Below are 72,089 nucleotides of genomic sequence, written 5' to 3'. Positions count from 1 at the left end.
TAATCCCTTACCATATTCTAATGTCCATAACTGAAGTTAATATTGAAAATTATGCTCAAAATATTTAAATGATCTGTCAAGAGCTAAGTGGAAGCAACAGAAAGCTTTGGGGAAAAAACAAACAAACAAACAAAATGAATCAGTTTAAAAACACCAAGCCAAAAAAAAAAACAAAAACAAAAACAAAAAAACCCCCAAAAAACCTTGGACTTGAATTGGCTCTATCCTTAGAAGCTGAGGGTCTTTAGTTTAGACATTGACACTTCTATAAGCTTTGGTTCTTCATTTATAAGAAGATAATGACTAAAATTCTAACTGAGATGTTGTAAGGATCAAATTAGAAAGATTTTACATGGAAAGCTTAATATTAATGTTTTTATCATTATATCCACACAAAAGGTCAAAATGTAATGAATCTTGATGAGTCAATGTCACAGTGGCATAAAGACAGGATGAAAAAGGAAAGTAAAGGGTAATTTAAAACATTTAAAACAAAACTAAAGTGAACTCTCAAGAATGTGGGCTGTTTAGCTACATTCTCAGTGTGAGGACTTGATCAGGTAATAAAGTTGGTTAGCCTTGATGGTGAGAAGGCAGCTTTGGGGCTGGGTGGTAGGGAGATGCACTGGGGCCTCATTTCACTTTATCTCCTTCCTTCCTATAACCCAAGAGCTTCCACCTTGACATTTCAAAACCTTTGAGGCTGCCTAGGTGATGGCTAACCAGCACCTACATGAGTTACCAGGCAATGTTTGGAAAGTGAATTCCCCCAGGTTCCTACTCTGGTTTACTGACTGTCCACAAATGGGTTAGTATGGTTAATTAAGTATCCATAGCTTCCTCCAATGTAAAGCAGACAATAGTTTTTATGAAAATCTCAACTCAAATAATGGCATGAATTTCACTTCCTCATACAACTCATAAATACCGCTTGGAAATCTAAGTTTCCTTTGCTGGGCCACAGAGAAGGTGTTCTGGAAAGATGAGTTTATAACCATAATGATACAAGAACTTGATGGAAGGACTGGTATTCAGAAGTTCAATAGCTTCCACCTCATTGTCAGTGAAAATTGCTGTACAAGTAGAGCTATGAGAAAGAAATTTTTCAAAAGGTTTTGAAGGGGCAGTCACAAATTGCTGATGAAAGTAGATGAAGCTATGAAAAAGATTTATGAAGACTGATTTAGAATTTAATAGTGTTATGAGACACTTTTGGAATTCCTCAGCATGGCTGGGGCCAGGAGGGAAGGGATGAGAAAGAGTAGAGTACTGCACACTGTTTGCCAGGAGACACATTAGGCCCTATAGCTCAGATCTCAGCTGCAAAATTCGTTGCACACTGCGCATATTGGTTGTGGGAAATTCTTGTGGTTTTCCCATCCTGCCTCTCTCAGCAGGCTTTGAGTGCAAATAGTCTCAAAGACTTCAAGAAACCCATAGGAAAGGAAGCAGTGAAACCTAATATTTGAAACAAAATAGAAATTGCAATGAAGTGTTAATTGAAACACATTTTTTTTTAGTACACTGTGAATCATCTATGATGATACTTGCTCACTTCTTAAGGGAAGTGGCATGGTTTTTGTAGCTCCTGGTTGGCTGAGAGTCTCCCCAACGTGTAGAAGGAATAATCCAAAGTGATCTCTGTAGAGATGAGGGACTTCATAACATCCTTTGGGAGCCAGGAATTTCTGTTCCATAAACCAAGACAGTCTCTAGAGAAAACTTCATGTTACTAAATTTTTCAAACTCAGCTATGTGACACCAAATTTGAGTCTATGTTTAGATTTTCAAGTACTATAATTTTATTCTGGATGTAATTTGCTATTATTTTAACAGATCAAAGTGATATAAGGATTGAATAATTGTGTTTTACAATTCATTTTTCATGAGCATTAAGTGATGTACACAGAAAAAGTATAGTACTGGTACATAGTAGACTTAATTTCCATTTCCTTCTCTAGGAAAAAAATCCATGATAGTCTTTTCTTTATTAACTTTTTATTTTATCATTTTTACATTTACTTATTTGTGTATACATTATTTGGCCTCTCCCCATCCCACCATGTTCTGTCCTCTTGTTCTCCAATTTTGTTGAAGAGACAACAAAAGAAAACATAAAAGACTACATAAGAAAAACATAGCATTTTTTCTAGTTTGAGATAAAAATAGCTATACAGAGAGATTCCTAGCATTGCTTCCATGCACATGTGTATTACAACTCAAAGTGGATTAAGGACCTTAATATCAGACCCGAAACCTTGAAGTTAGTACATGAAAGAGCAGGGAATACTCTAGAAGCAATAGGTATAGTCAAAGATTCCTCAGTAGAACACAGATGGCCCAGCAACTAAGAGAAAGGATGGACAAATGGGACTACATGAAATTAAAAGGGTTCTTCACAACAAAAGAAATAGTCTCTAAATTGAAGAGACCACCCACAGAATGGGAGAAAATCTTTGCAAGCTAAACATTAGACAAAGGATGATAATCAGAATATACAGGGAGCTCAGAAAAACTAAACTCCCCCCAAATCAATGAAGCAATAAAGAAGTGGGTAACTGAACTAAGCAGAACTTTTTCAAAGGGAGAAGTCCAAGTGGCCAAAAAACACATGAAAAAATGCTCACCATCCCTGGTCATAAAGGAAATGCAAATCAAAGTCACACTAAGATTCCACCTCACTACTGTTAGAATAGCTAACATCAAGACCACCAACAACAAATATTGGTGAGGATGTGGGAAAAAATGAACCCTCATACACTGCTGGTGGAAATGTAAGCTAGTACAATTCTTTGGAAAACAATATGGAGGCCTCTTAAAAAATTAAACATAGATCTGCCATATGATCCAGCAATACCATCATAGTCTTAATTCAGTAATGAGGGATGGGAAAAGCTGTAACAGTTAAGATACTTGTATGCCATTGGAACTAATGAATCCATGAAGAAATTTTCAACTTCCTAAGTCATAAAGGAAAAGCAAATCAAAACTACACTGATTCCATCTCACCCCAATTACAATGGCAATGATCAAGAAAGGAAACAAGTGCTGGTGGGGATGCAGGGAAAAAAGGAACCCTCAAACATTGTGATGGGAATGTAAATTAGTTCAACCATATGGAAATCATTATGGTGGTTCCTCAAGAAATTAAAAATATAACACCATATGATCCTGCTACCACTCCAGCATATATCCAAAAGAATATGTCAATATACAATAGAAATAGCTGCACATCCATGTTTAATTACAGTAGTACTATTTACAATAGTCAAGATATGGGATCAGTCTAGGTGTCCAATAGCCTATGATTGAATAAGGATACCATGGAGCATTATTCAGCAATAGAGAAGAAAGAAATTATGTCATTTGCAGGAAAATGGATAGAACTGAATTATCATCAAGTTGAACAAGATAAGCCAAACTCAGAAACATATACATCCATGTTTTCATTCATATAGGAATCTAGATGAAAAAAAATGTGACATGATTGTAGGGGGGGACTCTTTGAAGGGAACCAATGGGAAAGGGAAGGGGAGGGGGAAAGAGAGGGCAACAGAGAGTGAATATTATAGAAGCACATTATATATGTGTGTGTGTGAAAACAAAGAAATACACTAAAAATTGTTAAAAGGAGGTGAGAGGATTAAGAAAGAGTAATATAGGTGAAGTGAATTTGATCAAACTACATTATATGCGTGTATGTAAATATTATAATTAAACACTTATATAATTAATTTATGATAATTTTTTAAAATATGAAAATAGAATAAAACTTGTTGAAATTGTTCTAAGAAGGGGGTGGGAAGGGGAGAATGATGGAGGGGGTAAATCTAAGATATATTGTAAACACATATGTAAATATCAGAATGTATCCCCCTGTACAACTATTGTATGTTAGTAAAATGTAAAAAAAATTAAAAAAGAAGACATACCATTGAGAAATAGCTCATCTGTCCATATTTATGTATATATATATATATATATGTAGATAGATATTTTTATCATGAAAAAATTTTCAAAGAATACTTAGATATACATAGATACCATATTATAAAATCTCTAGTGTTTTAAAAGTGTAAATATAATTTATCTTCACATATGGGATACAACAAAAAGTTATAAGTGCACATTGGTCATTCATAAATCTTGTATCCAGGCTACCACGTTTTTCTGGGTCTCTCATTAATTTATCCACAAGAATTAGAAGTCAAGCATCTCATTTTATGCTTCCTGAAGCATGCTGTGCAGAATGTTAATGATTAAACCTAGAAATAGAGCAACCTTTAAAACTGTTGTTTCCATCACAAGACTTAGAATCTAACAATATGGAAACAAAATAAAGGAGAAGAGACTTTGTTGTTGCAAGTCACTGAAACTAAAGAAAGGCAAATAATGCTCTTTGATCACTTTTCTATTAGACTTCAGCAAAGCAAGCTTGTGCAATGCCCTACTTTAGTACTGCTGCCTGTCCATTCATATCCAACTCTTCTGTTTATAATTCTGAGACATTAACAGGCTAGGGATAACTGCCTGGATGCTACCATCTGTGCTGCCCATCTGCATGGAATAGAGTAGCTATTAGTGCCATTTTTGTTCTCTTAATCATAAATGTGGGCACCTTTCTGCTCTCCTATACTAGTGCTCTAAAGAGTAAAAGTGGTATCTGGAATAGATCATAGTAAACTCTTTGTTGCTCAAGTTTTTCCTTTTTTTCACATTTCCAAAAAATAATATGCTCATCTGAATTAACTAGATACAAAGAATCTAGTGACAAAGTAGATCCTACTCTCATGATGACCAGTTTTAAATTTATGACCAGAGTTTATAAATGAACATTCATGCTTAAAGCAAACAATAGCATATTAAAATTAATGGAAAAATACTAACAAAATTCAGAATTTAAGTAATATTTGAAATTAATGTCTAATCAAAAAGCTGTTTATATTAAAGTCATTTTTTAAAATGATAACATTTAAGTTTTGAGTGTCTTTGGCAGGTTCAGTTACAGTTTTCTAAAACACGTAAATGATTAACTGTTAAACACAGTGCTTTAAAATAACACAAACACATGGGGAACACTCAAAGGGAGAAATGATATACTGTAGAGTAAATAGAAAATCTCTTTTCTATCTCCTGTTACCAGTACTATAGTCTTCCTCCTCAGACTAACACAGTACTAGCAGTTTTTATATATCTCTAGAATCATATATCTCTCTATATCTGTTATAGGCTAAATACTGACCCATCCCAAACATGTTCATATCTTAATCCTTGAACCTTACAAAATACTTACAAGACAAAGGGGCTTTGTAGAGGTGATTAAATTAAGGATTTTGAGATGGGGAGATGATCATGGATTATCCAGCTCTGCCCAATGTAGTCTGAAGTGTCTTTATAAGAAGGGGGCAGGAAGATCAGTCAGAGAAAGACTTGAAGGTGGAGGAAGGGGTGCCACGGAGTGCAAGTGGCTTCTGGAAGCTGGGAAAAGAAAAAGAAATGGATTCTCCCCTAGAATTTACTGAAGGAATGTAGCCTAGACACTATTATGATTTTAGCCACTTTTGCATTTCCAGCTTTCAGAATTATGGGTAAATTTGTGTTTTAAACCCCTAAGTTTGATTGGACTTTGATCACATGATAAAGCGAGAGCACACAAGGGAGGTAAGGATAGGTAAGACACCCAAAAAACTAGATAGCATTTGTTGCCCTCAATGCAGAGAAACTAATGCAGATACTTTAAAGTGACAGAGGCCAATAGGAGAAGGGGACTAGGAGCTAGAGAAATGGTTAGTTCGAGAAGCATTAATTTAGAATGTACAGGAAATTAACTACATATGTACAGGAAAGCAATGCAAGTCAACTCCCTGTATAGCTGTCCTTATCTCAACTAGTAAACACCCTTGGTCCTTCTTATTATTGCTTATACTCTCTTCAAGAAAATTAGAGATAAGGGCAAAATGGTTTCTGCCTGGTAGGGAGGGGATGGGGGGAAGAGGGAGGGGGCAGGGTAGGTAAAGGAGAGGGCAGGGGTGGGGGGAAGAGGGGAGAAATGACCCAAACATTGTATGCACTTATGAATAAAAGAGAAAAAAGAAGAGTGAACTAAAAAAAAAATAAGTAAAATAAACCCCTAAGTTTGAAAGAGTAACTTCTTATAGCAGATTAGGAAACTAATAAATATGTCTCTATACTATTATAGATATATAATAATTTCTACCTTTTTTACAAATAGGAATATATTATACTTACCTATTCACATTCCACTAATTTTATAAAATTAGTCATATCAGCTCAAGTAGATAATATTCTTTAAGAACTGTGCACTATTTTAAAATAAGGTTGTGATATTTTTATGAGTACCCAGTTCCATTGATGAATATTTAGCTAGTTTTCATTCTTTTTCTTTAATGAGTATGCATTTAATATTTGCATAAGATTTTAAAATCATCATACAACACTTTGGATTGAGTGAAAATAGTGTAGTTCATACACATGCACCTGTTACTCCACTTAGACAAGGTTAACCCATTGCCAGTCTTGTTTCTTTTATAATCTTCTCTTATCCCCAACTCCTATCCTTAGATAATTTTGAAGACAATCTTGGACAGCTGTCACTTCATCAGTAAATATTTTAGCATATATCTCTAAAGCCTAAGGAGACTTGTTTAACAAGATTTTGTATAATTTTGAACATATCTTATAGGATATACCTTAGAAATAAAATAAACTCTGCGAAGAGTACTATTTTCAGTTTCATAAATTATTTCAACATAGGATATGTTAAATAATTCCCTAATGCCACCCAACCCATCTCTATATCCCAACTTGATTGGATAGATTTATCAGATGATTAACACTTAGAGTCACAGAAAGTGAGTTTGAAAATTGCAAAATGAATTTCATGGTATATACACTTCAATATTTAAATCTGTATAAATTTAGGAAATAATGAACTGATTATTAAATATTGATTAAAGATTTTTGGTAAAGGAAAGGTGAGGGTGGTTAGGTTATATCTTTTAATTATTTTTTTTCCTATGGACCTAAGTTGGTTATAATAAGGTTGGCTTCCACACCACCAGACTTAAAGTAATTGAAAATAACAAATTAATAAATTATAAGTTCATCTGAAAGTTGCTCAAATGTTTTCTCCAGATTAGTGTTGTCAGCTTTTTTTTTTAAATCTTATTTATTTTAATGTCTAATGGTCTCATAGGATATCTTCAATCTAAACTGAAAGATTCTTGAGTCAAATTCTTGTTCACATCTCAATCCTCTAATTTTTGAATATGTTACTTGCATGGCAAAAGGGACTTGGCAGAAGTGATTAAGGATTTTGAGATGGGGAAGTGACCCCCTATTTGATTAATAATGCTTTCAGTCAGAGGATTTCAGTAAATTCCTGGTTGGAATTCAAACAGAGTGATTAAAACCACTCACTTTTCTGTATGGACCAAGTTACTGCTTTTGCATCTGTATTGATCCCACCTACACATGAATTTCCTGTGAACCTTTATTTGAGGCACATCCATGCCATAGACTAGAGAAATGATTATGGGATATTTACAGACAAATATTCATATTTAATTTTACTCAAAATGTGAATCACAATATATTTACTTAACATGTAAATAAATGCCTTCCTGAGATGTATTTTTAAATTTTTGGTGGTGTTAGAGAATCAAACCTAGGGCCTTATGCATGCTAGGTGTATATCCTACCACTGAGCTACACCCACAGCTCCTTTTTTTCTTTTCAATTTTTTTATTGTGCTTGGTGGAAATACATTGTTGCATTTACAAGTGTTCTTAGATATATCAAATATATCATACTTGAATTCACACTATCCATCATTCTCCTTTATCCCTCTTTCCCCTCATTCCTGAAGTAGTTTCAACAAGTATCATTTTTCTATTTACAAATATGTGTACACAGTATTTACACCACATTCACCCTTCCACATCCTTTCCCCACCTCCCTCCCCTCCCCCACTGCTATAAACCTCCCACCCCCTCAAGAAGGAACTGTTCTACCCTCCTGTTCTCCAATTATGCAAGAGAAAAAAAAATGACATTGTTGCTTGTTTCCTTGTGGCAGTTCCATGTATATATGTATATGCATAACAAAAAGGTGTTGTACAGCAATAAAAATTCAAAAGAATAAACAAGAAGTACTGGTAAAGGGAAGTACATAGACAAACATAAAAGACAAAAGAGCATTTTAAGATATATAACTTTTCCCTTTGTTTTTTATTTATTTATTTATTTATTTATATGTGCAAATGTAGTTTGGGCCATTTCTCCCCCATCCCTCCATTACCAGGCAGAACTTATGGTTGTTTCAATCAGTTTAAAAATTCTATATTCATGCTTGTATAGAGGGTGCATAAACCATATTAACCATATTAACTTTAATTCCTTCTTTTACCCTCCCCCTCTCATATGTGACCTCCCCTTAGTGTGACCTGTTTTCCATAATATTGCTTGAATTTGTATTAGGTCTATATTCCACATAGGACAGAAAATATGTGGCTTTTTGCCTCCTGGACCTGGTTAGCTTCACTTAACATGATGTTCTCCAGTTCCATCCATTTACCTGCAAATGACAAAATTTCATCTTTGTGGCAGAGTAAAATTCCATTGTGTATAAACACCACATTTTCTTCATCCATTTGTCACTATTATGAATAGCGCTGCAATAAACATGGGTGTGAGGTGCCTTTGTTGTAACTTAACTCACATCCCTTCAGGTCCATCCTTAAGAGTGGAATTGCCGGATCATATGGCAGTTCTATTTTTAGTTTTATAAGGAGCCTCCATACTGTTTTCCATAGTGGTTGTACTAGCTTACATTACCACCAGCAGTGTATGAGGGTTCCTTTTTCCTCATATCCTAGCCAACATTTGTTGTTGTTTGCCACAGAGCCTTGCAATATGTCTTAAACATTGCCTTTAGTTACCAACATGAGCCCAGCCGAAAGTTTGAAGTTTTATGAAGTCACTCGTGCTCCTTGGCATTTTCCTTTATTTCTACTATGTGTGAATTTGGGTAGAGTTATGTGATTAAAAAATTGGTTTTTGCTCTGAGAATGAAGTGCAGATAGAAAGGCCATATCTGTTGATTTCACAGCTTACTCCTTTTAATTGATTTCATTGGTTGCTAGCAAGCTAAAGCTTCACAAACTAACCTGATCCACAGGCGGGATCTCTTGTGACTCTTGGAAGTACAGAATCAATTCCCAACAGCTCACATCATCTGCTAGGCTATGTGATCCCACACTTTGAAAAAAAAATTAATTACAAAGCAATTACTTTAATTGCTTGATTAACTTTCCTAAGATGGATCTAAGGTAAACTTTATCCACAGTAATTTCTGCCAGAAGTTGAAGCACTGTAGAAACGGTCTGACTCTAGATCGGGATACTTGGAACCATTGAGCATTCAAAGTCTGGACAAATGGTGAGAAGTGGTGAATATTTTTGAAAACCAAATAGAGACAACTTCTACTAATCCTAAAGTAAAACAGTTAGAAATAGGGAAAAATTAAATGTTTTAGATGTTAAGTGGCAATGAAATTTAAATACGTCTTGGAACTAATTAAAGGAGGTTAAATGCAGGTATGTGAGCTTTGTTACACTTGTAGTTCTTGAAAATTAGACATTTTTATGCATTACACAGGGCACCTCTAATTATCTGTATATTTCACTGTTCAGAATCCCTGATTCCCTAAGAGATTTCTACAAATAGGAACGTGGTATCATTCACTTCAAGTTCCACATATAAATGCTTTTCTTGGAATGAGTAATTTACACATTGATATGTTGATTGACTAGTATTTTTTGGGCCTGCTGGAGACAGACAGCTCAACTAGACAACTTATGCATATTACTTCTAGCAGTCTTCCATTACCTTCATTAAAGTGAGGAGTTGGATGAAGGGGCAATATCTCATGGTACAGCTGGGTTAACAGACTGTACCAGAAACTGCACAGAAACCAGAAACTGTACAGAAACTGCTGAAGCACATTGAGTCCTAGGCTGGAGATACAGGTCAAGTGCCATGGTAATGAGGGAATTAATCATGTCTGAGGGAATACGAAAGGCCCCAGAGATATTAGGCTGAAAATGTCTGACCTGGTCCCTCATCTATTTTGTTAAGGAGTTTGCATTTTGTTCATTAGGCCATAGGGAGCCATTAACAGATTTTTTAAAAGAAACACACAGCATGACTCAAGTGTGCATTAACAGAATAACTTTAGCAGCTGTGAGAATCAAAGGTAGACCTTTGCTTATTTCTCTGGAATTTTTATTGCTTGTGCACCCACTGTAATTACTGTTAATAATTTAAATTGTTAGCACTATACTACTACTATAAAATTAAAGAAAAGAGAGAAAGAAAATAAAGATAAGATTCAATTTTAAATCTCTTAAATTGTATTTTATTGTTAGTTAAAAAAAAACCTTTACATTCTAGTATAAAATTAAGAAAGTAATAACATTTACTATTATATATTTATAGTGACAACAATGTGGTTGGTTATATTTCTTTAAAATAATCTAAAACCCAACTTTGTAGCTAACCTTTTGTGAATCAACTATCTGATGTGCTGACCTAAGTTCAGTTTATTTTGGTGCTTTAATTTCATTGCTTCCATAGTTGATGCAATATTTAAAAATTTTTCATGCTTTTATTCAATTTTCAGGATATTTATGCATTTGTAACTCTCTCCATCCAATTATGCAAAGCTTTGTATTAAAACACAGGTAAGAAATTTCCATATTCCCTGATACTGGGGATGGTTACAAAGTAAATGGAAGTTGTTAGGTTTTAAATTTTCAACAAATCAGCTCTATGGTTCTTGACAGTATTTATAAAAGTTCTTAATTGGTAAGCCAAATATATTCCTGAGTTTTTAAATGTATAGGGAAGAATTTTTATAGCTGCCAGTATTAATATTGGGGGAAAATCATATTTCTGCCTTGGATTTGACTAATTTATCATGTTTCTACCTCAGTGGCTGATTTAGATGCATCAGTGTTGTGATTTGAACTCTGGTCTTGACTTTTTAATTCTAAATTTGCTATTTTACTTCACTTTTTGCCACAGATTTTTAAATTAATTAATTAATTAATTTGATGGTACTGGGGTTTGAACTCAGACCTTCATGCTTACTAGCAGGTGCTCTATCTCTTAAGCCATGCCACCAGCTCCAGAGATGTTTTTATCTCTATTCTATGATGAAGAGTTTGATTAAATAGAATAATCTCTAAGATGGAGATGTAGCTTAGTAGTAGAGTGTTTGCCTACCATATGTAAGACTCTGGAATTAATCCTTCAAATTCCCCAAAAATAAAAATAAAAAAGTAAATAAAGCCTAACTTCAACTATTTTGTAAGGCAATATGTTGAAAGAACTACAACTGTCTACTGCACATTGAGGAAAACTCTCTTTGTCCTCAGGATAATCATCATATCAGAGGAAATAGCTTGCCAAAAGAAGGGGCTGGCACACATTGATTTACATATTAATAGTTATAGCAAATCCTCACTTACAGCTTGTTTTTTTCCAGACACTGTTCTACATTAACTAATCCTCACAGCAGTTCTATAAAAAAGTACTGTGATATCTTACCATTATATATGAAGAAATTATTTGCCATTTCATATTTATTGGACTTTAGGAATAAATACAAATATAAAAAGAAGGTCAAACATTTATCCCAACACTCTAGAAGACTGTCTTCACTGCACCTGGGGTATGCAGGTCTCTGGTTTTGGAGACCCATAGACTCGTGATGCAACAGTGTGAAGGACTGAGATAAAGTCGAGGGCCCTGGCAATAGCCAAGAAAAAAGCAATGACATCTTGTACTGGGGCAGGGAATATGGAGCTATATAGAAGGCAGAACTTATCACTTTAACATAAACTCCAGCTAACAAGGCAGAAACTGTGAGTAGCCATCATAAAAAGACCTCCATTTCCAACAGTCTCAGAAGTGGTTGCATATAAGCCATTGGACTGATTCCAAGCTACCTGTTACTGTTCTATTCTTTCCCAAATCTGGTGATTCAGTTTTTCACATTCTAGTTGATCAGTGGGCCATCAAGTGGACACCCTCTTGGATACCCCAGTGGTAGCAGAGGACTGATGAGGATGGCTGTCACTTTGATATTTGTTGAAATGATTTAGCTCTCAGGGCACAGCAGGATCATAAGGAAAGCACCAGATCCTCTGATTGTTCTCTTTCTTATATGGATATGGTCACACAATCAATGGTACTCGGACATGCCCTGGACCTGCTGATCAACTTGAGACCACAAGATTCCTGATGTCTCTTCCAGTTGTATAATTTATGAACCTTTTGCTATCTTCTTTCTAGTGTCTTTATTGTATTTTTAATACATGGCACATTAAAACTTTTGTTTTTGTTTTTAGTTATTTTTTCTTTTTTAAATTTAATTTTATGCTATTGTTTTTACATTTACTTATATGTATATACATTATTTGGGTCACCTCACCCCCTTAAAATTTTAGGGTTTTTTTTATAATTTTTATATTTTTTATAATTAAGTAAATCAATCTTTTGTTTTTATTTTGCTATCCTAAAACCTTTTTCTGTCCAAAATTATCTTTTTCCTTCTCTTGAAATATGGTTTCAATTTTTCAAATTAGCACTTTGATTTAGAAAGTAACACATATGTACATGGAAGCAAAACTAGGAATCTCCCTGTGTAGCTATCCTTACCTCAACTAGCAAAAACCCCTGGTCCTCCTTATTAATGTTTATACTCTCTCTTCAGCAAAATTAGAGATAAGGGCAAAAGAGTTTCTGCTTGGAAGCGAGGGGTGGGGGCTAGAGGGAGGGAGTGGGGGAAAAGGGGGGGGGGAAGGGGGAGTAATGACCCAATCATTGTATGCACATGTGAATAAAGGAAATAAAAAAAAAATTAGCACTTTGCCTTACTAGGATGTGCTAATTAATACTCTTGCTAATTCCTGCCACAAAATTTCTTCTTCTTCTTTTTTTTAAATTTTATCATTTTACATTTACTCACATGTGTGTACATTGTTTGGGCCATATCTGTCCTCCCCCTCTCTCCTCCCCCTGCTGCTTCCAAGCAGAACCTGTTCTGCTCTCCTGTTCTCCAGTTTTGTTGAAGAGAAAACATAAGAGAGAATAAGAAAGATATAGCATTTTTGCTAGTTTGAAGTAAAGATAGTTATACAGATATTCCTAGCATTGCTTCCATGCACATGTGTATTACAACCCACGTTGGTTCATCTCTACCAGACTTCTTCACTACCTAATCATCTTCCCATAGTGGCCTCTGCCAGTTTAAGATTACAATACTCACTCCTATACAGTGAGCACATCAACCACATTCAAGATTTGGTTTCCTTCCCTTTCCCTATTCCTTCTGTGCTTGTTTTCCCCTTAGTGTGTGACCCATGTCCAATAACATTAACCGTATTTGTTTTAGGTTCGCATTTGAGGGAGAACATGAGAACAATGCAGGAGGTATCACAATACCTGACTTCAAACTGTATTACAAAGCAATAACAATAAAAACAGCATGGTACTGGCACAAAAACAGACATGAAGACCAGTGGAACAGAATAGAGGACCCAGATATGAAGCCACACAACTATAACCAACTTGTCTTTGACATAGGAGCTAAAAATATATGATGGAGAAACAGCAGCCTCTTCAACAAAAACTGCTGGGAAAACTGGTTAGCAGTCTGCAAAAAACTGAAACTAGATCCATGTATATCACCTTATACCAATATTAACTCAAAATGGATCAAGGATCTTAATATCAGACCACAAACTCTAAAGTTGATACAGGAAAGAGTAGGAAATACTCTGGAGTTAGTAGGTATAGGCAAGGACTTTCTCAACGAAACCCCAGCAGCACAGCAACTAAGAGATAGCGTAGATAAATGGGACCTCATAAAGCTAAAAAGCTTCTGTTCATCAAAAGAAATGGTCTCTAAACTGAAGAGAACACCCACAGAGTGGGAGAAAATATTTGCCAACTATACATCAGACAAAGGACTGATAACCAGAATATATAGGGAACTTAAAAAACTAAATTCTCCCAAAACTAAGCTGGACTAACTTTGCTTAAGATGATGTTCTCCAGTTCCATACATTTACTTGCAAATGACAGTTTCATTCTTCTTTGTGACTGAATAAAATTCCATTGTGTATAAATATCACATTTTCTTAACCCATTTGTCATCTTGGTTGTTTCCATATCCTGGCTATTGTGAATGGTGCTGCAATAAACATGGGTGTGCAGGTGCCTTTGTAATAACTTCAGTTGCATTACTTCCGGTATATTCTTAGGAGTGGTGTTCCTGGATCATATGGCAGATCTATGTTTAGTTTTTTAAGAAACCTCCATATTATTTGCATTAGTGGTTGTCCTAGCTTACATTCCCACCAGCAGTGCATGAGGGTTCCTTTTTCCCCACATCCCCACATCCTCACCAACATTTGTTCTTGTTGGTGTTCTTGATGATGGCTATTCTAACAGGAGTGAGGTAGAATTTTAGTGTGGTTTTGATTTGTATTTCCTTTATGGTCAGGGATAGTGAACATGTTTTTCATGTATATTTTAGTCATTTGGACTTCTCCCTTTGAAAAAGTTCTGTTTAGTTCAGCTGCCCACTTCTTGATTGGTTCATTGATTTTTGGGGAGTTTAGTTTTTTGAGCTCTCTGTGCATTCTGGTTACCAGTCCCTTGTCTGATATATAGCTCCCAAAGATTTTCTCCCACTCTGTGGGCAGTCTCTTCAATTTGGAGACCATTTCTTTTGTTGTGCAGAAGCTTTTTAATTTCATTTTGTCCATCCTTTCTCTTAGTTGGTAGACCGCTTGAGTGCTACTGAGGAAGTCCTTCCCTGTACCTATTGCTTCCAGAGTATTCCCTGCTCTTTCCTATACTAACTGCAGGCATACATTAAAAAGAAAGATTAAGGCTGGGTGCGTTGATTCATATCTATAATCCCAGTTACTCAGGAGGCAGAGATTGGAAGGATCATGATTTGAGGCCAGCCCAGGAAAACTCAACCACTTTGAGTTGATACTAGTGATTAAGTAAAAACTTATTGGAGAAAATCAGAAACTGACTTCGTCGGTACTGAGAGGACATACTGTTTATTCTGGCCATAACGACTATGTAAAACCCCCTAGGCTTTATGAACAAGAGAGAAGTGCTGTCCATGAGAACTTTTTGTCTCAGTGCATCACCTGGCTTATGAACTGAAATGGGGAAGATCTATTTTGATGATGACTAGGTTAAGATCAAGAGCTAATATGACCAATTTTAGGAGTGATAATAGTCATTCCACTAGAAACTTGTAGACAAAAGGGTATTACAAGGAGTTAGTAAGGCAGATAGACCAAGTCGAGTTTCAAGGTTGCTTTAAGAGCTACAAAATGCCTTGATACACCTTGGCATTTTCCAACTCTGCTGTCCCTACAGCTCAGACTGCTTTGTTCTTTCTTCTTCCCATTTACCCCAAAAAGATTTCACATGGATGCCTACTTTGAAATTTCCATGATATACCTGTTCATTCATCATCGTCAGCAGTTTGCATATGCCTCAGGCATAGCTCTTGTCATGTTGCAATGGAGCTATGTGCTAGTGTGGCAGTTTCCTCATGGCATTGTGTACTTCATGGATAATGTTGGTTTTAGGGAAAAGCAGTAGTTAGGGATACAGAGGGCAACTCATGTAGGACTGTAATGAAAAAGCAATTTAGGAAGGAACTGCAGGCATACATTAAAAAGAAAGATTAAGGCTGGGTGTGTTGATTCATATCTATAATCCCAGTTACTCAGGAGGCAGAGATTGGAAGGATCAGGATTTGAGGCCAGCCCAGGAAAAATGTTGACCAGACCCCATCTCAACAAATAAACCAGGCTTGGTGCACATCTGTAATCCCAAGTATGTGAGAGGCATAATTAAGAGGACTGTGGTCCAAGGCTGGCTAAGGCGAAAATGTGAGACCCCATCTGAAAAATAACTAAAGCAAAAAGGGTAAGATGTGTCTCAAGTGGTATGGTAGAGCACTTGCCTAGAAAACATAAAGTTTGAATCTCAGTATTATGGAGAGAGAAGAGGGAGAGGGAGAGGGAGACAGAAAGAGAGAGATTCAAAGATATAATGATACTTGAATTACCTTGTTCACTACAGACATCTTATTGAAAACAAAATAATTTGTATCTTCTCAAATCTACCTGATGATCAAAATCATACAGAATGGCTATTAAATGAATTGTCTACTGGGACTCTTTTCTTGAAATTCTAGTTCAGAATATTAGTGTTGGTTATATAAGAAATAAGCATACTACTTGTGGAATTTGTTAGATGCTAATATTTGAGAACCAATGATTTAGGCTCTAGTATTAAGAAAATCAGTATCTTTTATTCTAATATTTTTGACGTGCTCTCTTCTTAAATCAAAAGAATTCACAGATGAAGGCCCAGCTGTAAAGATGGCATGTGTCATGAGGTGTGATTGGTGAAACATGTTCAGAACTCAGGTGTACAATTTTTCTGATGGGTTACTTAGGGAGAAGGCTGTGCTGCTTTTCCAACTCTGCTTTCACCTTGCTGCATATGATGTGGACACAGTGGGTGCACCATCATAAGCAATGCAAATAAGGACCAGACTGCAGAGTTGGGGAAGCTGCAGGACAGAGTGAGTGAGTTCTCGAACATTCTCAAGAAGCAGAGCCCTTTTACATGAGGGAAAAAATGCATTTCTACCTAGGTGTTCTTATCTATTTTATAAGTAATCAAGCTTATACTTTAAACAATATAGCATATGATAAAAGAGTAAGGCAGTGAAGAGTGTAGTCTCGTGAATATGTAAATTAATATATGAAGAGAAAAAATGAAAACAGAATCTTGTCACAAAGTTGTTTACCATGGTTATTTCTTAGACCTGGGTTTAATTCCAAGTTTCTAAGAAGTAGAAGTAAGAAAGAAAATATGATTGGATATGCTTCCTGCAATATCATTATGCAAAGTTTTGTTTATCCCTTAAGTCCAAGAGATTTTATTTCAAGTGTTGTTACATATGAGAGACTTTAATAACTATTCATAGCAATTGCATTGAGACCTTCATAGCATATTTTCTTGGTGTGCTCCTTAATAACAATAATCAAGATTATTGCTGTCTTGGAAGCAATATGGTATGGTGTAGTCACAAAGATTTCTGATGCTCAGGACTGATTTAAGTAGAAAATCAAGCATTATTATAAGTACTGTTTTTCACATTTTTTTCAGCCTCAGAAACTCCCCTTTCTTCTTAAATGCAATCTTTGGCAGAACCCCAAGTACACTCTCTTGATTTAGGTGGGAGTACTAGGTTCTGAAATCTGTCAGTTCGGCCTGCTTTGTTCTTTGATCCCAACTGTAGAACTCTAGAACACCATGCGGAAGTCCCTGATTTAGAAAAATGGTTTCCTGCATATGCTTCAAACAATATCCCGTATATATCACTCTCCTTCATTTGGGCTTTGATAAGATTTGGACAGCTGACCAAGGTTGTATTCTTTGGCAAAACCCCATACATTTATATAGATTATGAAGACTGGCAACAGTACATTCCAAAAAAATTATGAAATGTTTAGACAGTCTCTGGTGTATTTTGCTGATTTTTATAAGAATGTGAACTCCAGTTGCTTGGTGATTTAATTTAAAGTGATAATTTATTGGCCAGAATAGATTGGTATAATCCTATTCTTATGAATTAATTTAAGAACTTGAATTTACTCATTAAAATTTTAAACATCTGCCAGGCTGGAAAAACAGAGGCATATATGAAAAGAAGTACTGGAACAGTGAAAAGTAAAATGGAAAATTAATTCAGAGGATTTGGAATTGTTCTAAAGTAAAACGCATTTTTTAGATGGAAACACTTAATGGAGCTAACAAGATTTTTAGGGAGTGATTTCTTGATTGATCCCAGATTTTGGAGATGTTCATTCCAAATCTCTGTCTGAGTATTTTTTAAAACCATGGAAATATAGTTGGTAACTTAGTAACTAACACTGCTTTGGAGATTAACATTTTCAAGGAGGGCACCTTTGTGTTCTCAAGGAATATAGAATCTACCAAAAAATGTAGCTTGAAATATGAAGCAGATATTTTGGTTAGCTTTCTTGGTTTAATTAAGGATAACAGAGAATGAACACATCAAGAATTTGTGACTTAAGGGTCTGTTTCTGCTAGAGTGAGGATAATAAAAGGACCTGATAAAAGCTACATTAGTAGAATTTACTTTAGAGGATCCTAAATAAGTGTTTTGCACATAATGTTGAAACACAGAAATAAATTTCACAATTTTTCAGTCACAGAGAGGCCCAGAAAACTAGTGAGTCACAGAAAACTGGTGGCTTCACTTTAATGTGAGTATGTGTGTGTGTGTGTGTGTGTGTCCATAAATGTGTTAAAAAACTAACTTTGAGCATTTTTTTTGCAATAGTCCACACTATTTTTTGGCTTATCACTGGCCCTATCCTTTCTATTCTCTTAGAAATTTTGTTTCATATTACATTCATATGGACTGTCTGAACTCTTAGGGTATTTGTATCTGTAGATTTGTAATTCCATAGATTATTTCCTGTTTCTGACATCTAAATGGAAGTTGGTTTGTCTCCCCTCATTGTTTTGACTATTCCTAGATGTGAGTAGCTCTGTTATGTGGTAGGATAGTAGGTTTGAGGCAGTGGTGTGCTACAGTAACTCCTGGCAGCCCATTGTGTACTTTAATTCCCAATCCATGATCAACCATCCTTAGGTTAGTAGTTAGAAAGCTGCCATGCTAATGTTTATACCATGGAAATATGCAACTGAGGTAAGTGGTTGGGGCTGGAGAAGTGAGTTTGTTATTAAAAACCTAAAGGACCCCACTGGTTTGAGGGCATACCAGGGTGCTTTTAGATCTGCTCTTAAAAGAATGATAATAAAGTGAAGGGTTAGAGGAATGACTTAAGTGGTAGAGCCCCTTGCCTTGCAAGTGCAAAGCCCTGAGTTCAAACTCAAATATTGCCAAAAAAAAGAGTGATAATAACCCACTTTGCTTTCAGAATAAATATTAAATTGATATATTGAAGTTACCAAATATGAAGAGTGACTTTTTCTGAAAGTAACTACTAATTTACTATATGGAATATCATAATGAAAATAGATTCAGATGCTAAGTCCCTAAATTGAGATCATAGATTATAGATTGAGACTTCTAGGGGTTTCGTCCCATCTCAACCATATTCCAACTGTATATTTTTTGGGAATTGCTTAAACCCAGCAAGCTTTGATTTCCTCAGGTGTAATAAATTTGGGAATTGAAACAGAATGCTTCTTATAGAATGGAACAATGTAAACCCTCAATAAATGTTAATCTTATAAATTATATGACCTAATAAGTGTTTTGCCTACAGTTGCTACAGTTGCTTAGGAAACTAAAGCTTGGAAAGGTTAAATAGACTGTCCATCACTACATGAATGTTATGCAACAGAGGTTTTTTTTTTCAACTGAGGTCTAATAGATTCCACAGTAATATCATACTACCTTGAAAGTCTGGCATTTTATCTCTTAGTTATAAGAGAATTGTCACAGATGGCAATATAGTTTAAGTTTGACTGCAAGTAATATAGACAAAAACAACTCTGTTAGTAAATTTTTGCCATAGGAAAAAGCACCCCCAACTGAGTGGTGTGTAGCAATCATGTACTTATTATCATGTACACTGGTCATCTGGGGTAGTCTGAACTAATGCTGAGGATCTGTGTGCCACTTTGAGTAATTTTTGCTTACCTTGCAAGTTGGAAAGTGAGCTTTAAACCCATCTATCTCTACTTCTTCAGGGGTCATGGTTACCAGGCCATGTTTATCTCATGACAAGGTCAGTTACTCAAGAGAATAAGCTCAGTTGCATAATCACATTTCAAGTTTCTGGTTACCTATTGCTTGCTATCATCCAACTGGTCTGTGACAAAGGCAAGAAGTGGGTATACTCCTTTTGTAGGATGGACTCTGAAGATACACAGTAGGGAAGATGCAGGGAGGAGTGAGGAATTGAGGAATTGAAAATACACAATGTCATATAACAGTGGCAAAAGGACGGAGTTTAACCACCATAAACAGGTGTTGGCGAAGATGTAGGGAATAAAGAGCCCTTGTACACTGCTGGTTGGAATGCAAGCCGGTTCAACCACTCTGGAAAACAATATGGAGGCTTCTTAAAAAACTAAACATAGGTCTGCCATATGATCCAGCAATACCACTCCTAGGGATATACCCAAAGGAATGCGACTTAGGTTACTCCAGAGGCACCTGCACACCCATGTTTATTGCAGCACTATTCACAATAGCCAAGTCACAGAAACAGCCAAGATGCCTCACTACTGACGAATGGATTAAGAAAATGTGGTATTAATACACAATGGAATTTTACTCAGCCATAAAGAAGAATGAAATCTTATCATTCGAAAGTAAATGGATGGAATTAGAGAACATCAACTTGAGTGAGGTTAGCCAGGCTCAGAAGACCAAAAATCCTATGTTCTCCCTCATATGGAGACTTTAGATCTAGGACAAATACAGTAATGTTGTTTGACTTGGGTCATATGCTAAGGGGAGAGCACATACAAGAGGAATGGGAATAGGTAAGAAACCCCAAACTAGAAAAAACTTGATGTCCCCACTGCAGAGGAGCTAATACAGCAACGTTAAAATGAGAGACGTCCATATGGGGAGGTGACTGAGAAGTAATGAAGAGGTCAGGTAGAGATGAATCGATTTGGGTTGTAATACACTTGTGCTTGGAAGTAATGCTAGGAATCTCTCTGTATAGCTGTCCTTATCTAAACTAGCAAAATGCTTTGTCTTTCTTATTATTGCTTATGTCTACTCTTAGACAAAATTAGAGAAAAGGGCAGAACAGGTTCTGCCTGGAAGCGAGGGGGGTGGGGGGGGAGATGGAGGGGTGGGGGACGGGGGAAGAAATGGTCCAAATAATATATGTACATGTGAATAAGTAAATAAAGGAAAAAAAAGTACAGAGTTTATTTTACTTTCACATGAAGGTCCAAAGTTATTCCATTCAGGTTGTATGGCCACTCTACAAAATCTTGAAATATCCAGGGTCCTTCTTTTTTCTATCTTTTTGCTCTGCCTAGCTTGGCCTCCATTGATAAGATTAGGAGTCAAACTTTTTTTGTAAAGGGCCAGATGACAAATATTTTAGGTGTTGTGGGCCATATGGTCTCTGTTGCAAATGCTCAATTATGTCAATACAACACAAAAGCAGCCATAAACAGTTAGTAAATGAATGAACATGGCTATAATCCAATAAATTTTATAGACACTGACCTCAAGTCTATATGATTTTCATGGGTCATGAAATATTATTCTTTTAAAATTTTTTCCAGCATCTAAAAAATGTAAAACCCACTGTTTTCCTGTCAGCTGTATAAAACTACTCAGCTGGCTGAATTTATTCCATGCTTGTTGACCTCTGTCGGAAATTATCTGAAGGATCAAATAGTTGTTAAGTTACTCCAACTGCATCAGTCAGCAGGAAGGAGGAAGGAATGAAGAAACAGAGACAAATGCCATATGCTGGATTTTAAATAATGGCTGCTCAAAGCTGCCACCTGGCATTTCAACTTATATTTTATTGCCCAAGTTTAGTCACATGGTCATATCTAGCTGCAAGGGAAGCTGAGATAACCAGTCTTTGTTATTATCAGTCAACTACCTGGCCAAAAATTGGAATTTCTTTCCTTATGTGGAACACTCATAGTCTTTGATGTCCATGTGCAGAGTTTCAGGATGAAGAGGAGGAGAACTGAATTCACTAGTTACATAATTGGATATGATTAATGTGAAACTTTCTGATAATTTAGAGAAACGTTTCTTTGAGAACAGTATAATAGAAACCACTTTGAGAAAGGAAAACAAAAATCAGAAATATGAATCTTCTATAAATTGTAAACTTATAATTAAAGGGAAATTGAAACAAATCATTTAACCCCATTTTTTTTGCTTTCCTCCTGATTCTGTATTAAAATTTCTTCTCTGTGTTGATAAAAAAAACTGTATCTTTGATGTAGTGAAAAAAATCCCTTTAATTAGCAAACTTATTAATCAAATTTGGTAACTATCCAAGCCATATTCTCAAACCTTGACATTCATCTAAGTTTGTGTGGATGTAAAGGTTTACAAAACATGTCAAATAACTATAGTCAATTATAAAGCATGGCTCATGTAGAAAATAATAAGTTTTCATAAAATGCTTCATTAATCATATCAATTATAACTAAAATTTTACTAAAGTAAAAGTGAAATTATCATAAATATGAAAAAGCAAACTAACCAATAATTTATCAATATTCTCTCCTAGCACTAAGTCCTGCTATTTTGCAACACTGAAAACATTTTAGTGTAATTTTGTGAAAGGAGTCATAGCAGAAGCATTTGGTGTCCCATGTTCTGTCACTTTAGCTCAATACAATTTGAGTCCACAGTGTGGTGACCAGTTTGTGTGCACAGGGAGCATCCTTCCTCATAGCTTTCTGTTATTCATCATTCCAGTTTTCTGTTTCAGGACTTCCTCCAAAGCTGTAGACCTCCAGTCACATGCAGGTGCAGCTCATGGTACAAGGGTATTAGCTGGCAAGCTCAAAGGATGGGGAACAGGAAGCAGTGGATAAGTGTTTCATCCTCCTAGTCTTTGGATAAAGTATTCTTGGGGGTTTTCTGTACTCATCATAGAGGTCTGGCAAAGTTTGAATTTCTGCTAATATCAGTGATCCTGGTGATACATTAGTTTCCTCCTTTGTCTCATTCTTCCTGCTTTCTCAGTCCTGCTTCCTGGTAATACTTCCCAAAAAACGACTTGTATTTTAGTTCTTGTCTCAAGTTTTATTTTCAAGAGAACTCAAACTAAGACAATAACTTAGTTTATTATCGACCTTTTGCAGTGATTTAGTGAAAGTGATTCTCATGGTCCTAAACCTAAAAGATAATAACAAATTTGTTTCTTTCAAAATAAGCATCTATTAATATCATTTGCATACTGGCTCTTAAACTAGCACTTATGATATCTGCAGGTCTTATTAAAACACAGATTACTGGGCCCACTCCTAGAGTTATCACTTAGTAGGTGTTGGATAGGGCCTAATAATTTCTAACCAATTTTCAGGTGATATTTTGTTGGTTCAGGGAACACACAAACAGAACCACAGCAATCGAGTGCTTTAATTAAGGCTCCAGCAACAATTAAATAGGAATGTATAGAATTCTTAGGGACATAGGTCTCTAAGCAACCCTTAAGAGAAAGTAATATAAAGAGAAAGATTAAGAAGGGCAGTAGTATTGCCTCCTAATAGTCAGAATAGAGATACAGGATCCAGAAAATTCGAGTGCATCTCAGGCAGGACAATGACCAAAGAAAGCAGCCATTTGTGGAAACTTACAAGGAGCCAAATAGCATCAAAGAGGTCCAGATACAGGGATCACATCTCCAGCCATGGAGGATCAGAAGTCAGGCTAGGAAACCCAATGATGGACAATGCAAGACTGAAATACATGAGGTGTCATTGTCTGCATGACAGCTGCAACCCTAAAAACCAATGAGAAGGATGTGAGGGATCCATATCTAGATGTGGCTATAATTAAATTATCATAGTGGCTTCTATTCTTTCCTCCTTACCTCCTCGGTTCTTCCCTTTTCTCTCTTCCTTCCTTTCTTCATTAAATGTTTGACATAGTACTTGCTATTAAGTCTCCTCTGGATACTTGGAGAGTTCATGTGACCTGGACCACATGTGTGTACTTTCTCACTTATCCCAAAAGTCAGCTCCTTCACTTATGTATTCACAAATTGATATTCACTGAGCACTCTAATGTAACTGCCCTTATTGAGTGCAAATAATGCATAGTCCCAGGGGTGGGGTGAGACTGAGTCTTTTGGGGGATTATATTATCTTCCCAAATTATAGTATGTGAAATAAAAAAAGTTCCTCATTGTGATGAGTCATGATTTATAAGGCATCCCCCAAGATCTTTCCCCATATTGCCTCATAACTATCTTTTAAATAAAGCATTCAACATTGAACTAGTTGCTGTGAGTGTTTTTATTTTCAAACTGAGAAACAATAAGAACTAAGTTGATTAGTAAGTGTTAAGCTATAAAACACAGACTTTCTCATCTCATATATCTTTGGTTTTGAACTGAGCCTGACACTTCCCATGGTATTGGGATGGAACTGAGCCTCCTTGTCTATTTTTATCATTAATTCAAATGCCTGTAATATCTTCTCATAGGGTTTGTTTTAAAAATAAAATGAAGTGATGCATATACAGAGTTTCACAGAGCATTTACAGAATACTCAGATAAACATCACTTCCACAATGGGGTTTTGAATAGTTTAACTTTAGAAATCCAGAACTGGATTCAGTCCCAGTCTTGGCCAGGTTCTGTGTACTGTCGTTCATCCAGAGCACATTTCCTCCATCTTGCAAGATCACTGCCAGTGTTTGAGGACAGGACCTGTGGGAAGACAGAAAGGAAGGGGATGCTGAATGAGAGAAATATCTTCCTGGGTCTTGAGTTTTAAATCAAGGAGTGAAAACTGTTATCCAGAGATTCTCTATGGATCCCTCTGGGCTCCTCTACTGGCAAGTGCAGCTGGTAAATTGAGTAACCAGCATCTGCAGATTGTCATGGACCAAATCAGTAGATCAGGAGAGGAAAATGGCATTTGTTTAGCAAGCAACAGTGTCTGCCACAGATACTGAAATAAAAATAGATTTTTTTTCCTTTTAGATTTTATGAGGGAGATTTTCAAATTAAGGTGTTGAAAGTGCTTCTCTCTCTGTTCCTCATCTATTTAAAGGCTCCTATACATGCATAATCTTTGTGGTAAAGGCAACACTCAAAGGACTTATTATGCACGTAACATTTAGGAAATTAAGTACAAACATTCAGTTTCTAATAGGGACTCTGTTAAGATGAAGTGTACCAAAAGCTTTTTTCCTTCTCTCGTTTTACTCCATTGATAGTAGTTTATGGTTTACTTTTCATTAGTGCAAACTTATAATTCAGTAAGCAGTCAGGAAGCACTTCTGTACAAGTCATGGTGCCAGGCAAGTGGGGGAGACTCAGAGGAAAAAGAAGACAGTGTTATTCCCTCAAGAAGTTTACTGAGTAGTGGAAATGAGGAGCAAAGTGAGAAGTCAGGTAATATGCAAAAGAAGAATGAGGAAGTGTGAGAAGTAAATCAAACAAAGATTCAAATCTTGGTCCAAAAATCTTCCTTGGTCCTAAAATGCAAGTGTTTAGTCCAAGGAAGATGATAGTGGCAATGACCTATACACTCCTCCCTCAATTCTATTCCCAGGAATCAACCCAGTTTCTCAGACAATTGGGGTAGACAAAAGGGCAACACAAGAATGATCATGCCATTGAAACATCTTATAATCTAAGAAATATACAGGTAAACTTTCAAGATATAGGTCTACTATGCTTTGCATAACTGGAAGATAGGGAAGTTATTTTATTTACCTTCCTAGGTTTTGTTCTTGCACATAGCAGGGGCTATTTATCGAACGACAAATATAAAAGATCAGTACAAGAATGTATCTGATTCCATGGTCATAGGATCAGATCTAGTTTTTTAAATAGTCCTCATATTATAGAGGTTATGTTTCTAGGAGAGCCCTGTGGCATTTGAAATTAGAAGAAGAAAAATATGAGAGGAATTTAAAAAAAAATGGAGGCTAGTAACTGAGCGGTCAAGACAATTGAAAATAATCTTTAAAATGAAAGATTCAAAATGACAAATGCCTCTTGATTTTTAAAATCTAGACCTTCTGGTCCTCGTCTCAGTCTACCATGTTGCATGGTGGTTACTATGCATTGAATCTCCTTTTAAGCCATGTTAATTAAAGTTATTCTTGCTGCCAACTGAATCTGCAGCTGACACAGAGCTCTGGGGATGTTGTGGATTCTGCGAGTGAATGAAATAACATTCATACCTTTGGAAACATTTTTTTGGAAAGGAGATAGATGGTAAATTACATTCTGGATAGAAATAGTTTAATTAGCTTTAAAATTTTTATTTTTCTATTTTTTATTTTTTTTAACTTTTAAAAAATTTAATTTAATTTTTTTATCTTATTTCTTTTATTCATATGTGCATACAATGTTTGGGTCATTTCTCCCCCCTTCCCCCTGCCCTCTTCCTTCCCGTCTCCTCCCCTACCCCCTCGCTACCAGGCAGAATCTATTTTGCCCTTATCTCTAATTATGTTGAAGAGAGAGTATAAGCAATAATAGGAAGAACCAAGGGTTTTTGCTAGTTAAGATAAGGATAGCTATACAGGGAGTTTACTCGCATTGCTTTCCTGTACATGTGTGTTACCTTCTAAATTAATTCTTCTTGAACTAACCTTTTCTCTAGTTCCTGGTCCCCTTCTCCTATTGGCCTCTGTCACTTTAAAGTCTCTGCATTAGTTCCTTTGTATTGAGGACATCAAATGCTATCTTGTTTTTTCTTTTTTTTTGGGTTTCTTGCCTATCATAATACCTCCCTTGTGTGCTCTCACCTCATCATATCATCAAGTCCAATCCCCTTGTTGTGTTTGCCCTTGATCTAAAGTCCACATATGAGGGAGAACATATGATTTTTGGTCTTCTGGGCCTTGCTAACCTCTCTCAGGATGATGTTCTCCAGTTCCATCCATTTACCAGCGAATGATAACATTTCATTCTTCTTCATGGCTGCATAAAAGTCCATTGTGTATAAATACCAAATTTTCTTAATCCATTCATGGATAGTGGGGCATCTTGGGTGTTACCATAACTTGGCTATTGTGAATAGTACTGCAATAAACATGGGTGTGCAGGTGCCTCTGGAGTAACCTGTGTCACAGTCTTTTGGGTATATCCCCAAGAGTGGTATTGCTGGATCAAATGGCAGATCTATGTTTAGTTTTTTAAGAAGTCTCCAAATTTTTTTCCAGAGTGGTTGTACTAGTTTGCATTCCCACCAGCAGTGTATAAGGATTCCTTTTTACCCACATTCTTGCCAACACCTTTTGTTGGTGGTGTTTCTAATGTATTCTAACAGGGGTGAGGTGGAATCTTAGTGTGGTTTTAATTTGCATTTCCTTTATTGCTAGAGATGGTGAGCATTTTTTCATGTGTTTTGTGGGCATTTGAATTTCTTCTTTTGAGAAAGTTCTGTTTAGTTCACTTGCCCATTTCTTTATTGATTCATTAATTTTGGGAGAGTTTCGTTTTTTGAGTTCCCTGTATATTCTGGGTATCAGTCCTTTGATGTGTAGCTGGCAAATATTTTCTCCCACTCTGTGGGTGGTCTCTTCAGTTTAAAGACATTTCTTTTGTTGAGCAGAAGCTTTTTAGTTTTATAAAGTCCCATTTGTCTATGCTTTCTCTTAGTTGCAGAGCTGCTGGGGTTCCATTGAGAAAGTCCTTGCCTATACCTGTTAGTTCCAAAGTATTTCCCACTCTTTCCTGTACCAGCTTTAGAGTTTGGGGTCTGATATTAAGGTCCTAGATTCATTTTGAGTTAATATTGGTATAGGGTGATATACATGGATCTAGTTTCAGTTTTTTGCAGACTGCTAACCAGTTTTCCCAGCAGTTTTTGTTGAAGAGGCTGTCTTTTCTCCATCATATATTTTTAGCACCTTTGTCAAAGACAAGTTGGTTATAGTTTTGTGGCTTCATATCTGTGTCCTGTATTCTGTTCCACTGGTCTTCATGTCTGTTTTTGTGCCAGTATCATGCTGGTTTTATTGCTATTGCTTTGTAATATAGTTTGAAGTCAGGTATTGTGATACCTCCAGTGTTGCTCTTTTTAGAGTATTGCCTTGGCTATTGCTGGTTTCTTGTGTTTCCAAATAAATTTAATGGTAGATTTTTCAATCTCTTTGATGAATGTCATTGGGATTTTGATGGGAATTGTATTAAACATATAGATTGCTTTTTGGAGTATAGACATTTTTACTATGTTGATTTTACCAATCCATGAGTATGGGAGATCTCTCCACTTTCTATAGTTTTCCTCAATCTCTTTCTTCAGGAGTTTATAGCTTTCCTTGTAGAGGTCATTCACACCATTTGTTAAGTTTACTCGTAAGTTTTTGATTTTTTTAAGGCTATTATAAATGGTATTGATTTCATATATTCTTTCTCAGTTTGTTCATTATTAGTGTATAGAAATGCTAATGATTTTTCTATGTTGATTTTATATCCTGCTACCTTGCTATAGCTGTTGATGGTGTCTAGAAGCTTTTGAGTAGAGTTTTTTGGTCTTTAAGGTATGGGATCATATCGTCTACAAATAGGGATATTTTGACAGTTTCTTTACCTATTTGTATTCCTTTTGTTCCCTCTTCTTGCCTAATTGCTCTTCTAGGAATTCCAGTACTAAGTTGAATAGGAGTAGGGACAGTGGTAATCCTTGCCTCATTTCTGATTTTAGAGGGAATGGTTTCAGTTTTTCTCCATTAAGTATAATGCTGGCTGTAGGTTTGACATATATAGCTTTTATAATGTTGAGGTACTTTCCTTCTATTCCTAGTTTTCTTAGAGCTTTTATCATGAAATGGTGTTGGATCTTATAAAAGACTTTTCTGCATATATTGAGATGATCAAGTGTTTTTTGACTTTGCTTCTGTTAATGTGGTGTATTATATTGATTTTCATATGTTGAACCACCCTGCATTCCTGGGATGAAGCGCACTAGGTTGTGGTGAATGATCTTTTTGATGTGTTGTTGAATTTGGTTTGCCATTATTTTATTGAGGATTTTTGCATCAATGTTCATTAAGGAAATTTGCCTATAGTTCTCCTTTTTGGAGGTGTCTTTGCCTTGTTTGGGGATAAATGTAATACTGGTTTCATAAAATGTGTTAGGCAGTTTTCCTTCCCTTCCTATTTTGTGGAACAGTTTAAGGAAGGTTGGTATCAGTTCTTCTTTAAAGGTCTGATAGAATTCAGCAGAGAGTCCATCAGGTCCTGGACTTTACTTTTTGGGGAGACTCTTGATTGCTGCTTCAATTTCATTTTGTATTATAGATCTATTTTGGTGATTAATGTCCTCTTGGTTCAGTTTTGGATGATCATAAGTACCTAGAAATCTGTCCATTTCTTTAGATTTTCAAATTTATTTGAATATCAGTTCTCAAAGTAGTCTCTGATGATTTCCTAAACTTCGATGGTGTTTATTGTTATCTCCCTTTTTGCATTCCTGATATTACTAATTTGGGTTTTTTCTCTCCTCATTTTAGTCAGGTTTGCCAGGAGTCTATTGATCTTGTTTAATTTTTCAAAGAATCAACTTTTTCTTCAATTCTTTGTATGGTTTTTTTGGTTTCTATTTCATTGATTTCAGCTCTTTATGTTTATTATTTCTCTCCTTCTATTTGTTTTGGGATTTGCTTGTTTTTGTTTTTCTAAGAGTTTGAGATATATCATTAGGTCATTGATTTGAGATCTTTCAGTCTTTTTAATATATACACTCATGGCTATAAACTTTCCTCTCAGGACTGCCTTTGCTGTGTCCCGTAGGTTCCAGTAGGTTGTGTTTTCATTTTCATTGACTTCTAGGAACCTTTTAATTTCCTCTTTTATTTTATCAATGACCCATTGTTCATTAAGCAATGAGTTGTTCAGTTTCCAGCTGTTTGCATGTTTTTTGTCTTTATTTTTGTTGTTGAGTTCTAGTTTTAATGTATTGTGATCAGTTAGAATGCATGGTATAATTTCTACTTTCTTGTATTTGCTGAGACTTGCTTTGTGCCCTAGGATATGATGTATTTTGCAGAAGGTTCCATGTGCTGCTGAGCAAAATGTATATTGTGTAAAAGTTGGATGAAATGTTCTGTAGACATCAACTGGTCCATTTGATCTATGGTATGTTTTAGATCTAGGATTTGTTTATTGATTTTTTGTTTGGATGACCTATCTATTCATGATAATGGGGTGTTAAAATCTCCCATGACCACTGTGTTGGAGTTAATGTTTGCTTTTAGGTCCTTCAGGGTATGTGTGATGAAATTGGGTACATTGTCCTGGGTGCATATAGGTCGATAATTGTTATTTCCTTTTGGTCTATTTCCCCTTTTATTACTATGGAATGTCCTTCTTTATCTCATTTGACCAATGTAAGTTTGAAGTCTACTTTGTCAGAAATAAGTTTTGCTATTCCTGCCTGTTTTCGGGTGCCACTGGCTTGGTAAATCTTCTTCCAGCCTTTCATCCTAAGCCTATGCTTATTTCTATCGATAAGATGGGTCTTCTGTAAGCAACAAATTGTTGGATCTTCCTTTTTAATCCAGTTTGTCAAATGGTGCCTTTTGATGGGGGAGTTAAGTCTGTTACATTAATTGTTAGTACTGCTAGGTATGTGGTGATTCCTGTCATTTAGTTGTCTTAGTTGTTTGAGGGTTTGATTGTGTGTAGCTAAATTGATGTTACTCTTTACTTTCTTTTTCTTTTCCTGTAGTTTGGTGCTGCCTGCCCTTTCATGGTTATGTTGGGTTTCACTTTCTGTGTGCAGAATCCCTTGAAGAATCTTTTGCAGTGGTGGCTTTGTGGTCACATATTGTTTTAGTTTCTGCTTACATTGGAAGACTTTTATTGCTCCATCTATTTTGAATGATAGTTTTGCTGGGTAGAGTACCCTAGGGTTGAAGTTATTTTCATTCAGTGCTCAGAAGACCTCACTCCAAGCTCTTCTTTCTTTTAATGTTTCTGTTGAGAAGTCTGCTGTGACTTTGGTGGGTTTACCTTTGCATGTTTTTTGTTTTTTCTCTCTTACAGCCTTCAATATTCTTTCTCTAGTTTCTGTACTTGTTGTTTGAATAATATGTCGTGGGGTAGTTCTGTTTTGGTCAGGTCTGTTGGGTGTTCTGGAGGCTTCCTATACTTGTATGGGCATAGTTTTCTCTAGATTTGGGAAACTTTCTGTTATTATTTTGTTGAATATATTACACATTCCTTTTGTTTGCACCTCTTCTCCTTCTTCAATGCCCATGATTCTCGGGTTTAGTCTGTTGATGTAGTCAGTAAGTTCTTGCATTTTCTTTTCACAGATCTTGTGCTGTTTAACTCATAATTCATTTATCTCTTTACTTATCATGTTCTTTGTTTCACTTTGGTGTTTCCACAGTGCTTCTACAGTTTGTTTGTTCTTGTGCTTTCTCAAATTCTCTACTTTTGTTGTCTAGGAATTTCTTGAGTGTCTCCTGCACATTTTGGTTGACCATATCCAGTATCATCTCTATAAAATTCTCATTGATTAATTGCAGGATTTCTTCTTTCAGAGTGTTCTTGTGGTCTTTGTTGGGTTCTTTGGCATAGTTTATCTTCATTTTGTTGGAGTCTGTATCTGGGCATCTGTTTTCTTCATTTCCCTCTGGTTCCTGTACTAATTTATTATTGGGGGGAAATGGTTTCCCTCTTTTTTCCATCTTCCCATCATTGCCCTTGCTATTGTTACTATCCCTGTACTGTGTGCAATTCAATATTGTCTATCTCATAATAGTAACAATGGTGATATCTAGAATGGAAGGGTGAAAAGGAGAAGGAAAGCAAAGAAGGCAACAAAAAGAGAAAGAAACAAAACAAACAAAACAAAAAACAGAGCCAAAGAAATAAACAGGGAGAGATAGTGTACTTATCAGCAGTGAACTAAACAGGCATTAGAAAGACAGAGACAGGATAAAAGAAAATAATAATAATAAAATAAATAAATAAATAAATAAAATTTCCCAAGTTCATATGCAATAGTTTCAGTCTTAATAGGTTTGATGCTAGTCCTGAGCATCCAGTCCTGTGTTGGTGTCTGAGTAGTAGTTCTGTCATTGTCTCATCAAGGGGGAAAAAAAATGGAATGTGGACACAGCTTTGTGAATGTCTATCTGAGGCTGTAGCTCACCTGCCACCTACTCTCAGCCAGCTGTTGCTGTAGGCTTTGTTTATTGCAGATCTCAGGAATGGGCTTTACACTCACCTAGCCCCACAGGCTTTGTTTATTTAGAGTTCTCCTAGATGGATGCCTCTTTTGTTTTCTCCAGAATATAGCCCTACCCACTTGTTGCAATTGTAGTCCTTTTTTATTTAGAGTTTGCATGGGGAGGTGACCCTCCCCCCATCTCTGGTGGAGCATGCCACACTTTAGCCACTGTTTTATGCCTTTCCCCTCTCCATGCACACTGGGAGAGGTGTTACAGCTCCTGCCTTCTCCAGCTGGCTTCTTTATTTATAGTTAGAGTGGGGAGTGCCCCTCCTCCACTTTCAGAGCTCATGGCACCCTGCCCTCTTTGTTATGTGTCTTTTTTTTTTTTCAGCTGCTTGTTTATTATTCGGTTTTTTTTTTCTGGGTAGGGGTCAGTCTGTCCAGGGGGCTATGCTGATTTGTCCCAGGGTTGTCTGTAGGAGTACCACATGCCACTTAGCTCACCTGGTGGTGTTCTTCTACCAAGCAGGTTAGGAACTGGCATCTGGTGGTGCAGGAACCCTCCTGGTTTTTCTGTTTAACGTGGTGGGGAGATGCTATGAGTGGGCTGGGGGTGTGAAGGTGTCAGAGTTTTGCCTCTTCTTAGTGGTTTTTCCTGCCAGGTGTATTTCCAGCGTTTCTCCAAGAGTTTACTTTAGGAAGCACTCTTTCTGCTTCCTCCTTCTAGTCACCATCTTGGAATCTCCTCAAATTTTTATTTTTAAGAGGGCTTCTATTTAAAGTTGAATCATCAATTTAATACACAGCATTTATGAAAAATAAACATCTTTTTTTAAAGCTGTGAAACATTCATTTACAAGCTTTTTCCTATGCTACAATTGAGGAGTAGATCTAAATCCCCTTTATTTTTGGAAGATTTGAGCACCAGTGGCCAAACATAGTTTCATGTCTTTGAGTTTTTAATATTTGCTTATGAATTTGAACTCTCTGGCACTTTCAAATGAGATGCACAGTTAGTTTCAAGGTTTATAGGAAAGTACTAGATTTTCATCATAGTTTTTTTTTGGTGAGATTTTTCAGTTTGTTCCTGTGCCATTAACAATGTGGTGCCCGGTTCTCATAGTAGCGGAACATTGGTTTCTTTTCCTAGAATCTAGGTTACTTTCTCATAACTAAGACCATCTGTGGGACATCAGCTGCCTAGTTCATGTGGGGCTACTTCAAGCCTAATACGGTTCCTCATTAGTCTTTTCTCAATCAAAGAAGAAACTTCGTAGGGAATGAACATGACCAGAGCTTCTTTGGTAGGTTCACATAAAGTCACTGGCATGGAGTGGTGTTCAGTACATAGTTCCCTACCAGGAAACATGGCCAAAGGGGAATTCGAATTCAACTCCCTAGGATAAGTTCAGAATTAATGCATTTTTAAATGGAAAAAATTATCTGAAACATTTGTTTAATTGTCTAAGTTTTCTAGGCATTAACATGCTTTTCTCACCAAATCCATCACTAGGACCTTTCAAAATGAATCAAATCATTCTCATAAATACTCCTTGAAATTCATATGGGCTTAATAAATAATGGAAAAATTCACTTTTAAGTTTTGCCAAATTCCAAATATTGTTAAAAAAATCATTTACTTTTTATGAACACAAAATAATCAAGATATATCCACATGTAAGAAACTAAAAACATGATATAAATGTGTAATGACTACATTTAGAGATTATACTAATTATTTGTATGTAGTCTATTCATAGCTCTTGTTTATACATCAAAGACAGTTTTCTGTGAAATATGATTCACATATCTTGAATTTCTTTTTTTTTCTTGTGTACAGTAGGCATAAAAATATTTGTTTCTGGTATGTGTCATTGCCTTGTACTTTAAAAAACTGTTTTCAGATGTCGGTTGGTGTAATGTGATAACTTACCATAAGGATTTCATGAAACGTTTTTAGTTTTTTCATAAGACCCATGCAGATTTATAAAATAAATATTTGTTGAAAATACCACCCTCTGCACAGGGCTGAATGGTTAGGACAAAAGAAAGAGAAAGATATTCTTAATTAATGTGTTACCTCTCCTGAAGATGCTGGAATTCAATGAAAGAAAATAATCCTAGTTTGAGAGTATTTTTCATGATGACATGGTCCAACCATTGTTTATTGCATAAATCCTACACAAGCTATCTTGAAAGCAATCTTCCAGACTTTATATGAATACCACAGAAACAAATAATGTATTTCACATTTCAGACAGCTAAAATTTTATAAAATTCATTCATACAGTGTGAATCAAAAAACTGCCTCTCCGACTCATTCTACTCTTTCAACTCATATTTTTCTAAATTCTGTAGAATGAGGTTTCTTGATCACATAGAAGTTCTTCAAATGCATTGATGAAACTATTATATTTAGTAACTATGTATTTTTGTATATATACTTAGATATATATACTTGTATACATACTTAGCTTTTTTGAGATAAGGTTTTATTATGTAGTCCTGGACTGGCCTCAAACTCACAATCCTACTGCCTCAGCTTCCTGAGTGTTGAGATCATAGGTGAGCATCACCATACTCAGCAAAATGATCATATTTTTAATGGCTTTAAAAATAATATTCTTGTTCTGAACAGAATGGCGGCGACTGAAGACTCATTTGCGACTGGCAGCCCGGCTGCGGTGCGGCTGCCGCGGTCGCCGCCGCTCAAGGTGCTGGCAGAGCAGCTGCGGCGCGACGCGGAGGGTGGCCCGGGCGCGGGGCGGCTGTCGCGGGCGGCGGCAGGCCGTGGACCGCTGGAGCTGGCAGCTGTATGGATGCAGGGCACCGTGGTGGCGGCGAGGCTCGACTGCGGGACCGAGCGGGGCCTTCTCGGTGCGCGGCCTGGAGTGGGTGCCGCGTGGGCGGCCCTGCCTCGTCCCAGGCAAGTATGTCACGGTAATGGGGGTGGTGCATGCCTGCAGCCCCCAGCCGTGCCTCCAGGCCGTGAAGCTGACGGGTCTGTCAGATAACCCGGTCCACCAGAGGATGTGGCAGCTGGAGTGGAGGATTCGCACAGGAATATATCCTAGGTGGTGTCGGCGCCGTCCTGGAATGATACGTGTTCTCCTCACAAGTGATTTTGCCCACGTCACTCAAGGTCCACTTCTCGAAGGGCCCTGGGACAATGGCTTTGGTGGACCCAGGGTCGGGTGCAGGACTTTCAAACGCTAGGCTCCTTCAGTTAACGCCGCCCCTGGCTTCGTGTTCCCTGCTACAAAGCAGATGCTGGGGGCTTTCCCCCCCCCTTTTCATGCATGTTCATTCCTGTCTCTAAGCAAACAGAAGTCATACGCTGCATTTTCCAGGTTTGCGATGGTTCTTTCTCCCTTACCCCTGCGCCCTGTTCCACCGTGCACATTTCGAATCTGTCTCTCCCCACGTGATTAAAGTGCGGTTATGGCACAAAGAAACTGGGTAAAAAGGAATCCTTGTCTCCCCATGTTCCCCACGACCAACCTCCATACCCAGGACCAGCTCTTTACATGTGGAAATGAAGCTGCGTCCTTCCTGCACTCGGGGATGCTGAGCCATTTTCAGAATTTCTCCTAGAAATTAAAAAACCAACTTTGAGAAGGACTTTCAGACATTAACTAAACTACACCACAACTTTTGGCGAGACACAGCAAGGGACCAGCCTGCTGGCTTCAAGTCCTACAGACCTTTGCATGAAATGACATTGTCTTGAACGTCCCTGATATCTGCTGACTTGTCTTTAGACTGTAAATGCCAAGGCAGTCACATTTTATTCCAGTATGGCTGGAGGGCTGGGCCTGGATTATTGATGTGCCACAACTAAATTTCTACACAGTGTATCCTCCCTTCTGGGTTTGTCCTATTACTAACATCTTATTTGTTTGTTTTGAGCCATGTCTCAAAACAACAGCCTTGGCTATTGTACAGCCCAGGCTGGCCTCCAGTGCAGTGATCTTCCTGCCTCTGCCTCCCATTTGCTGGAATTATAGGCATGTACTGCCACACCCAGCTATTACTAACATCTTTAATTGGTGTGACACATCACAATTATGAGCAGACTATTACATTGAATGTGGCTTTGATATTCTATCAACTGAAGTCCATAGTTCACGTTCGGGTTCACTCTCTCGTACATTCTATGGTTTTACCAATGCGGTCCACCATTGCAGTGTCAGACAACAGTCCCACAGCCCTAAAAGTCCTCTCCCCCCCCTCCCGAATGCTGGTGACCCCTGCCCTGACATTTTTACTGTCGCTGTAGTTTAGCCTTTCCTGGATCGTCACAGAGTTGGGTCATACAGGACAGAGCTTAGACAGCCTGGTTGCTTTCACTTACTGTGCACTTCAGGGTCCTCCATGCCTTTTTGTTGATCTGTTTTGTTCTTGGTGGTACTGAAGCTTGAACTCGGGGCTTCACGCTTGCTGGACAGATGTTCTACTCCGTGCTGCTGCTGAGTAGTGCTTTTTTTTGAAGATGGGCCTGTTTTGCACAGCCCACCTATGAAAGGACTTCTTGTCTGATACTAGTCTCTGACAGTCAGAAGCAGCCCCGCACAGGTTTTGTGTGGACGGGAGTTTTCAGCTTCTCGGGGGTGCATGCCTAAGAGTACAATCACTGCTGTAAGAAGCCATCGGGTTCTCTTCCTGAGTGGTGATCCGTCTGCATTCCTACCAGCAAGGAGTCGCTCTCAAGAGTTTCCTGTAAAGTTAGGGCTAATTGAAAAGTGAATGGATGGGTAGCGGTTCAGGGTGGGGGTGGGGGGAGGCGGCCCAAACAATGTATACACATGTAAATAAATGTAAAAACAGTAAAATAAATTAAAAAAAAATAATAAAAATAATATTTTTAATTCATCTTTAGAATTGAATATATTGCCCTATTTCTGTACTTTTGCCATCTCTTCCTTCACTGTCTTTCCTTTCATTCTCCCTTCTTCTTTTCATTTCTACCAAGTTTTCATGGTAGATGGAGGTGGACATGGTCCTTCTTTTATAAGTAATGCTGTTGCTTTAATAGTGTTGTGAGGCCTCAGAAAGTGAGGATAATCCAGGCAAAGTTTCACAAAGGGGTTGGCACCAAGTTGTGGAGACTGAATGGTAGAAATCTTGAGAAATGGGAATGTCATTGTAAGTAGAGTGAACAGCATATGGAGGACCCTGGGAAGGCTTCTATTCCTCAAAGGACTTCATTTACATTTTGTTTTGCTTCCAGGTTACCTTCTCTATATTGTTTCCAATCTGCTTTTGATGTACAGATTAAAAGGTGAAAACAGTGTATACACATGTATGTGAATGCAAACTGTTCCAGAAATCAAGGGGGATGGGCAAGAGCAGTGGAGGGGGAAATTCAAGTAAGATATATTTGATACATTGTAAAAATCTTTGTAAATGCTATAAGGTACTTCTGCCTAGGAAAACAAAAGAAAATATAATAAGAACAAAATATTAAAATTTATTTCCAGATCTGCTTGTGAGGTTTTTCTTTTTTCTTGAAAGTACTGGGGTTTGAACTTAAGGCCTGTGCTTGCCAGGCAGGCACTCTACCACTTGAGCCACACCCTAAGCCCTCCAGACATATTTGAAAGAAAGAATAACATTGTACTGAGTGGGTGCAATAATCACGACTTCAAGTATTAAAATTAGACATAAATGTAGAAATTCCCAGTGAATGTTGTGTGGTTGTTATTGAAATGTCATTCTAAATTACTCCATCTATATGAAGATTAAAGGATGCATTTTCCCCATGATTTCCTCATACTGAAAATCATTTCTTAGGTGCATTTCACATTTTCATGGCCAAAGTTTTTAAATCTTTTCTCAATACTCTGATTATCTTATTTAATCTGCTTTTATAGACTAAGCACATATGACCATTCAATGGAATCAGTACTTTTAGAAAAAAACTCAAATCAACTCATTCATTTGACAATTTTTTTAATAAAATTCCACATTTTTATAATATTCAGAAGCAAAATTCAGAGTGAAAATATATTCTCTGTTAAGCAGAGAATTAATTTTCTGTTAAGCGTTTCTTGCGATTTTTTAAAAAAGATATATAACTGTTTCTCATTATGCAAGCACATGAACCTGTATATTCTCAGTTTCTGAGCCCAGGTCTAATCTTATCCCAATCTCATTTTATTTTTTGGTGGTACTGGGGTTTGATTTCAAGGTTTTGAGCTTGCAAGGCAGGCACTCTACCACATGAGTCACTCTTCTATCCCTTTTTATTCTGATTATTTTGGAGATGGGATCTCGCTTTTTGCCCATGCTGGTGTGGACTATAATCTCCTGTTTTATGCTTGCCGCCACAGCTAGGATGACAGGTATGCCACTGCACACAGCTATTCATTGAGTCCTGTGAATGATTTCTTCAGGCTGACCTCAAACTGCAATCCTCCTGATCTCATTCTCTCAATTAGTTAGGGTTACAGGCCTGAGCCACTAATGCTTGGCTCCCAATTTTATTTGTGAAGTAACTTTTAATATTTAATTCATTGTACATGTAGCTTTGCACATAGTAAAAGTTAAAATTCTGTGTATTATTAAAAATAATCTAATGTTTTTAATGATTCTAGCATGAGTTTATCATTGGGTAACAGATGTCTTAGGTTTGGAAGTTAGTTCATTATTTATGTTGTTGAATAGTCTCTATTATAGGTTCCCTATAAACATTTGACATTACCAAATTCAATAGCTCTTATTATAAATCCAAGCAATAAAGTAAAACAAATATACATTATGATAATACAACTCCATCAAGCACATATAGAATTTTGAATTATGATTACCATAATTACATAATTACATTGTGAACATGAATATAACTGTACTTGTTTAGTTTTTTGTCACTGGGCCAAAATATCTGAGAAAAGAACTTAAAGAAGGAAGGACTTAATGCATCTACAGCCAATTAATCTTCAAGAAAGAGCCCAAAAGACAGCCTCTTCAACAAATGTTGCTGGGAAAACTGGATATCCACATGTAGAAGACTGAAATTAGATCCCTGTCTTTCACCCTGTACCAAAATTAACTCAAAGTGGTTCAAAGACCTCAATAAAAAGCCTGAAACTTTGAAACAACTCCAGGAAGTACTAGGACATACACTGGAACATACAAGTATAGGGAACGACTTCCTAAGTAGAACTCAAAAGGCTTAGCATCTAAGAGAAAGAATGAACAAATGGGACTGCATCAAAATAAAGAGCTTCTGCACAGCAAAAGAAACAGGCACCACATTCAAGAGACAGCCCACAGAATGGGAGAAAATCTTCACCAGCTACTCCTATAAGGGACTAATATCCAGAATCTGCAGGGAACTGAAAAAACTCAACCGCCAAAGGATAAACATCTCGATGGAGAAATGGGCACATGAATTAAATAGGGAATTTTCAAAGGAGGAGGTATAAATGGCCAGTAACATGAAGAAGTGTTCAACTTCCATGGCTATAAAAGAGATGCAAATCAAAACAAAACTCAGATTTCATCTCACCCCAGTTAGAATGGCTGTATTCAAGGGCAATAACAACAAATGCCAGTGAGAATGTGGTGAAACAGGAACACTTATACCCTGTTGGTGAGAATGCAAATTAGTACAACCAGTATGGAAAGCAGTGTGAAGATTCCTCAAAAAGACTAGTCATAGGACACATATATTGTCCAATGATACTGCTCCTGGGCATCTACCCAAAGGAATATAAATTAGCATATAATAGAGACAGCTGTACACTGATGTTCTTCACAGTACTATTCACAATAGCCAAGCTTTGGAAGCAACCCAGGTGCCCTACAACTGATGAATGGTCCAAGAAAATGTAGTATATATAAACAATGGAGTTTTATTCAGCCATAAGGAAAAATGACATGTGGTTTGAAGGTAAATGGATGCAAGTGGAGGACATTATGTTAAGTGAAGTAAGCCAGGATCAGAAAGACAAAGGTCACATCTTTTCTCTCATACATGGAAGATAGAGCTAAAAGAAACATATACACAAAAGCAAACATGATTATAAACAAACTCAGATGTAGAACATGTTTGTGATGGTAGAACTACTCTATGGAACTCAGAGAAAGAGGGAAAGGAAAAGAGAATGATAGAGCATCACTAATATTGTAAAATGTGATATCTGTAAAGGTAGAGGAAAGAAGGATGTGTATTGAAAGCTGTTGAATAGTGGGGGGTGGGAGATAAAGGGGTAAGAGAGACGAAGGGAAGGGGTTGAACAGATCGAAGTAAAGTATACCCACAGTGGTGATACATTGAGAAACCCCTTTGAACATCAAGTTAAATATTAAGAATGAAAGACAGAATTGTAAAATAAGTACAGTGTGTATGGAGGTATTACTAGTGGGAGGAGAGAGGGTGAATGAAGGAGATTTAAGGTGAGGGTATTTGGTTGATGGTCTTCATACATCTATAAAAATAGAACAAAGAAACCTCTTGCAATTGCTTTAAGTGGGTGGAGAGGAGGTTGAGTGGGAGATAAGATGGGGACGATGTAACTAATGTGCAATATAGACCTAACTGGATTTGTCACTATGAATTCCCCCCATGTACAGTGAATATATCCTAATAAAAATTTTTTAAAAAGGAAGGAAGGGTTTATTTCGGCTTATGGTTTCAGAGGTCTCTGTCCATGACTGACTGGCTCCCTTGTTCTTAAGTGTGTGGCTAGGCAGAAACGTCATGGTGAAGGGCATGGTTAAGGAAAGCTGTTCACCAAGTGGCTGTTAGGAAGCAGAGACAAGAAGGGATCAGGGACCAGATACATCCTTCATAGTTATACCCCCAGTGATCTATTTCCTGCAACAGGTTCCACATCCTAATAGCCAGTTCACTATGAAATTAGTAATGGATGAATCCATTGGTGAAGTCATGATCTAATCTCATAGTGCCACCAGTTAGGGATCAAGCCTTCGGAACATGAACGTTTGGGGGAATATGTCATATTCAAACCACCATAACAACATATTATAGTTTTATACAGAATGATCTTCTAAAAGATAAAAAAGTTATACTTTTAGAAAAATATTCAAGTAGTTGTACCAGTAGTTTTTCTATAAATTATCTCAAATTTAGTTTACAATCAAGATTTCATAGTGTTACAAGTCCAAAATCAGCACATAGAACTTGATGTGTCTATTTTCAAATGAGCCTTAAGTCTCTCCACTAAAATGTGAATTAAAATGTGGGAGGAAATCCCTTTTAGATTTAACAGATGATCAGAAAACTACTGCTTGCCAAAATTCACACATTTAAGGTACATGCAGTCCTCTGTGCCACTTAGTACCACTAATTCACTGCCTTGCTTAGGAAAGGGCTTCTGAAGGGGTCATTGTGTTCTTTGGATAGCTTCTCCCAGTGCATTAGACAAGTCTCAAAGTGGAAATGTATTTACATCCAGTTCCCCTGTGGCAAACACAAAACTCTATCCAGAGTTGTCTTGACACAAGTGTTTACAAAATTTGAGGGTTTTATGTTGTCAGTTGTAAGGTTTTTAAAGCTGAAGCTATGTGGTCAATTTGCTAAATTTCCAATAAAGTTTCTTCTGTTCTAAGCAAGTTTCACAACTGTCTCTGAGTTCCATATTAGTTTTCTTCCTGGTACCTTCCCTCAAATGTGGCAAGACTGAGGATGTTGTGTCTCTCCAGAATGCTAAGAAAAAATTAGAGTTTTTGTTCAACTTAACAGTGAATTTAGAAAGTGATTCAAAAGTGGTGTCCTCTCATCTCGCTCCAGTCCTCTTGGTATGACAGCTATGATGCATGATACATGTACATTTATACGATCTGCAGCCTGGGGCTTAAAGAGTGCTTCTTGGTGGTGATCTGATTTATCTGTACACCATGCTTCAGTTGAAATGTCTGGTATATTAAATTTACTTATGTTATCTTTTTGTACTTTTGCTAACATGCATATTCTATGAAAATTTTTTTTGAACTTAGAAAATCTTCATATTACCCCTTACATTGAATAAAGGATTATGAAGATTCCTTGGTGAAATTTCTTTTCTAAGGGAAGAAATTTCTTGTCCTTTTACCTATTGAGGTTGAAAGAACAGCCGTTCATGACTTGCTTAAGAGAAATCAGCTGAACAGAATATATCAACTTTATTTTGTGGGCCCTGATTCTTTTTCTCTTAGCATTCCTGGTTTCATTTTGTTATGTGTATGATCAAGAGTCAAATTATTCTTCCTTGTTTCACTGTCTTCAGGTAGGAGAACATAGTCATAAGTGTTTTCTTGACTGTATGGAATTCACAAGGTTGAACTGTGATTATAGGCTTATCAGTAATAGTTTGTTGAAGTGACAGCTATTCCTGTTGCTCAAGTACTTTCTGCTGATACTTCTCAGTCTTTTCCTGTAACTCTCTGACTACAGAATCTTTGTCCATACATCCTGTTAGAAGGCTTCATGTACATGATTGAGTTGCTTGCCAATGTTTTTATCCATTCTTCTTTTTTCTGTACCATCTCTATAAAGGATGAAGTAAATAACAGGCCCAATGCCTGTGCCCCATTGTGGTCAGTGTTGGCTTTTTCTCTTTCCATTTCCTATACCCATTCTCTATATGACTCTTTGGAGACTTACCCGACTTCTCACTGACAAAGCTGTGATGACACCCATAGGAAAGCAGAGAACTGAACTAAGCAAAAACAATTCAGTCTGCCAAGCTCTCTAACATCTCAGATCACTGGGGCCTTAGTTACCTTCAAATACATGAGGTAGCTTTTAGGGAATATTCTGGTTGTGGTTCCATCTAACTCACATGACACTCACAGCCTTCTCTTCAGATACTCAAGACTGCTCTATCTTTATGGGCTACATTTCTGGATCTTAATTAAAAAAAAGTCTACCCTCCATTTTCAATTGCTTTGTTTATTTTCCTGGCTCTTACTATATCAGTCAATTTCTTTTAATTATATTATTTTTTCATCTTTAAGGTCTCTGTGTGAATGCCAGTGTGTTCCTGTGAATTAAGAAAAGACATCCTTCCTTGGTAGGCAAATTTCAAATAGGTACCACCAGTGGATGGGCACATTAACAGCAGGAGGTTCTTTTTCCTGGGGGAAGCCACTATAAATAGGGCTTGACTACATTTCTTCCCCTATTCACCTTTTGGATGAGTATTCATGTGCACAGCTATACAGCTATATACAATAATTATCATAAAATCAAACATTTACATCACTACTAATAGACACTCAGGCAATAGTTGAATTTATTTCAATTTTTGTTAAACTGACAATATATCTTTAATCACAAAGGCAAAAGTGTCATCAAATCTTCCTCTCCCTAATATAAGGTGAATCTGACAATCTAATGTCAGCACCTTTGGCCAGATAAGAGCAGGAAAATGAAGGAGAGGAGGCAATAATCAGATAATTTAGTAAGTAAGTTTGTCAATGGAATTATCACCAACTTCCACTGGTTAAACTCTTTTTTTGGCCTGAACAGGTTATGGAATAATAGTCTAACTTTTTCAAAAGCTGTTCTCAGGCTTGCACAAGCTTGTTTTTAATGCATCTCCTTTAATTTCATGTTTTTCTTGGCTGCTATGTCAAAGTTGTAACATTTCACCCAATGGTATAATGCCAAGACGCGATTCTACATATTGGTCACATGGGTGTCTGGAGCAGCTGCATGATCCTGTCATAGACACTGAGAAAGGACTATATCCTTTGGCAGCATTTCCTAAGCTCCTGGAATTTAAAATCCTAGGCAGTAGCCAGGAAAGTCATCCATGTTTATTATGATACTCTTTAATTTTAAGAACGTTATTAACACTGCTTCTTTTGATATTCCATCCACTTTCTCATGTTGTTTGTAAGTTAGCATTCATGAAAAGCATTGCAGAAACCCAAGTGCTGTTGCTGGGCATCTTACCACCTGTTGTGCAGTTATTTTTAGTTCCTGCCTTCATTAATCACCATGACTATGAGGACAAAAGGACTGGAAGTGTTGTCTAATTGTGTTTATACTACCAGCTACATCTGAATTGGCTTTTTGGCTCGTCATTTGAGATACTGTAGGGGGTCATGCCTAGCAACTCTGTTTTAGTGGAGAAATTATTTAACACATTGGTGTTAGATGAACTAGTTTATCATGACAGGTGAATAGGCATTGACTGATAAATTTGAGTATAGCACAGAGAAAGGAGAACAATTTAATTTACTTGCATCCCTTACTTTTGCTTTTCGCCTGTGCTTCTGAGAACATGGAAATTCCCTGGCAACTTCTGTAATTTTAGGTAGAATGTTACCTCATTAAAATTAGTACTGTTAGAAAATGTGTATGTGTTGTTTTGAATGCTTTTAAATTATATGGGTATTTTCTTAGGAAAGAATAAATCATATCTTGACCTCAAAAGAGTAAACTATTTAATATTCCTTAATGAGACACAAAACAAACTATCATTTAGGAGAGCTGTCATTTTGATGTAAATTTAAACACACTTAGACATATGTATAACCAAATTAAAATCAGGACAAAGAGAATCCCTGTGCCTCCCAAACACCCTGAAGCTATAGCTTTTTAGTCACACACATCCTTCACCCTCTAAAGCGTGATGACTACTCATCAGTTCTTCATCACTATAAATTTGTACATTGAAGAATGATAAATAAATAGAATCCCATACTGTGTAAATTTTTGAGATAATTCACTTGAGGTGGATCTGAGTATTTGAATATAGTAATCATTTTATCTTTTTATTCCCAATAGTAATGAATGGGATTTTATTGATTTATCACAATTTGTTATCCATTTGCCTTTTGAGGAACATTTACTTTTTTTTGTAGGTTTAGTTTATTTGGAATAGAGTTTCTATAAACATTTACATATACCCTTATGTATGAACATTAATTTTTATTACTTCAGGGTAAACATGTAGAAGTGGAATGGCTGGTCACTCAGTAGGTATACTTAGCTTTTTTAGAAAGTTCCAAACTGGTTTCCAAATAAAGTGTATCATTTTACATTCCCTTGGATTTTAGCTATCATCAGTTTCTTAGTGGGGAGGACATAGAAGTTAAAATTTTTTCTCTCTCTCTCCTCTCATACACACACATTTCAGCTTCAGTTTTATGTGCATATATGTGTGTGTATAATCATAATATCTACTAGTGATATGAACTATATGTCATATATTATACTAAGCACAGAGCATTACTTAACATACAGCTGTGTCAAATGTCCTATAATAGGTAGACTTGTCCAGTTCTACTTATTGGGATTCTTTGAGTATGGAAGAAAGGTTCAATGTAGACAGAATATAAAGGAAGGAGAAATAAATATCAATAGTATGTATCCATGTTTTCTGTCATATACTAGTCCAGTTCAATACTCATTATAGGACCTATTTAAGTTTTCCTTAATCTTTACAACACTTGGAGGATGTTATTAGTATTGTTTTACAAATGAAGAAATTGAGTGTCAGAGGAGTTAAGGATACACCCAACTACTTGCAGCTAAGTAAAGGGCAGAAATAAAATCTTAGTTCAATTCTTCTGTAATATTCTATATACTGATTTTTATTTATTCCTTTTAATTAACCCAGTGTTTTACTTTTAACGTGAAGCTGAATTATTTTCTAATGTCATTTCATTTCACCCAGAAGGATTCTCTTTAGAATTTCTTTTAGGGTAGATATACTAGTTATGAACTCTCAATTTTTGTTTATCTGGAAGTGTTTCTGTTTCATTTTTGAAGGATAGTTTTGGTGGATATAAAACTTTTATTTGACAATTGTTTTAGCTTTTAGCACTTTAAATGTATTTGTTATCCCATTGACTTCTGTGGCAGATCTCCTTTATATTAAGCCTCATCTCTCTTTTACAGATTTGAAAATTTTCTTTATCTTGGGCTTTTTAACAGTTTGAGTAAAATGTGCACACGTGGATCACTTGAGTTTATCCTTTTTTGAATTTTACAAGCTTCTTGGATGCGTTGATAAATGTTTTAAATCAGGTTTGGGAAGATTTCAGTCATTATTTTTTTCAAATGTTCCTTGTGTCTGTTTCCTTCTTCTAAAACTCCCATGATGTGTCTATATGCATTTCTGTTTTTTATTTATTTTTGGTGGTGTTGGGGTTTGAACTCAGGGCCTCATGTTTTCTATCAGGTGCTCTACCAATTGAACCAGTCTGCCAGCTCTGTGTTATGTTGGGCATTTTTGAGATAGGGTTTCATGAATTATTTGCCCCAGCTAACTTTGAACCATAATTCTCCTGATCTTTGCCTCCTGAGTAGCTAGGATTACAGGTGTGAGCCACTGGCTCCTGGCTTATTTTATTTTGTTTTTGATACAAGGTCTCTCTACGTAGGTCAGGTTGTTCTCAAACTCATAATCCTCCTGCCTCAGCCTCCCAAGTGCTGGGATTATAGGCATGATTCATTATGCTGCCTTCATATATATCCATGTAGAGCACTCTTAGTGCCCTTTCCCTTCCCTCTCTCCTCTACCCAGACAGCTGCCCAAATACATTCATGTTTCATTATTAATATCCTCATTGTCATCATCGTAGTCAATCAACATCATTTTAGGTCTCGATTCCACAATGTGTGAGATGTGATATTTGGTCTTTTGACTTTGACTTATCTCGCCCAGCGTGATGATCTCTAATTCCATCCATTTTCCTGTTAATAGCATAATTTCACTTTCCTTACTGTTGTATTCCATGATTTCTTTTATTCACTCATTGTTTGTTGGGCACCTTGGCTAATTCCACAGTTTGGCTATTGTGAAGAGAGCTGTATGAGTATGCAGGCATCTATCCCATGTATTGATTTATACTCCTTCAGATATATGCAGAGTGATATGGCAGGATCATAAGATAGCTCTATTTTTAGTTTTCTGAGGAAACTCCATACTGCCTTCTGTAGTGGTTGTACTAGTTTTCACTCCCACCAACATTTGTTGTTGTTGTTTGGCTTCTTGATGGTGCCAATCTGACTGGGGTGAGATGGAATTTCAGTGTAATTTTGGTTTGCATTTTATTTATGGCTGAAGATGCTTAACATTGCTTAAGTACTCATTAGCCATTTGAATTTCTTCTGCTGAAAATTATTTATAAAATTCAATTGTCCATTTATCATTGAATTATTTGTTCTTTTTCTACTTCAGCTTTTCAACTCTTTATATATTCTAAATATTAATCCCTTATCTATAGAATATCTGGTGGAGAATTCCCTTCCATTCTGTGGATTGTCTCTTGATTCTGGCCATTCTTTTGATGTGAAGAATCTTTTTAATTTTATGCAGTCTCATTTGTCAATTCTTGCTTTTATTTGTTGGGCAATTAGAGTCTTACTCAGAAAATAATTACCTAGGCCTATGTCTTCTGGAGCATTCCCTATTTTTTCCTATAGTCATTTCAAAGTTTCATGTCTTATATTAAGATCATTGACCCATCTGGAGTTGATTTTTGTACAGGGTGAGAGATAGGGGTCTAGCTAGTTTCAGTCTTCTGGATGTAAATAGACAGTTTTCCCAGAACCATTTTTCTACAGGTTGTTCATATTTATTAATTTATTTTAAAATTGTTATTAATAAGGCATAATAGTTGCACAGGGGATTTTATGAGATATTGGTTTATATGCATACCATGGACTCCTATTCAGTTCATTTCCTCCATTATGTTCCCTTTCCCCCCAGAACCAGTTGTTGAAGAAGCTATTTTTTGTCCAATGTAAAATCTTTGGCTCCTTTGTTAAAAGATCAAATGGCTGCTGCTGTGTGGTTTTGTTTCTAAGTCTTATATCCTGTTCTCTTGATCTTCATGTCTGCTTTTGTACCAGTATCAGGCTGTTTTTGTTAGTGTGGCACTGTAGGGTAATTTGAAGTCTGGTATTGTGATACCTCCAGTATAGCTCTTTTTGCTCAGGATTATGTATGCTATTCAGGGTCTTTTATGTTTCCATATGAATTTTAGGATTGATTTCTCTATTTCTGTGAAGAATGGCCAGGGGATTTTGATGGGCATTGTGTTGAGTGCATAGATTGGTTCAGGTAGTATAGCCATTTTCAGGAATTAATTCTGTCAGTACCATGAACATGGGAAGTCTTCCCATCATTTGGTGTCTTCTTCAATTTCTTTCTCCAGGGTTTTATAGTTTTCATTGTAGAGGTCTTTATCCTCCTTGTTTAAGTTTATGCCTACATTTTAAATGTTTTTTTAGGCTACTGTGAATGGATTCATTTCCTGATTTCTTCTTTCTAAGCCTGTTCATTGTTGGTGTATTTAAAAGCTACTGGTTTTTGTATGTTGACTTTATATCCTGATACATTGATGAAAGTTTATTAAACATAAGAGAATTTTTGGTAGAATCTTTGGAGTCTTTTAAATATAGAATCATACCTTGATACACTCTTTCTTATAATCATTTTAAATTATGCTAAATATGACTTTACCATTTTATTAATGTATACCTTATAAGTATATACATGGATGTACTATTTTTGAAAAATTTTGACCAATATACTTTATAATATAACCAAAACGTATTTCCATAAAGGAACGTTTAATCACATCTCCTTTTTGATATCTTTAAAGTATTTTTGTTGTATCAATATCAAAATTTAGGGAATTATTTGAGCAGATTAACCAATTTGCCAAATTTACAAAGTCATAATTTACTAATGATGGTTTTCAACTATTTTAAAGTTTTTCAGATATTCCTATCAGAATGGTGCTAATGTCTTCTTAATGTGTATAAAAATTAGTCAATAGTTTTTTTCATTATGTATTGAAGCATATTTTAAGTATTGTTGAATTTGACTCTGTGGATATTCAAGTTACCTCTAAGAGGGATCCTGTGCATATCTAAACTTCTGTTGTTATGAGAATATTCAGTATAGATAAGAATCCTCTGATACAATAAACATTACAAAGGAAATAAAATAAGGTATAGAAGTAATACTTTTGCTTTAAATGGGGTCGTTTAGAGAAGGGTATTTTGAAAATATACATGTTAGTGCAAACAGAAGATGAGGAAGAGAAACTTCCTGTCAGAATGAAAACCCCAGCATATTTTGTTTTCTGAGGTCCTAAAGTGAGAAATAGCATGGTGTGTTAGCTGAGAGGACCAGTGATTGCTAGCTATCCTAAGCACATGCAAATACCAGATACTTACAACTGCACATGTCTATGCATGTAATTATAGTTGATCCTTGTTATTTGAGAATTCTCTATTTGAAAATTTGCCTGCTTGTTGAAATTTATTTACTTTGTCAAACTTTTTGAATTTGGGGGGTAATTTTCAGATATGCATAGAGTAGTGACAATTGAGTCTCCTGACACATGTTGCAAGCTGAGGTCAAAAAGGATGATACACTGCATTCTTCTATTGGTTATCATAGACCTTGTAGTGGTCTATTTGTGAACACATATTTTGCATTTTTGGGGGGCAATTTCATTGTATAAATGCCCCTCAACTGTATTGATGAAGTGTTGTTTGTTCCTAAGCACAGGAAAGCTGTGACATGCTTATGGAGAAAATGTTTGTGCTACTTTCATTTGGTCATGAGTTATACTACTCTTAACCCTGAGTTGAATGTTATTGAATCAATTATATATATATATATATATGTATAATAGGTGTTTTAAAACAGAAGTACACATTAAAATATGATTGATTAATGAGAATGTTCAGACCAGAGAATTGCAGGAGACTTTTTCATCCTTACTTAGTAGCACGTTCAGTATTTGACAATTCAGGGTTCCCAGCAACTTTATAGACTATGTCTATTGCAAATAACAACTTTATTGCACTAGACACATGTTGATGCTTACATGACTACTTCTCATAAAGTTTATGATACTTGTTTTGTCTATATGCTCCCAGCTTCTATCATTGTTCTGCTATGAGGCGAACAGTTTGATAAATGTTTATTTTAGTGCACAACAGTCATCGCTGCATATTACATCCAGTCATTTGCACTGCATTTGCTTCACACACTGCTGATCTAATCCAGGCATTATTCTAGAGTGATACTTTGACATACCACAATATGAAAACTGACTTTATTATCCTCATTGAAAAATTATAATACATATTTAAAAATTCTAAGCTAGACTAAGTTCACAATGTCTGTTGTCTAATACAACATGTTTTTGATGTTATGAAACTACTTCCTCCAAAGAAATCAATAGATTTGAAAATCTGAATATCCCAGATACATGCTGATATGAGTTAAGCGAAAAAAAAAACACTTCTTAAACTGGTAGCACGATGGACTTAAATCACAATTCTGGTTTCTTATTTAGCACATTATTTTCTTGCCAATGATTGTCAATTGTTCAGAAGATTGTATTTGCTTGAAAACCTTCCACTAAACTATATCAGGAAAGATTTATATACATTTTAAACTGATGATGAGTTGGAGCTAATTAAATTAGGTATTTAGGTGGTAGGAAACACACTTGTGATTTGTCTTTGTGGCTATGGGGCCCTTACATTTTACATGGCAGAAATATGCCATCAATCCTATATTATGGCCAGAATTTATTGTTACTTAAATATATATCTCCCATATTCTTATTCTCATTTATAACTTGGGCAGTTTTATATGGAACTTCCTTTTGCAGATCTGAAGTCACAAAGATTGATGAATTTGTTAGACTCAGAATAGTGGGAGGAACAATAATCTCCCCCAATTAACTTGATAACAGGAAAATTGCAAGTCAATTTTTCTGTTTAAGTTTAGTCTAATTTTCTTTCCAAGGCAGTGACTTTATCAGTGTAATCCTAGTCTGTAAGGAAAATGTAGGTTTTTTCTTTAATATTTTCTTGTCACAAGTGATTTGTCAATCTGATCATACTTTGAAAATAAGTCCTAGTGCTGGCCTCTAAAATCTGAAGAAAATTTAGTACAAGGAAATTTCTGACCTCTTATTAGAGAAAATTTTTAAAAATCTGAGATGGGCTAGTATGTGAATTAATCCTTGCCTTAAGGTTTATGCAAATACTGACAAATTTAGGCTTCAAAGTGAGAGTAATTACGATTTAATATTTAGGTTGAATCATGTTGAGTTGCTAATTTTGACTATCTTTTGACTTATAAAAATGGCAATTTCATATAATTTTACTTAGCATGACACTTTCTAAACAAGTGGATATTATTTTTCAAAATACTATTTTGAATATTATTGATAATAAATTTTTACATACATCAGTGAAGGCTTTAAAGTTATTTAAGTCATTTAAAATATTGACTACTAAGGAGATGATGACAAATTTTAGAATACGAGTTTGTAGCACATATTTAAGAACATTTTCAATTGTTTGATTTCATTGACTCATATTTGTACAATGTACAAGTCAAAATAGTTATAATCAACATTAACAAGTTTGAAATGGGTCATAACTACATTTCATGTTTTTATATGCTACTGCTTTTAACTGGAAAATTTCATGTTCAAAGGAAATCATTTTAAGCACAGTAGGAAATAAAACTGCTTTTTTCACTGATAAAATTTCCTTTAAAAAAGCACTAAAATAAGAAACATATTTTTGGAAAATTTCAAGGCATATTTCATTGTTAAGATGTAGTTAATAAAAGAAGAATGATTCATAAATGATAACGTGACTTCATGCCTTGCAGAAGAAATCTGTTCAAATTTACGGTGTAAGTATATAATTTATCACAAAGTTTTTCAGCTATAAAATAGCAAGACAAGTTTTGCAAACGTGTAATCTGCTACCTCCCACTTTACTACACATTTACACCTCTGATTTCACTTGTTTTTATTCCATTAACATCACAATAAGATAGCTTCTACTCAGAATTTAAGTGTCCAGAAACATTATTTGCTGGAATTCCACTAAGAATTTAAATATTAACGCAAAGACATTTGGGAGCCACATTAGATGCTTCCCTGCACACAAAGTTTATGTCCTTCATAGGAGTGATATTTCAGCCTTGTATTCAGACCTTATCTATGTACTTTTCAACAGTAGGCTTAAAAATTTCGTTATTTACTTTCTAAGATAACAAAAATTAAACAAGAGGTACACTGAAGCAATGATGATGATGATGATGATGATGTGTGTTTGTGTGTGTGTGTGTGAAATACTCCAAAGAAATGCAAAACAAAACAAAAACCAGGAGTAATACTTTTACAAGACCCTACAACAACTACAGAACAAAACAACATTAAACAGATCCACAGAAACTAATTTAGAATCATTTGTTCAGGAACAAACATGTATTTTAACTTGTTTGCAAGTATTTCGTCATAATAACTGATGCTTACAACAATGACACAAAATGTTAAACATATTTTTAATAAAATTAAAATGAATTGAATATATGCCAATTCTTTTATCAAATTGAATAATGAATTATATTGCTATATAAGTGGTTACCACAAAATCTAGAATTCTTAATGAGGACCAAAAAAGAAAAGAAAATTAGAAGTTCAACTACAGTCACAGGTCATAAAAAGTATCACAAAGGGTCTTGAACAGTGAGCCTTTCTCACCAGACAGGGGGAAGTGAACTAATTAGGAGGAACTGGACAGAACGTCAAATCTGAGCAACTATGGGCAGCTCATGTTGAAGCCAGCCTGAGGTAATTTGTAAGGAAAAATTCAATCTGTGAAGGAAAGAAAGGTCTATGATGAAGTGAAAGTGAGACTATTGCTTGTTAACTATGTTGTTATTAATAGTTTTCAGGCAGGGGGTATTTTTCAAGGTGAATTTAGCTTGCGACATTGTCTTCCTAAAATGAATGTTTCTGTGTTGGACAGTGTGTTAGTCACCTTTCCCTTGCTATAACAAACACTTGAGATAATCAATGCAAAAAGAGGAACATTTTATTTTGGCTCACAGATTTGGCTAGTTTCCCTTTTGCTTTTGCACCTGTGACAAGGTAGCACATCATAGTAGGAATGTGTGACAAAGGAAGCTACTCACATCATGGTGGACAGAAAGTGAGAGAGGAGAAGAGAGGAAAAGATAAGAGAAGAGAGAGGGGGAGAGAACAAAGGGGGAGAGGAGACAGAGAGGGAGAGAGAGGAGGACAAAGAGCTGGGGTCCCAATTTCCCCTTCAAAAGTATGCCCTCAGTGGCCTAACTTCCTTCCATCAGGCCCCATCTCCTGAAGACTCCACTATTTCCCAATATCATCGTGGGCTGGGACCCAGCCTTAGATGGATGAGTGTGTGTGGGAAACTTATTCAAGCCATAGGAGGCAGATGCTTTTCTTTTGGGAGGAGTGGTACTTTGCCTCACACTTGCTAGGCAGATGCTGCACTCCTTAAGCCATGACCCCAACCCTTGTTACTTTTTTTTTAGATAGTATCTCACTTTTGCCGGGGGCTAGTCTCAGACCACAATACTCTTTCCTACTCCTTTCCCCATGTAGTTGGCGTTATGTGATAGTACTTGGATTGTTTGTTTAGATGGGGTCTCATTAAGTAGCTAGGATTGCAGATATGCACCACCATATCTGCATCTCTTTTTGGGGCGGGGCAATGCAGGGGTTTGAGCTCAGGGCTTCCCACTTGCTAGACAAGTGCTCTATCACTTGAGCTATGCATCCAACTCTGCAGGTGCTTTGCAGATATGTGAATTAACTAGTATATTCCAAACCTTTGCTAATTTTAACTTCTTCTGTTGAATGTTACTAAGTATAATGGAAGGAAGAGTAAGTCTTCCCTTGTGAATAAATATGCATATGAATATATATACATATTATGCATGTAGATATGTATGTATATGTAGTTATTCATTATTTTTAGTGTGGTTTAGTTTATTGCAGGTTCTCTTAGAGATTATATCATACTATTGTATACTGTGAATATCCAAAATGGAGATGAAAAGAGAATAATACTTTTATAAGTCCTGTTTGTGTATTAAGTGTTTACTAAGCATCGTGAATTTATCATTTCATTTTCCATGTAAAGGATGACGTTTTGTCTATTTTACAAATAAAGAAGCAGAAGAATAAGAAGTTTAAGCAACTTTCACACCATCATGGAATTGGTTGGATAGACTCCTTAGCCTGACTCCAGAGCTCAGGCTCCTATAGAATAGTATCCTACATTTATTTGTTCAATAGCATTTTGTTAACATAAACATCATTGGAATTTCCAAGAAACATTGTGTTTGGAAAAACATTTAAGAACGATCTGCATTAGATGATGAGCAAGTTTAGATCAGAAACTACCTCCTAACTCGTGAGTTCAAATCCCAGTTCCACCAAAACAAACATACCATCACCACCACCAACAATAAAAAACCTGGAAAACAAAAACAAAACCAGAACCCATGGTATAGGAAAAAGACATTTAAAATAGTTTAAAATGTATGTTATGATTTTTAGTCCACATTTGGAAAGAATGAAGTTAATCATCACCAATTGGGCAATGTTTTATATTCAGAAAGGAATGCAATTGCCATTTGCACAAAACAGACTTTACCTGTACTAGCTATAAGCAGGTTAACCTTCTTAACAAATGGACCCAAATATGTATTATCACAGATTATAATAAGGTAATAGATGGGTGAAAATATTGAATAATTTTTGCCTTATGAAGTTCTTCAGAGACCAAGTTTGGCAGTCTTTGTCCTCTTTAATGGCTAGCTTCCAAGGTGCCCACTCTATTCTACATTACCATAACAAAACAGAGAGAAAAATAGCACTATGTTGGGGAGTTTTTAGGAGTCAGACCAGTAAATAGTACTTGTTTTTTCTACACTCATTCCAGTGGTTAGAACTCAATATATGGCCACATTTAATTCCAAGAAGATTGGGAAATGTAGGTTCTGGTGGACAGACACTTCTGAGTTTCAAATCTCACATGTATGAAGAGAAGCAAATATTTTGGAAGGACTGAAAGTCATAATGTTTCTGCTATATATCTTAAACTCTAGTTCATACATTGGTTAGTCATTGATAGTAACAACAGTTTGGTTCCAGATCCTGATTCCATGATAAGAAAAAAAACACAATTGAGAATCTAGTCAAAATTTGTCCACTAGGCATACATCTTTTAAACATGTAATATAAAGACAGGGTGTAAATACAAACAGCCTCCAACTATGATGACTCACCATAGGACTTTTTTTTGTGGTGGTACAAATATAATATACAGACAGTAGAAAATGTACTTTGAACTTTGTGTTTTGATATTTTTTCTAGCTAGTGCCAGAGAAAATGCTGGCCAGTGGAGTTGTCTCGAGTTCCCAGTCATCCATTACAAGCAGAAACACAGTTACTTGTCAAGCTTTGATCTTTGATAGGTTAGTATAATAAATACATCTTTGACTTATGATAGCTTGAACTTACTGCTGGGTTTACTAGGATATACCTCCATCATTGGTTGAGGAACATTTGTAGATTATTATGCTTTTGACCTTATACTGTGCAGACTTTTAAAGGGAAAGAGGTACAATTTTTTTGAAATAAGAGAAAAATGAAATATTCTGAAGTGACATTAAAGGTAATAAAAACATGTCTAAGATTTCTAGTGTTTACTCAAAAAGAATGACACCATCAGTGTTTTGAATTATCTTGATTTATAAAAGCTAAGACTATCAAGTTTTCCAAACAGGACTGGACTGAGTGAAAAATTCCTGGGTGCCACACAGGAATCGGATCTGATATAACATCTTGTAGCTGCTTCATCTGAAACACAACCTCAGTTATTATAGTAGAGAAAGAGAGAGATGGGCTACTCACAAAAGGTCTGTTCACTTCTTAGCTTGGAAGTGATGTGCTTCAATGACACACTCATTTCATTAACTAAAACAAGACACATGTCTGCACTTACTGGCCAGGAAGCTGGAGAGCATCGGAGAATAAATGCTGGGTATATTTGGGGAGGAATATTCCAGCCTTTGTCAAAGCATATGCCCCTAATCATGATCAAGATCATATTATTTCTTATAATGTAGAACTATTTCTAAATATTGTTGCAGAATATGAAATAATAGTTTTTCAGAGCCAAATACTACCCAAGAGCAGATAATAGATTTACAACTCTCTAAGATCGTCAGGCTTCCAGCATTTAAGCAGGAGACAGTCATCCATTTATCAACTAGTGGAACTTCAAAAATGGCCACTGTATTACTCCTGCGTCTGTGTCTATGCAATTGTGCAAAGATGCCAAACAGATACCAAATACCTTTTCTCTTGTAGACTTGAAACAGTTGTTAACAACAATTTCAGATTAGATATCATTTTTTCCTAAACTGATATGCATTTACCTGCATGAGAACTAAAACCCATTAAGTGGGTCAAAGTTGTTAAAAAAACAGCTCTAGAAGTGTGTGGTCAAGTTCTAGAGGGTCTTCATAGCACTTGAAGTTATAAATGAAGTGTTGTTTTGATGAATGAACTTGCATGCATACATAAATGTACATATTTGTTTCTAAATGGAGAATTACTAATTTCATAGGGAATTAATGACTATCAAAGGAAGAAATTATTGATGTGAATCCATATTAAATAAAGAAATAAATGAATGCTTAGATGTTATTTTAAAAAAGAATTTCATGAAATGTGAATTATACACAATTGAACAATACTTTGGGAATCTTTAGGCTGCAAAGGACCTCCTAGAGTGTGCGAATGCGGTTGAGTCTGTAAACTGCAGGGCATGTTCTGTGAGTTTTCTCTCTGAATTGAGGAAGAAAAGCAGAACCCCAGGGAATTAGAGTACTATATGAAGAAGAGAATCAGAAGATATTGATAAAGAGCAAATTGGTTAAGATATGTAAAGGTTATAACTTTGCAATGTGTTCAAGTATTTTATCCTGGATATAAGGAGAAAGTACTAAAAAAGATATTCAAGTCCTTGAGCAACAAATTGATGAAAAAGAAAGAAGTCCACTCTTCTCCCACTTGCATTTGTGATGGAGAAGGTCTGGAAAGCATTCCCTTTGGCAGCATTTTAAAGGAGTGGTTAGAAAGCACTTTAGAGGATGAAGAGATAATTTTAAGAATTTCAGGAATCCTTGGATTAAAGGATTAGCTGTAGCTAGGGACTCAAATCACTGCTTTCCTGTGGAATAATCCACCTGGTTGAAATTGGGATCTTCAGTCTAAGATTTTTGGCCTCTTCCACCCAATGCTGTCACAGGCTGATGAAAACAATCAGGGCTTTTAGGCACTTGGTTGTTTCTCTGAATGAATTTGGGTCTAAGATTCAGATCCTGTGTTACTAGGAACAATGGTAGTGACAGAAGTACAGCCAACAAACTCAACATGTTTATATTAAAGAAACGTGTTTACAATAATTGTATTGCATAGTCACCTCTCTGGGCTGGCATTGTATGTAGTCATGGGTTTGAAAATACTTTGAAGATGGAATTTCAATTGCTTGAAGTGTTAGTCACCTTATCTTTCTATTCTTTTTTGGTTTGTTTTTCTTAGTATGTCTTGATAATCTTGATAATATATACAACTTGGTTTATTCAGTTCAATTTTGCAAATTTTTTTTTATTCATATGTGCATACAAGGCTTGGGTCATTTCTCCCCCCTGCCCCCACCCCCTCCCTTACCACCCACTCTACCCCCTCCCGCTCCCCCACCTCAATACCCAGCAGAAATTATTTTGCCTTTATCTCTAATTTTGTTGTAGAGAGAGTATCAGCAATAATAGGAAGGAACAAGGGGTTTTGCTGGTTGAGATAAGGATAGCTATACAGGGAGTTGACTCACACTGATTTCCTGTGCGTGGGAGTTACCTTCTAGGTTAATTCTTTTTGATCTAACCTTTTCTCTAGTTCCTGGTCCCCTTTTTCTATTGACCTCAGTTGCTTTTAAGGTATCTGCTTTAGTTTCTCTACATTAAGGGCAACAAATGCCAGCTAATTTTTTAGGTGTCTTGCCTATCCTCACCGCTCCCTTGTGTGCTCTTGCTTTTATCATGTGCTCAAAGTCCAATCCCATTATTGTGTTTGCCCTTGGTCTAATGTCCACATATGAGGGAGAAGATATGATTTTTGGTCTTTTGGGCCAGGCTAACCTCACTCAGAATGATCTCCAATTCCATCCATTTACCAGTGAATGATAACATTTCGTTCTTCTTCATGGCTGCATAAAATTCCATTGTGTATAGATACCACATTTTCTTAATCCATTCGTCAGTGGTGGGGCATCTTGGCTGTTTCCATAACTTGGCTATTGTGAATAGTGCCGCAATGAACATGGGTGTGCAGGTGCCTCTGGAGTAACCTGTGTCACAGTCTTTTGGGTATATCCCCAAGAGTGGTATTGCTGGATCAAATGGTAGATCAATGTTTAGCTTTTTAAGTAGCCTCCAAATTTTTTTCCAGAGTGGTTGTACTACTTTACATTCCCACCAACAGTGTATGAGGGTTCCTTTTTCCCCACATCCTTGCCAACACCTGTTGGTGGTGTTGCTGATGATGGCTATTCTAACAGGGATGAGGTGGAATCCTAGCGTGGTTTTAATTTGCATTTCCTTTATTGCTAGAGATGGTGAGCATTTTTTCATGTGTTTTTTGGCCATTTGAATTTCTTTTTTTGAGAAAGTTCTGTTTAGTTCACTTGCCCATTTCTTTATTGGTTCATTAGTTTTGGGCAAATTTAGTTTTTTAAGTTCCCTATATATTCTGGTTATCAGTCCTTTGTCTGATTTATAGCTGGCAAATATTTTCTCCCACTCTGTGGGTGTTCTCTTCAGTTTAGAGACCATTTCTTTTGATGCACAGAAGCGTTTTAGTTTTATGAGGTCCCATTTATCTATGCTATCTCTTAGTTGCTGTGCTGCTGGGGTTTCGTTGAGAAAGTTCTTACCTATACCTACTAATTCCAGAGTAGTTCCTACTCTTTCCTGTATCAACTTTAGAGTTTGTGGTCTGATATTAAGATCCTTGATCCATTTTGAGTTAATCTTGGTATAGGGTGATATACATGGATCTAGTTTCAATTTTTTGCAGACTGCTAACCAGTTTTCCCAGCAGTTTTTGTTGAAGAGGCTGCTATTTCTCCATAGTATATTTTTAGCTCCTTTGTCAAAGACAAGTTGGTTATAGTTGTGTGGCTTCATATCTGGGTCCTCTATTCTGTCTTCATGTCTGTTTTTGTGCCAGTACCATGCTGTTTTTATTGTTATTGCTTTATAATATAGTTTGAAGTCAGGTATTGTGATATCTCCTGCATTGTTCTTTTGACTGAGTATTGCCTTGGCTATTTGTGGCCTCTTGTGTTTCCATATAAATTTAACAGTAGATTTTTCAATCTCTTTAATGAATGTCATTGGAATTTTGATGGGAATTGCATTAAACATGTAGATTACTTTTGGGAGTATCGACATTTTTACTATGTTGATTCCACCAATCCATGAGCATGGGAGATCTCTCCACTTTCTATAGTCTTCCTCAATCTCTTTCTTCAGAAGTGTATAGTTTTCCTTATAGAGGTCTTTCACATCTTTTGTTAGGTTTACACCTAGGTATTTGATTATTTTGAGGCTATTGTAAATGGAATTGTTTTCATACACTCTTTTCCAGCTTGCTCATTGTCAGTGTATAGAAATGGTAATGATTTTTCTATGTTGATTTTATATCCTGCTACCTTTGCTGTAGCTATTGATGATGCCTAGAAGCTTCTGAGTAGAGTTTTTTGGGTCTTTAAGGTATAGGATCATGTCATCTGCAAATAGGGATATTTTGACAGTTTCTTTACCTATTTGTATTCCTTTTATTCCTTCTTCTTGCCTAATTTCTCTGGCTAGGAATTCCAGTACTATGTTGAATAGGAGTGGAGGTAGTGGGCATCCTTGTCTGGTTACTGATTTTACAGGGAATGGTTTCAGTTTTTCTCCATTAAGTATAATGCTGGCTGTAGGTTTGTCATATATAGCTTTTATAATGTTGAGGTACTTTCCTTCTATTCCTAGTTTTCTTAGAGCTTTTATCATGAAATGGTGTTGGATCTTATCAAAGGCTTTTTCTGCATCTATTGAGATGATCAAGTGGTTTTTGTCTTTTCTTCTGTTAATGTGGTTTATTACATTTATTGATTTTCGTATGTTGAACCACCCCTGCATCCCTGGGATGAAGCCTACTTGGTCGTGGTGAATAATCTTTTTGATGTGTTGAATTCGGTTTGCCATTATTTTGTTGAGGATTTTTGCGTCAATGTTCATTAAGGAGATTGGCCTATAGTTCTCCTTTTTGGAGGTGTCTTTGCCTGGTTTTGGGATAAGTGTAATACTGGCTTCATAAAATGTGTTTGGCAGTTTTCCTTCCCTTTCTATTTCATGGAACAGTTTAAGGAGGGTTGGTATCAGTTCTTTTTTAAAGGTCTGATAGAATTCAGCAGAGAATAAATCATGTCCTGGACTTTACTTTTTGGGGAGACTCTTGATTGCTGCTTCAATTTCATTTTGTGTTATAGGTCTATTCAGATGATTAATTTCTACTTGGTTCAGTTTTGGATGATCATATGTATTTAGAAATCTGTCCATTTCTTTTAGATTTTCAAATTTATTTGAATATAGGTTCTCAAAGTAGTCTCTGATGATTTCCTGGACTTCCATGGTGTTTGTTGTTATCTCCCCTTTTGAATTCCTGATTATACTAATTTGGGTTTTTTCTGTCCTCATTTTAGTCAGGTTTGCCAGGGGTCTATCGATCTTGTTTATTTTTTCAAAGAACCAACTTTTTGTTTCATTAATTCTTTGTATGGTTTTTTTGGTTTCTATTTTGTTGATTTCAGACTTATTTTTATTTTTTCTCTCCTATTTGTTTTGGGATTTGCTTGTTCTTGTTTTTCTAGGAGTTTGAGATGTATCATTAGGTCATTGATTTGGGATCTTTCAATCTTTTTAATATATGCACTTATGGCTATAAACTTTCCTCTCAAGACTGCCTTAGCTGTGTCCCATAGGTTCCGGTAGGTTGTGTTTTCATTTTCATTGACTTCCAGGAACTTTTTAATTTCCTCTTTTATTTCATTGATGATCCATTCTTCATTAAGTAATGAGTTATTTAGTTTCCAGCTGTTTGCATGTTTTTTGTCTTTACTTTTGTTGTTGAGTTCTACTTTTACTGCATTGTGATCAGATAGTATGCACGGTATAATTTCTGTATTTGCTGAGACTTGCTTTGTGCCCTAGGATATGATCTATTTTGGAGAATGTTCCATGGGCTGCTGAGAAGAATGTATATTGTGTAGAGGTTGGATGAAATGTTCTGTAGACATCAACTAGGTCCATTTGATCTATTGCATATTTTAGATCTTGGATTTCTTTATTGATTTTTTGTTTGGATGACCTATCTATTGATGATAATGGGGTGTTAAATTCTCCCACAACCACTGTGTTGGCGTTTGTATATGCTTTTAGGTCTTTCAGGGTATGTTTGATGAAATCGGGTGCATTGACATTGGGTGCATACAGATTGATGACTATTATTTCCTTTTGGTCTATTTCCCCATTTATTAGTATGGAATGTCCTTCTTTATCTCGTTTGATCAATGTAGGTTTGAAGTCTACTTTGTCAGAGATAAGTATTGCTACTCCTGCCTGTTTTCGGGGGCCATTGGCTTGGTAAATCTTCTTCCAGCCTTTCTTCCTAAGCCTATGCTTATTTCTGTCAGTGAGATGGGTCTCCTGTAAGCAACAAATTGTTGGATCTCCCCTTTTAATCCATTTCACCAAGTGGTGCCTTTTGGTGGGTGAATTAAGTCCGTTAACATTAATCATTAGTACTGATAGGTATGTGGTGATTCCTGTCATTTAGTTGTCTTAGTTGTTTGAAGGTTTGATTGTGTGTATCTAAGTTGAGGTTACTCTTTACTGTCTTGCTTTTTTTTTTCCTGTGGTTTGGTGCTGCCTGTCTTTTCATGGTTAAGTTGGGTTTCACTTTCTGTGTGCAGAATCCCTTCCAGAATCTTTTGTAGTGGTGGCTTTGTGGTCACATATTGTTTTAGTTTCTGCTTATCATGGAAGACTTTTATTGGTCCATCTATTTTGAATGATAGTTTTGCTGGGTAGAGTATCCTGGGGTTGAAGTTATTTTCCTTCAGTGCCCAGAAGATCTCACCCCACGCTCTTCTTGTTTTTAATGTTTCTGTTGAGAAGTCTGCTGTGATTTTGATGGGTTTACCTTTGTATGTTACTTGTTTTTTCTCTCTTACAGCCTTCAATATTCTTTCCTTAGTTTCTGAACTTGTTGTTTTAATGATGATATGTCGTGGAGTACTTCTATTTTGATCTGATCTGTTTGGTGTCCTGGAGGCCTCTTGCATCTGTATGGGAATATCTTTCTCTAGATTTGGGAAATTTTCCATTATTATTTTGTTGAATATATTATGCATTCCCTTTGCTTGCACCTCTTCTCCTTCTTCGACGCCCATGATTCTCAAGTTTGGTCTTTTGATGGAGTCGGTGAGTTCTTGCATTTTCTTTTCACAGGTCTTGAGTTGTTTAATTAATAGTTCTTCAGTTTTTCCTTTAATTACCATTTCATCTTCAAGTTCTGAGATTCTGTCTTCTGTTTGTTCTATTCTGCTGGATTGGCCTTCCATTTTGTTTTGCAGTTCTGTTTCGTTCTTTTTTCTGAGGTTTTCCATATCCTGGCTGGTTTCCTCTTTAATGTTGTCTATTTTTGTCCTGAGTTCATTTATCCATTTATTCATTGTGTTCTGTCTTTCACTTTGGTGTTTATACAGTGCTTCTATGGTTTCCTTTATTTCTTCTTTTGCTTTTTCAAATTCTCTATTTTTGTTGTCTTGGAATTTCTTGAGTGTCTCCTGTACATTTTTGTTGACCCTATTCAGTATCATCTCAATAAAATTCTCATTGAGTACTTGTAGTATGTCTTCTTTTAAATTATTCTTGTGGGCTTCATTTGGTCCTTTCGCATAGTTTATCTTCATTTTGTTGGAGTCTGGATCTGAGTTTCTCTTCTCTTCATTCCCCTCTGGTTCCTGTACTAATTTTTTTGCTGTGGGGAAACTGGTTTCCCTGTTTTTTCTGTCTTCCCGTCATTGTCTTTGGTGTTGTTACTGTCCCTGTACTGTGTGCAATTAAGTATTTTCTAGCTTGTAATAATAACAATGGTAATATTTAGAATGGAAGGGTGAGCTGAGATGGAAAGCAAGAAGTTACAGAAAAGGGGAAAACAAATACACAGACAAACAGACAAGAGGGAGAAACCAGAACAAGGTTTCAGACAAGAAAGTTTCAAAGGTATAAACAGGGAGTGTTAGTGTACTAATTGACAGTAAGCTGAACAGACATTAGAGGGACAGAGATAGGACTGAAAATCAAAAATAAAAAAAAATTAAGATAGGAATAAAAATAAAAAATAAATAAATGAAAGAAATATCTATATATTAAAAATGAATTAAAATAAAATGGAAAATAGAAAATTAAAAAAAAAAAAACCAAAAAACCCTCCAAGTTCAAATGCAATGAAGTTTCCGTCTTAATAATTTGGGTGTCCTTCTCAGTCTCCAATCCTGGAGATGGTGCCTCAGATGTTGTTCTGTAGTTGTCTCATCAAAGGGAATGCATAAAGTTGAACAAAACTACACACACACACACACACAAAACAAAGGAAAACAAAACAAAACAAAAACAAAAACAAAAAACCCACCTAGTGTCCCAAGTTCAAATGCAATACAGTTTCAGTAAGTTTTTCTGCTTACAGGTGTAATTCGGTTGTTCTCTCATGAAGGGTAGGGAGAAAAAGAAAAAAAAGAGTCTGGAGACAGTTCTGAGAATGGTATCTGCAGCTGTGGCTTGCCTGCCCACTGCTGTCAGCCTGCTGTTGCTGGCGGCATTATTTATGCAGATCTCTGGGGTGAGCTAGCACTCGCCTGGTCCTGCAGGCTTTGTTTGTTCAGAGTTCTCCTGTGTGGGAGCTTCTGCTACAGTCTTTCCCCTTTCCAAACACTGGGAAAGGTGACACTGCACCCGCGTTGTCAGGCCTGTGTGTTTATTTACATTTCATTTGGGAGGTGGGTCTTCCCCCCTTTCCTGTGAAGTTTTCCTCCCACTGCCAGTTTCACAAGCTTTCCTGCTCCTGATTACTGGGTGGTGCTGCTGCTCCTGCCAGCCACCATGTTTGTTTACAGGTCACATGGGAAGTGGGTCTTCCCTCCTCTCCTGTGGAGTTTTCCTCCCTCCGCCACTCTCACAAGCTTCCCCGCTCCTGGTTGCTGGGCACGTGCCCCGCCCCCACTCCTGCCAGAGCCTCTCTGGCCTGCCTGGCTTGTTTATTTGCAGTCCTGGGAAGGGTTCCCTTCCCCCAATCTTCAGCACTCAGGGTGCCCCACCCTCTTTCCAGCATGTCTTTTTTGCTCTTTTTCCTTATTACTCAGTTTCTCTTTTTTCCCCGGGTGGAGGTCAGTCTGTCCAGGGGGCTATGCTGCTCTGGCCCAGGCTTGTCTGTGGGAGTACCGCAGTACCGCAAAGCTCACCTGGTCGTGTCTTCCCAAGCCATCTGGGTGCCAGTGACTGGCAGCCCGGGGGCCCTCCTGGTTTCTCTGTTTAACATGAAGTGGAGATTCTCTGCACCGGCTAGAGGTGTGGAGGGATCAAAGTTATGTCTCTTCTCATTGATTATGCCTGCAAAGCGTGTCTCTGGCATCTCTCCAAGATTTCACTATAGGAAGCTCGCTTTCTGCTTCCTTCCTCTAGCTGCCATCTTGGAATCCTCCCAATTTTGCAAATGTTTATTGTATGTCTTCTGTGTGCCATCCATGACAGTTTTGGGAATCATAGATGAATAAGGTCCTTCCTTCACATAGTTGTTAGTGGGTTGTGTTTTGAGTGTTGTTATAAAGGTATGTAGGGTTAAGGAGAACTTGGAGAAGAAAGTGAATTCAGGAGAAAAAAGAGAACATGAAAGGTGTTATGGAGGAGAGATGTCTGAGGAGAGTTTTAAGGATAAGCAAGAGTTGGAAGGTAGATATGAGCAATGGAAAGAAGGGCATTACACACAAAGAGAATAACAAGGTGTGGGAAAACAAAATTCAGTCAATATATAAAGAAATTTTTGTATATTATGAGTGTAGTTCATACAGGGTAAGGAGACAAGAATGAAAACTGAAAATCAGGCAAAGCCAGATTATAAATCCAATTTACTCCATAGAAATAAGATAATCACAAACATGTTCTTGAGATACTGTACTAGGAGAGAATGCAGTCAGTAAAAGGGGTGAGGTAAGAATGCAGGCAGGAAGCAGGCTCAGGAGGCCATGTAGTGGTTCAATGGTGACACTGATGAAGAAAGGAGGCAAGTGTAGTGATTCCAAGAACCTAACAGGTAGCTGCACTTTTCACTGAGAATCTTGTTATGAGTTGTTGTATCTCTTTGGGCCTTTTTCTTTGCCACACTTGACATATTGTGGACTCTTCCCACATGCTCCAGTTAATTTCAGCTTTAATTTTAAGAATTTATTACTTGGATATTAAAAACCAATTATTTGGGTTGTGTGTTAGCATCAGGTAATAAATGCTAAACACCTGATTTTATATTCTGACTCTGTGGAATGTAAAATAAAACAGGATTAGAAGAAGAAAACATCTTAGGAGTTTGCATTTTGTACTTTTTCTTAGAAAGCATATGTTTTTCTTTTACATTTTAATAGAAATTAACAACAAGCCTATTCATATTCACAACTCACTTATTTATATTATTAATAGACCAATGTCAAATATATATTATTTTTCAAATGATTCATAAGCCAGATGAAGAAATAAAGCAATAAATGATTGATGCCATAATATTTCTTTTCCATTGGTATTATTTGTAGTTTCCTTATTAAAGTTAACAGTGGTGTTATGTAGCCATGGATCAGACTTTTCAAATTCAAATTTTTGAAGTATATAAGAAAACAGTTCAAACAATCCCATAGTGCATTTTTATTGCTCTTTAATCACCTTTTCATAAATTTGATAATGATCAATCCACATATATGTAAATTATTCATGTGGAATGTATTTTGGAATTTCAGAGAAACTCTAGATGGTAAGTGTAAGTAAACTAATAAAAATTAAACCAAATGAGATCACATAGTGACATTAAGAAACATTCAGAACTTTTACATTCTATTTCCAAGATCTTTACTTCACTTGTCATAAATCCCACAGGCTCTTTAAAGTTTTTTGTTGTTAACATACATAGAAAGGTGCTGAAATTGGCACTTATAAAAATTATACCTCACACGTACATTGAATAAACATCTCAAGTTAATATTTTTCTGTCAGAGACATGTCACCTGTCAGTTTATATGTAGCTTGAGAGGCTTCTTGCAGATGAGTGCAAATGATGGAAATAAAATACAGTTAATCTTAAAACATCTCAGATTTGAACTATGCACATACACTTGTATGTGGATGTTTTTGGAGTTTTGACAAAATAAAAATTGGCAGATGAACCAATTAGGCCAGAGTACCAAAACACTAGGAAAAGTGAGATATGTCATAATGCCTAAATGAATGAAGATATCAGTGTATTTCATCATTCAGTGCCACAAAATGGAAATGTATTATGGAAAGTTAAAAATTATCAAAACTTGCATACATAGACTCTTATAGACAGATGTTACATGACACCATTTCCAGGTGAGAGAAAGAAAAATGAATGTACAGATGCAATACTCAGCCATAACTACATGAAATTAAGTGTAATGACTCTCCTACTATAATTCTTTATCCTCTTCCTATTGTCATGCTGAGCTCAATGTGATAGGGATCCTCTTAAAATGCCTTGTTATACTAATCATTGGGTACTACTTCCTCCCTCCAGACATTGTGACTCACAACAAAAGTGATCTGGTGGTTCTTGAGTATTTTTCACTATATATGGTATATAAAATATGAATTGTGTATTAATTGACTGTTCATGTTTGACTATTCAATAGCAGGCTCTTTCTTAAATTTGGGGAGAATCAAAAGTTATACATGAATTTTTGGTTCCACCAGGGTTTAGCACCCTTTAAGCTCCATGTTGTTCAAGGGTTGACTGCCTTGGCCGTGGCAATCAAAGGAAGGGGGGCTTGACACAGTGAAGGCTAGCAAGGAAGGCCACTGGACCTGGTCAAAACTTCCATGTTATGTGGGGCCTTTCTTCTTATATTCTTATTCTTCTCATTACATATAACAAACTTTACTGAAGAAATGGAAAATGTATAAAATGGAAAGAAATTTAAAAAGTGAATAAGGATAAAGGAAACAGGTGGTGAGCCTCGACATTGCCATATCTTCATTAACACATTCAATTACAGATCTCTGAGACCACTGTGATTCTGTGTCTGCAAGGGGTTCCTCCAAATGGGAAAATTCAGGGGAAGATAAGAAAGGTACAGGATTGGGAAAGCTGTGGATATATGCATGAGCACCTTCCTCTGTCAATCCTTGTGTATGAGCTTATTATTTTTGAAGGCATTGTTTGGGAATTAAGAATAAGTAGAAAAGTCTATCATAGAAGGAGTACTCATTATCTGCAATATTGATGTCTTCAAAACTGTGAGGAGACCACCTAGGTTAAAATGGTAGGCTGACTCTTCTATAAAGAAGACAAGTGCTCTTGCAGTTGATTTTGGGACTGAAGTATACAGCAGCTAGATTTCCTTCAATTTTCTGTTGCTTTATGAGAGAGGAATGCAGACCAGAAGCCATTCTGTAAGTGTTGAGTACAGTTTGTACTGAGCTTCCTTTTATTTCCCACACAGTGTTTCAGTTCTTTTACAAAACTCCACCCTGTTCTTCCTCTAGCCACAGGACTCTGTTGACCCATTCATTTCTTTATTCCCACGAAGTCCCAAATTACTCTTCTCCTATGAGCACTTCTGTAGTTTCCAATATCCTCAACCTCACCTTTCCCCAAGACAATTATAGACATTCAGGAATAGATATTATTTGTCAGTGTAAAATACTTAAAACAAAAATATAACAAAGAGAACAAGGATTATAACTAGGCGTGCTGAAATACATTACATGCACATGCTTTTGTTTATTTGTTTTAGTTTATCCTGTGACTCTGATCATCATTTCTGTCAAGGACAAATGGGCCACCTTAGATGTGCCTTGAGTAGATTCACTGCACTCAATACCTTCTTCTGTCCTTTTGATCACCCACCCACTTAACTCCTCTGTGAGGTCTTGTGATGCAATGATACAAAAATCAGATGTCTGGTCCCTGTCCACCTATGATCTAGTTGGGGATTTAGTGAAATTAGCACACAGATAGAAAACTTAATGATGCTAAATGATATGAAAGACAGGTATAGTGAGCACTTATTAAGTTTGTGTTGATGTTATGTTAGGGCATCTTCCACCCATGACATCTACCATTAAAACAAGGTCATGAGTAACCCCACTGACTCTGATTTGATTTGTTTTTTTTTTAAGTATAAAAAACTATAGTAAATAATATTACTTCAGTTATGATGCACACATCTCTAGTGTGTTACTTAATAACTAACTTCCTAGCAGTTTCTATAAAAATAACTTTCTGCCAAAATGAGCAGGAATGGGTATCACTAATCATCTAGTATTTACATGGTTTCCTCTATATTCTCAATTTGCTTTCCTTGAGGAGATCTTACATAGTACCTGAAAAATATCATGTAGCATAAAAATGACAGCCTTTATTTAGGCTCAAGACCAGGAGACTGAATATGCTGTCAACCTCAGGATCATGATAGGTACACAGTGTATTTGGTACATAGTAAAAGGAGTCATTGAATATTTCACTTTTGATAAATATGTTCCTCAGTTCTTATGGTCTGGTCACATCTGTGGTAGACAACCAGCAATCTGAGCCAAACCATGCCCTCAAATTATACACTGGAATTCCCTAAGACTCAACTGTAGTTATTTCTGTGTTGAATGATCACTATTACTATAGCAAAATATCTGTTAGTTCAATGGAGTTATTTATAGGGCTATATTTGACATTAAATACTATGACAACTTAAAAAAGCTGAATATTCAAGAAAACACAGTTTGAATTACTTTTCATTATTTCTTTACTGGCTGATGTCTATATAATTACTAGTTCTTATTAGTTATGCAATAGTTAAGTTCCATGGAAAGACAAGAAAGCAAAAAGGCATCTTTAAAATGTAAAACATTCAAGTCATTTTCAGAGGTAGGCAAAGTAGACCATTTTCCTTGATATCCATATCCTCTTCTCTGTCAATGAGTTATATGTATATTTCCACAGGAAAGCATTCATTTTTACTCCTATGTTACTAGGAGGCACTCACATTAGATGTCTAATAACAATTTTATTTTTGTTGTCATTTTTGGTTTTAACCTTGGCTGTCTTTTACTATACTCTTGGGCAAAACGGTTCTTTCTGAATCTCAAACTTCTTGTCTAAAAATGAGAATAAATATATCTCCATTGAGTACTTCAAAGAGTTATGGTGAAGGTCAAATAAAATGACATTTGTAACAATACTTTGTAATCCATGAAATACCTTCAAATATGTTTTTTATTTAGCTAATCTCCTTTCTTCTATTTTCAGTGGAAAATATGACCTGGGATAGGAAACATCTTTGCATATCATGTTGTGCCTAAGAGGAGTGATTTTTGAATATCAGACTGAGATTTGAAGGTGTGGGGTGAGAACCTGTAGGGGAGGAAAGACTGAAAGAATGTTACTAGCATGAACAACTCTAGAATAAGTTGTCCTGATTGATCTGTAAAAATGTACTAGGATTTTCTTTCTTGTAGTGAGCATCAAATTTTGATTTCCAGACACCTCACTATACTTTATGATATTCTATAAATGCCAATATTATATTACATCTTGTTAGATTTCCTCATCATTTGGCAAATTATGAGAACTTTTTCCATTTTACTTGTCAGTTAATTAAAATGAGTGGGCCCTATCTTCTAGATCATTTTTGAATTTCAAAACCATATTATATTTTATCACATTTTTTGCAGGTGGTAAGCACATACTAGTATTTATTAGGCTTTTGCTGTCTTGGGGAAAATGCAAAGACGAGTAAAAATTATAGTACTTGACTTCCATTTGTATTTCTTATAGTTTCCTGGAAGAGGGAGAATTAATGTAGCAAGGTAGAGAAAATAGTTGTTTTGAATGAAACAGGCTAATGTTACTCAATAATTATGTAAATCAGCAAAGCCCAAACTACTAAAGAAATCCTTTAAATGTAAATGAAATCAGGAAATTGCACCAAAACATTTGCTATTATTTTTAAATATCTCTATTACATGCAGGAAGATTGTTGAGTGTGTGTATACATAGATGCACAAATATACGCACAAGAATACCCACATACAAATATCTATATACCTTTATAAATGTATCTATATCTGTCTGTATGCATACATTGATAACTCAGAGAAATAATGGTTTATTTCAATTTTTAAAATTTTCTGAGACAGGTTGAAATTAGGAAACAATAGGGTTTAACCCAAAGATTTGGACTCTGTAGACTTACAAGCAAACACCATGACACATCAGTTACAAAAATATATTTAGTGTAGCCTTTAAGTCCATAAAAATACTACCTTAGACATCTATAATTCATATGGCATATCCAAGACTAACTTGCTGGTCTTGAAACTACCTCAGCGTAGAAGCTAAGAAGGTAGTTGGCTTGTTGGAGTCACATGCATTTAACTCTGAAAAGAATTATAACTCTAAGAATTAATTAAAAGTGGTGAAATAAATCAAACGTACACTACTACTACTTTTTACATGAAGTACAATTTGTGTAGATTTCAGTATGTTAATCTACACATACTTACAGGGAATTTTACCCTGCTAGAATAATAAATGAGCAACTTAGCAACAAATTGAATGTTTGGCTTAAAATTGTGGATTTTATTTTCACAATGGAATATTAACATTCCAAAGTTACCAATGAATAATTTTCAGTTCACAAAATCCATTCTGTAGGGTAGGACAAAAATTCTACTTGACAATACAGCTATGTCTAAAGTCAAAATCATCCTTTTAATTTTCAGTTATAAGACCCATGTATTTTCATTTTCTCTTTTTTCTCAAGAATAATTTGAGTTGGTTGTCAGGACTTGGAACTGAATGTGTTTTGACTAATAGAGTCAAGTTTGAGGGTATTGTTGAGTGTGGTTTGAAAAGAAAGGCTTTGGAAAATATGTAGGGTGTTTGAGAGTTTGGGGGAAAATAGAATTTTAAAATGTTATGTTATCTATTCAAATAAAATTCCATATTGATACTAAGCAATATTAAGAATCTCATTTTTAGAAGACTGTAGGGAAAAATTAGAAAATGCAAAATATCTAAAAATTTTCCACCTTTCAGGAAAAATGATCAGCTAACATTTTCTCTTATATTTAAGTATATATATGTATTTATGTGTGTTTGTGCATAATATATAAAACAACACTATAAATCAATATATCTAATATTTCTTCATTAAAGTACAGTACATGTTTTATAGGCACTACAGTTTTTTATGCCACTCTTTTCTTCTCTTTTCAGTGGTATGGGGTTTGAACTCAGGGCCTTCTGTTTGTATCCTACCACTTGAGCCAAGCCCCCTGTCCTTTTTGCTTTACTAATTTTTCAGATAGGGTCTTGATCTTTGTGCTTCTGTTGGCCTTGGATTGTGATCCTCCGCCTTTGCCTCCCATATAGATAGGATTTCAGGCATTAGCCAGTTTCAGTGGGCTTCATATTGTGAAATAGTTTATATTTATTGACATGAACATATTCTTTGGGATTATCTCTTCTTGTTTTACTAATTAATCCTAATTCCATCCCTTCCACTTAACTAAATGGAATGATCAAGATTCTTCCCAGGTCTTAGAACCTTTTTTCAACCATTTATAGGTCCCCAGGTAGTAAAACTGCTTATCGTTGAAAATTCCAAGAAATCTTGGGCCTTAAAATATAGTATGCTATGAACATTAATTGCCCTGGTGTGTGAAGAGTGACCATGGTAACTCATGGAAAGAATAGCACTCCATACAACCATTTATTCTTTACTCTTTTATCCCACCAACATAACCTCACAACAATTAAATAAAATAAAAAAATACTGTTTAATTTAGCTTAGAACTAAGGAAAGGAATGATGTCACACACACATATG

At 36.1% G+C, this 72,089-nt stretch overlaps 2 pseudogenes; one reads left to right on the top strand and one right to left on the bottom strand.

Annotated features, from left to right (window-relative positions):
* The first annotated feature begins 34,568 nt into the window (after nucleotides 1–34,568).
* LOC109676097 (recQ-mediated genome instability protein 2 pseudogene) lies at nucleotides 34,569–35,235 on the top strand (annotated as a pseudogene).
* A 5,957-nt stretch (nucleotides 35,236–41,192) lies between these two features.
* On the bottom strand, nucleotides 41,193–42,489 carry LOC109676096 (TRAF family member-associated NF-kappa-B activator-like; annotated as a pseudogene).
* Between the last annotated feature and the right edge of the window lie 29,600 nt (nucleotides 42,490–72,089).

This window comes from Castor canadensis, chromosome 1, assembly GCF_047511655.1.
Source record: "Castor canadensis chromosome 1, mCasCan1.hap1v2, whole genome shotgun sequence".
Classification (NCBI taxonomy): Eukaryota; Metazoa; Chordata; class Mammalia; order Rodentia; family Castoridae; genus Castor; species Castor canadensis.
The sequence above is the reverse complement of the archived record's forward strand: the minus strand, read 5'-3'. Positions and strand labels throughout refer to the sequence as shown.